This window comes from Castanea sativa, chromosome 5, assembly GCF_040712315.1.
Source record: "Castanea sativa cultivar Marrone di Chiusa Pesio chromosome 5, ASM4071231v1".
Taxonomy (NCBI): domain Eukaryota; kingdom Viridiplantae; phylum Streptophyta; class Magnoliopsida; order Fagales; family Fagaceae; genus Castanea; species Castanea sativa.
In genome coordinates this window covers 14,808,885-14,880,973 of record NC_134017.1, presented here as the reverse complement: position 1 = coordinate 14,880,973, position 72,089 = coordinate 14,808,885, and the positions used below count along the sequence as shown (strand labels likewise).

General features: G+C 31.8%; 2 protein-coding genes, 1 long non-coding RNA gene and 1 pseudogene across 3 annotated transcripts; 1 reads left to right on the top strand and 3 right to left on the bottom strand.

Moving 5' to 3' along the window:
* Positions 1 to 7,213: 7,213 nt before the first annotated feature.
* LOC142634806 (putative leucine-rich repeat receptor-like serine/threonine-protein kinase At2g19230) lies at positions 7,214 to 15,054 on the bottom strand (annotated as a pseudogene).
* A 7,340-nt stretch (positions 15,055 to 22,394) lies between these two features.
* LOC142637148 (putative leucine-rich repeat receptor-like serine/threonine-protein kinase At2g19230) lies at positions 22,395 to 36,921 on the bottom strand. The gene is made up of 13 exons (XM_075811427.1): positions 36,777 to 36,921; positions 28,483 to 29,008; positions 27,545 to 28,032; positions 26,616 to 26,748; positions 26,105 to 26,176; positions 25,720 to 25,791; positions 25,552 to 25,632; positions 25,126 to 25,283; positions 24,340 to 24,545; positions 24,089 to 24,215; positions 23,508 to 23,570; positions 23,210 to 23,399; positions 22,395 to 22,827 (listed from the first exon to the last, which is right to left on the bottom strand). The coding sequence occupies exons 1-13, from the start codon at positions 36,898 to 36,900 to the stop codon at positions 22,395 to 22,397; spliced, it is 2,673 nt and encodes an 890-aa protein (XP_075667542.1). The 5' UTR covers positions 36,901 to 36,921.
* A 17,638-nt stretch (positions 36,922 to 54,559) lies between these two features.
* On the bottom strand, positions 54,560 to 54,946 carry LOC142634805 (small ribosomal subunit protein RACK1-like). The gene has a single exon (XM_075809058.1). It carries the CDS (start codon positions 54,944 to 54,946, stop codon positions 54,560 to 54,562), a length of 387 nt encoding a protein of 128 aa, XP_075665173.1.
* A 9,653-nt stretch (positions 54,947 to 64,599) lies between these two features.
* Positions 64,600 to 66,116, top strand: LOC142634476 (uncharacterized). The gene is made up of 3 exons (XR_012844190.1): positions 64,600 to 64,715; positions 65,007 to 65,087; positions 65,715 to 66,116. It is a non-coding gene; the product is annotated as an uncharacterized LOC142634476 (long non-coding RNA).
* The last annotated feature ends 5,973 nt before the right edge of the window (positions 66,117 to 72,089 follow it).

The window sequence follows — 72,089 nt, the reverse complement described above, 5'->3', positions numbered from 1 at the left end:
GGCAACACTTTGCTCTCTCCTTTTTATTTTCTTCTCCACGCACAACTCTCTTTCTTGGTTGTCTTCTTTCTCTAAGTGGCTCCCTCTTGGCTGCTCTCTCTTTTTTCTTGTGCGACTTCCTCTTTCTTTTCTTTCTCAATATACAACACACACTTATTCAACACAAACTATATTTATATATAACCTAGCCGCACACCACAATCCCAATACAAGTCAAATAAAGGAGTCTTTCAACTATTAGCCATGGATTCTTATTTTACATAGGATTAGTTCTTTTGCTTTCCTAGGAGTTCATTGACTCCGGATTCTACTTGAAGTAGAATTCTTGATACAAGCCCATAGAATGAGCTATCACATGGGCTGGACCCACAACAATCTCCCCTTCCAGCCCATTGAGGAAGGAGATTTTCAATCTAGCTCTTCAGTTTGAATCCATGTTGGTCAAGCCGACTTTAAGCTTGACCTTCTTCATTATTTTCACCAGCACTGAGAACACCTCATCAACATGAATACCTTTCATTCTCAATGAATTAATCTTATCTTGGATTTCTTTAATCCAATCACTTGGCTCCCCCTCATTAGAAGCCCAATTATTCTTGAAGTTAACAATTTGATGTTCTCCAGTAGTCCTCTTCTCGTGAGGTTCATCAATCTCTAGTGGAAGATAGTGCTCCCCCTGCTCAAGACCTCCAAGGTCTTTCACTTCATCATCATCCCATGTAGCCTTAACATCTTCAAATTCTTCATCACCTACCACTTCCTCTTCTGAAGCACTATTAGGCAATGAGAATTTCACCCTCTTGGTTTCAACATCATTAATCCCAACACTCATCTTTGGAGTTTTCTCAAAATTTATAATCTCATTGAACTTCTTCTTACAAATCTTCACACGAGTCTTGTACATACCACAACATGCATGTCCTCTTGCAACAACCAATGGCTCTTTCGTAAGTTTTCATCTTCCATTACCAAGGTAGTTACAATAACCCGCTTGATCCATAGCCAATGTAGAAAACACATTCATCCTTAAATTTGGAATATGTCGCACATCCTTCAACATCATATTGCTACCAATATTGGTTTCAATGCACACATCACCAATTCCCTCCATTTTTGAGTAACTAGAAAATCCATCTTCATTGTACCAAAGTCTCTTGCTTTATACATAGTAAATAACTCCTTCGTAGGGATAATATGATGGGGTGCTATAGAATCAACAACCCACTTAACATCATTATTAGCAACATGCTCACACTTTTGCTCTTCAATAAAGAGCACCATAACATCCTCAGCAATCACAACAACTGTAGTACTTTTCTCACTATCATTCTTTTCATATTTTCCTTTTTTGGTTCCTTATTACAATGCCAACAATTTCTTCTTAAGTGACCATTTTTCCCACAATGGAAGCATTCTCTTGTTTCCTTGAACTGAGATCTATCTCTTAATTGTGACCTACCATTGAATTTTCAATTATTAGGTCATCTGCTTCTACCTCTGCTCTTGTTCTTCGTGACAAAAGCTTGATCTTATGCATTGTCTATATTCGCATCTCTCCTGCAAATCTCTTCACTTAAAATCAAATCTCGAATATCATCATATTTGAGTTTGTTTTTCCCTACATAATTACTCATCGCCACTCTCATGGCTTCCCAACTGTTTGGTAAAGAAACCAAAAGAATCAATGCACGAACCTTATCATCAAATTCAATTTCTACCGTGGATAATTGATTTGTGATTGTATTAAACTCATTCGGATGCTGCAGCTACAGGAGTGCCTTCTACCTTCTTCAGATTAAATAATTTTTTCATCAGATACATCTTGTTGTTAGCTGATGGCTTTTCATACAAGCTAGACAAAGTTTTCATCAATTCACAACATTGTGCGCAACTAATCTTGACAGAGTTAATCAAATAACTCCCAATACTTGTTTATCAAAATGGTTCCAGTCTTCATACTTCATAATTTCAGGTTTCATCCCCAATAGAGGCAGATGCAATTTCTTCCTATAGAGATAATTTTCAACCTGCATCCTCCAATACCCAAAGTCTGTTCCATCAAACTTCTCAATTTGTGAAGCCTTGCCTTCTTCTCTAGCCATTGCTTCCACTCCAAACTTAGCTCTAATACTACTTGTTGGATCCCAAATAATATTATCAACAATATTAGCAATCCAAAATAACAATCACACACAAGAACAATAAAATTAATGTGAAAAACCCTCTCTTCTTAAAGGGAAAAACTATAGGACAAACTCCGAATAATTTCACTATTGTAAAATTAATTACAATAATTCTTGTGTATACCTCGAGGCTAAAGAAAAAAATCTTTCTTATTTTTCTTTGCTCTCACACACACAAATAATCTTTCTTAAAGGTGGCAACACTTTGCTCTCTCCTTTTTATTTTCTTCACCACGCACAACTCTCTTTCTTGGTTGTCTTCTTTCTCTAAGCGGCTCCCTCTTGGTTGCTCTCTCTTTTTTCTTGTGCGGCTTCCTCTTTCTTTTCTTTCTTAATATATGGCACACACTTATACAGCACAAACTATAGTTATATATAACCTAGCCGCACACCACAATCCCAATACAAGTCAAATAGGAGTCTTTCAACTATTAGCCATGGATTCTTATTTCAAATATGATTAGTTCTTTTGCTTTCCTAGGAGTTCACTGACTCCTAATTCTACTTGAAGTAGAATTCTTGATACAAGCCCATAGAATGGGCTATCACGTGGACTGGATCGCGCGTGGGGGGGGGGGGGTTGGTGTGGGAGTGTCATTTGGGGGAGGAAGACGAGACATTACATTGATTTGTCACCAATTTTGATCTTTGTGGCTACGGATATAGCATAGGAAGATTAAATTAAAATAATAAAGACAAAAACCCCTTTTCTAATATAAAAAATTACTCTTCCCAAAATTTTCTTTTAACTTCTTCTTTAACTAACTTAGTAGAAAATAGAAATAGAAATCATTCTTGCTAAGAGCCTTGCAAATCAATTGATAGACACACTTTGATATTTTGAAATAAGATGCTTAGGATTCAAATCACCCCTTTCCCTTATACCTAAAGATGCATCGGTGTAAACATTTAAAAAAAAGAACAAAGTTTAGGAAAATTTTAGATATATGACCTGAATGTTGATGAATCAAGTCTAGGGGGATAACCACACTTTGTACACCCAATACATGCATCATTTAATAGACTTGGATCCAATTGTGTTGTGTATGGGTCCTTTGTTCTTATCCATTGGCAATACGGGTTAAACCGTTTAAGATCATAGGTTGAGTCTCAAAGCTTTCAATTAAATGAATGATGTTTCCATTGATGGCAACATGCATAACATTGATTGGCATCACATCAACATAATAAATAAAATTTTCAATTATAATTTTATTTTGTGTTAGAAAGTCAACACATTAGTTTGGAAGGCATAATTCAAAAACATATTAACAATTTTTTAAAATCTAAATGCTAAATTACATTGTGCTTATAATAATGAAATATTGAAATTCCATTTTTAACGGTAGTTTCTCATGATTTGTAATATTTTACATGTAAAAGTTTTTATTAACAAATAAATATCATCAATTATAAAATGATTCGAGTGTTTTTTGAGAATTCAAAGTTGAATTAAGGACAACTCCATTACATGCTTACTAAATCAATGATTTAATTCTTATAATTGAGAATTTACTAAAACATATAAATTATCAAATCGATAATGATGTTCAATTGTAAAATCATCTTGTTGATGAAAATAAAAATCTTTAGATGGTTTAAACAACATAACAGGACCGAAATCCCAAGCTGTTAACTTTGGGTCTCGAGAAAGAAAACAACCAACATATCATAACTCAAAATTCATTTGCATTCTCTTTAAGAGGAGGTTTTTATAAGAAATTTTTCTTATTTTATTAGTACAGATGATTTTTTTTGGAAGGCGTCTACAAGTACCAACCCTAAATATAGGTGAGGTGGTCACTCTAAATTTTTGGATTTTTTTGAGTCGACTTTCATTTTGAGTTTTTTTCTACTAATATATATAATCCTTTTATAGTTCAATTTTAAAATCATCTTGTTGATGAAAAAAAAAAAAAAAAATTCTTTAGGTGTGTGTTTTTTTTTTTGATATGATTCTTTAGGTGGTATATCTATCATGAAACTGATGAAAGTCCCAAGCTTTTAACTTTGGGTTTTGAGAAAGCAAACAACCAGCATATCATAACTCACAATTCATTTGCTTTCTCTTTCAAAGGATTTTTATTTATTTATTTTTTAAAGAAATTTGTTCTAGTACAAATGATTTTTTTTGGAAGGCGGCTACAAGTATCAACCCTAGATATGGGTTAGGTGGTCACTCTAAATTTTTGGATTTTTTTGAGTCAACTTTCAATTTTGAGGATCAAAAATAAAAATTTTAAACCCATCAATTTCAAATTTTTTCTACTAATATATATAATCTTTTTATAGCTCTGCCTCTGACCGTGGATGATTAATTTGAAAAATCAATTGCAATAAGAAAATTGGAAAATAACCTTTCTCATACTATTTCAGTTGAATCTATTATGTTGTGGGCAGGCTAGGCTTTCACCCTAGAAAAAAGTCCGGTGCACCTCAACATTTATAAAGCAACCGATAATTTTTAAAACTAGTGCATGTCCCACGCGATGCGTGTGTTCGCTATTAGTTATTTTATAATACTGGTGTTATAATATTTGGAAAATTAATTTCGATTATGTATTATACGTCACTAAAATAATGAATGAAAAAAAAAATGTAACACAATATATCCATAAGTAACCATAATTAATTAGACTCTAAAAATGCCACTATACGCCATTTTTTGTTTGATTAATTGTATATGTATATTTAGTTCTTATATTTGACGATTCAAATATAAATTTTTTATTATTTCCTTTTCTTTTTGTTTTTAGAAGTATTTTTTTTATAAAGAAAACACGTGAAATTTTGAAGGCTAAACATCTAAGATTTAAGGTTTATAATTTCTAATTCGCAAAACTAAATATACATGCCAAGTGATTAAAAATAAAACTATAATTGAATAGAGAAATATAAACTTATACTATTTCATACCTCACGTTTAATTTTACTTACATCTGAGTACCTTAATCACTTACAAAAATTAAACACTTTCCAAAAATATAAATAAAGAAAAAAAACACATACCTTTTAGAAACCCCATATGTTGTTAAAGCATTGTATCAAGCTTTAATAGTGTTGTTAAGAAGTTTAGATCATATGCACTTGAAACCAAAGCCAATTTCATACTCTTTTTTACACTAATTTTCTCACTCTGTCTTTCTATCTCTCCCGTCCTACTTTTTTTTTGGCCTTTTGATATTTTGTGAAATTGGAATATATAAAAGAACATGAAAACTAACATTAAATAGAGAAAACCTTTGATTTTTTAAATTAATAAAATTAAAAGTGAAAGAGTTCAAGAAGTTGGAAAAGGGAGTAGAACCAAATCTTTAAATTTTCTACATTTATGGCTTAAACTAATCATTGATAAGAAGATGGGAGATGAAAGGCTAAATGAAAAAGTACTCATGCAAAGCGCCACATGACAGAACCTCATGCACTTTCGCATGAGGTCTCTGCTTTTATATATATATTGATTTTTTTTTTCTTTTCTTTGCCAAAAAAATTAGTTTGAAAATATACTATAAACATTTTAGATTTTAATTATACGGTTATCAACAATCTTTTTCACTTTTCCACTTTTGAGGCCCTTCATTGCCACTTTTGAACTCAAGTCTTTACTTCAGCCCACAAGTTGCCTTATTAATGAGATCTCGATTTAGTAATTGTGTGACAGTGGCAAATATAAAATGGGCAGCTCACAGGTTCACCAGCCTAGTAGGGCTCTACCTCGAGTTGAATCCATTTAAGTTACAATAATGTTGCGGGCATGACATTTTTTTACAATGAGTTCGACCATTTTTTGAGTGATTGATGTGGATTCAACCTACACTCATGAACTCAGTACTCTTTCTCAACAACTCACAGTTGATTATCTTAGAAGTTGTGAAATTTTATTAAGAAAAAAAAACTGTGTCCATAGCATTATTATTCAAGTTAGCTTAATTGATAAAATTTTAAATTAGAGATTTAGAATTTGAACCCTACTTATTCCAAAAACTAATTAGTATTTTGGACTTCATGATAAAGAAAAAATATCATGTAATGAACATTAGGTTGAAATTATATCAAATTTATATTATAATAAATAAAAAAATTGTATTCAAGTTGTGTACTAGTCTTAGAACCATTAGGGACTATGTTGTACTTTAAAAATTTTTTTATGAATAAAGATAATACATTAAAAAAGAAGAAGAAGAAGGAAGAGGAGGGCTGTATCCATCTCTAACCTTTGGGACAAAGACCCCTTTATTGCAATCGGTGCACCTTTAGTGTAATCAAGTGCTCTGGGCATGGTCCAGGCCCAGGCCTCACATTAAAAAAAAAAAAAAAAAAAAAAGAAAAAAAAAAAACGAAAAACTTTGGGCTAGGATAAAAATTTACAGGCCGAAATTTATTGCTAGGTTACAGCCTGAATCCATTGTTGTAAGTGCTCTTCTTTTTACTCAAAAAACTTAAGGAGTAGTGGCCAATAATTTGTAGTTCAATTGATGCTTCTTGTATGTTTTCAATGGGTCCAAGATTCGAACTCCTCCCCTACTTAAGATATATTTAAATAAAATAAAGAGAGCTTAATGAGTGGTGATTATAAAATATAAAACAAGAGAATTTACAGTCTGATATTGGCTTTAATAGGGGCTTGATCTGTTCAAAATACAGAGCCACTGTAGTAGACATTCTAGACCATTATAATGTACTAGTTATTACATAACAATGTTTCTTAAAAAAACTAAACCCTTAACCACACGCAGAATATAAATTATGCATCATTATAATTTACTTGTCCATTGGAAAATATAGAAACAAATTATAATACACACTCATACTTTCATTGAACAAAAGACAAAACAAGGATATAAGAAAGTTCGTCAAATACTAATTTAATGCAAACTTGTCATATAGCATACAAAGAACACCTGACCACTAATTTGATTTGATGACTAATATGCATCAATAGCTCAATTGACACTTTCTAGTGTTTCAACTAAGATTTTCAAGTTCTAATGCTCCTTGTCCCAACTATCAAATATCCAAAAATAAAAATTCTACCTACTGTAGGGCACAATATCTGATTCATACTCTAACTGGGTCATTTTGAATGGAGTGTTTGAAGTTGTTAAATTTCCCTCAATTGCCATCCTTTGAGTTCTTTCATGAGCCATCTCTAGAGCTAAACATTCTTTAAGTTCTGCCAACACGTAACTCATGTCTGGCCTTTGGATAGCATATGATGGTATGCATGACATGGCTATCTCTATAGCTTTCCAGGCAGAAGTACTATTGAAATCTCCTTCTAATCTTGGATCAATAATGTTTTGAACATCACCCCTTTCAAGCAAAGGATTAACCCAGTCAAGTATGTGATTGTTTCTCACAGGGCCTCTTACTATTGCAGCGCGGCCTGTGATTAGCTCAAACAAAATAATTCAAAAGCTATAGACATCGCTTTTCTTATTAAAGTTTCCAGATACTTGAAATCTGCATGTAAAACACATGTGGCTCGATGAATACAAGAAATTCATAGCTTGATTTAATTCTACTAGTTATTACTTTCATTACTTGAACCTTAAATAATAGCCGTTGGCATCCTGATACTTTATATAACTCCCATTGGTGAAGAAAGAGAGTTGTGCTTAAAAAATATAATACCATGCCCTTGTAAAAACGGTAGAATTTTAAATTTTGTTCAATTAAGAGAAATTTGTGAATTTTATAGTTTTTTGATGTATTGGGTACTTGGAAATCAATGTTTGATCTTTAAAGGAAGAATATTTTTAAGTAGCGAAAAATTTTATGATAACAGGCTTAGTATGTTGCAGATTCCACTAGAACCTCTATACATAATGATACCTTAATTCACTCTTGACTCCAAATATATATATCTACACAAAAAAATCAGTAGGCCTAAACACTTACGCTGGATCGAGGTATCCCAATGTACCAGCTGGGCGTGTTGACACATGAGAGTCATTTTCAGTTGCGAAGGCTCTAGACAGCCAGAAATCAGCTATCTTGGCTTGCATGTGTTCATTTAATAAAATGTTGGAAGGTTTCAAATCTCTATGGATTATAGGTGGCTTACGACCATTATGTAGATACTCCAACCCTGCAAACCCACCAGTAAACCATTGGTAACTTATTCTTAATATATTTATAACCGTAATCCAACAACATTGAAGATGAATAATCATGTAATTGATTTGTTTACAAATCATGTGCTGCATCCACTGCAATATGAAGTCTCTCATTCCAAGTTAAGACATTTGTGTTTGTCACTGCAGCCGAAACATATCAATTTCTCTTTAAGCTGGGATGTTATAAAAAATAGCTCTGATTTCAAAATTTTGCAAGAAAATTAATAATATTTGTGAGTTTTTAGTCAAACTACACATTCCTAAGCCAAATTATATGAAATAGCAATTGCTCCTTTTTATGTATTTAGCTTAGATTGGCTTGTTGGTACCTCACTCTCCCTCTTTTTTGGTTTGTTTTAATTGTTCTTATGTTTTGTATTGGTGTATCATGAAAATATTCGCTGGGCCTATGGATAGTGGTCATACCCACATTCTAATATGCTTAGATAGTAGTATAGTACCGTAGGTACTTCACTAAGGGGCAAGACTTAGTTACAGTTTCATAGGCAGTATTCGTTGTGTTTCATGATAAGATCAGGCAAAATGAGACTTCCCAATGGAAAAGACTTGATACTCATCTGGTATGAACTGCACCTGTTTGGTGCACTGCTCAAGCCAACATTCTTTTGATTTGACAAAGGTAACTAATAGTGGAAAAGACTGTTCAGATTCTAATATGCTTAGCTACTACTATAGGTGCTGTTACGGAGCTTGTCCTCTACTAAATCATGTTTTTAATTCGATCAAACCACAAAGGTAACTTACTGTGGGTCATAAGATGAAGAGCCTTTGGACACAAATGGTAGATGGTAAATACCTGATAAATGCTGGTGTAGATTGCCATTAGCCATGAACTCATATATAAGGGCCTTCTTTTCACCCTCATCACAGTATCCAACAAGAGAAACCAAGTTTCTATGATGGACAATCATTAAGAGTTGTGCCTGTATTTCAAAACAATGCTCCAATTTAACTGGATGAAAGTATTATAGCTGCATGCTTCATGCCATCATAGTTTCAAAATTAAATTAACATTTTGAAGTAGTCAAAAAGATTGGCTGCTATGTTCAATCTAACCTCTGCTCGAAATTCATTATAGCCTTGGTTTGATGAAGTAGAGAGCAACTTAACAGCTACTTGAGTTTCATCTTTCAGTTTGCCAAGGTACACTTTTCCAAATCCTCCTTCTCCAATGATGGTTTTGAAGTTATTAGTTATGCTCACAACCTCTGAGTAGCTATAATGTTGATTCTTTGATTTGATGTTGGATTTGTTAACCATATCTACTGCAAGGAAGATTTGAACAATTGAAAAATGCAAAATCTATTGCAAAAATTTTGAGGCTTGTGTGGGAATATGTACTTTTTATGCTTTTCTTAATCTCTAATGTTTGTGTACTCAAATCGATTTCATCTCACACGGTATTGTTGAGGATTAAATCTAGAGTCCACTATCCTATACAGGAATGCAAATAAATTCTCGGGCTGGTGTCACCAAATCCATCTGCAGCTACATTTTAGCCATCTTTAGTTATGGTCTCTCCATGATATTTTGTCAGTGGTAAAGCTAGAGGAGGTTTTGGATTGTGTGCTCATCTATGTTTTGCCCAGGTGTGTGGTATTATATATAGAAACTTAGTGGTGTTGTGAAGGAAAGATTCAAGTGTTCTTTAACTATTCTTTTGTGTAACTTGAGATCCCATGTGACTATTTGAACTCTTGACAACCAGCCCATGTATGTAAGTATTACTGTGATTAATATTCTCTTTTTGGTCAAGCAAAATAGAGTACCACCACAAAGTCCCAGGATGGCAATCCTCAGAAAATAAATCCCACTGACATCATAAAGTTAGGTACAAAACAACTGAAACATGACTCAAGCAAGATTCATACCCCTGCATTGCACGAAGAGAATGTGCACACTTACCACTCAGTCACATGTTGAATGGTCCATGTATGTATTCAAAATTTTTTATCAGCTGCATTATTAGCAGTCTTGATTGTGTGGTTTGTCATGATGGCCACTAGTGAATAATTAGTATTCACAGTATTTTTCTTCAATTTCTATACTTTATTTTCATGACTTTCTTAAAGGCTTTGGTGTATCACAGGAAAAATAGACCTGGGACTGGATGCTACATCTCTTTTACCTCACTTCAGTGAATTGTGATAACAACTACAGAATCAGAAAATAAAGAAAGAAGTACCTCCTTGTCTTTTCCTTCTATACATAGCCAGAGCACTAAAGATGAACAGAAGAACCAGGACTGCTGCTATAGATGATGCAACAATTGGAATAAGAAATTCCTTTTTCTTTTTCTTCTTGCATGGAACTGACATACAAAGATCTGGATTTTCACCAACACTTGCATAAAATGCATCAAGGTAATATGCCATAGTAAGTTATCAAACATAGATAGATGGTGCTGTCATCTTGCAATTCAATTGATGTTGGAAATATAGAAGAAATCTGATTTTATATATTAGTGAACAACATATACTTTTTCTAGTATTTGGCATGTATAAAAAGCAGTTATAATTGTAAAAGAAAGAGAGAGAAAACACAAGAAGGTAAAAAAATGAAATTATAATATTAAGTAAATAAAATATTGGGGGAAGGAAGATACGCTACCTCAAAACCAATTTCCCATCCCTAAACTTCTGCAGAAGAGCCTCAGGAACTGAACCTGTGAGCTTGTTCCCACTTACAATACTGCAAAGATATTGTTATGAAGATCACCTCAATTTCCTTCACTAAAATTTACATTTTCAATACCAAGATCAAAGCTCAACAACTTACAGTGTGTTCAAATTCGGTAGTTGTGCCAAAAATTCTGGCAGTGGCCCAGTTAAGTCATTGTATGACAAGTCCCTGAAACAGGAGTAAGCAAGATGCACAGATGTTAAGCTAAACAATTGTTTTCTTTTCTTGACAACCCGATAATCAACTACATGACTTGCATATAGAATTTCCAAATAAAAATTCCTGAAATCAAATCCAACAAATACACTCTCCAAGCATTAACACCTTCGGCAATTAAGGTTTCCATTATGCACCTAATCTCAAGTTAGCAGGTGGTGTTTCTGGACCTGCTGCTATCTAGCTATTACTATTGTATAGTATCTGAATGCTAAGTATCAATCACAATTCAGATTAAGATTCACAAGGACTGCATTGCTTTGAGATTGGAGAACGAAGTTGCAATCTCCCCTGTCATATTGCTTGAGCTCAAGTTCCTGCTTGTCATAATGAAAGACGGAAGAGTTATTGCCATTTTTTGAAAGATAATTTGCAATTAAAACAAAATTATTCTTATTTTTGGGAAGGAGATGTGTTTGAACATTCCATCAAAATGAAACAAATTTAGTCAAATATCAAAAGACATGACAGAACCATTTTTTTAAGTTGAATTTGAAAGGAGTCTGTTCCATTGTCACATTTCCTAAAATGATGCATCATATTGTCATATCAATTAATATGATGGCCCATTTTATGTGACTCCAAGTTAAGGAGGATTTTTTTCCCATTAGACAATATATTAATTGAAATATCACAGCATGTGTCAACACAAGTTTCGATGTTTTGGAAGTTCACTAACAATGAGATGATCATTGGATGATTGTTGTCACTGCATTTCAAACCATCCCATGAGTATTCACTTGGGAGACATGGATTGCCTTGCCAGTTTCTAATCACATTGTACAGTTTCTTGATGCCCAAGATAGCTTCAACTATAATTTTTTTTAAAATAAAAAATAAAAAGAAAGTGAGACAAAAAGGCAAGTGAATTCAAAATACAAAATCATACAGAAAGAAGAAAGATGAAAAGTCACAATTATATCCGACATTTCCAGAATTTGAAACATATATGACTGCGCTATGATAACGAATTTCTAGAATGTAGCATTAATGGTGTTCAAAGTGAACTAACAACAGTTGCAAATTCTATGGTGGCTAGCAACAATGCGAGCCATGATACCAAGCCATTTCATCAAAACTAAGAAATAATTAGAAATTTTCTTTTGCTATTAATTAACGAACTTGTATGATCCTATTCTATTTTGGCATGGAGAGATAAAAAAAAGCATGGGAGTAACACAGATTTCATTGATAGATGAAAAACTATTGACAAGGCGTAAAAGTGTGGTGGCTCTAATAAAAGTTTCATAACAAGGTTTTGTCAACTTAAACTACTGCACTAAAGTTTTTGATTTCTATTTTGGCAACAAACAAAGGCCCATCTAGAAAATCTTCTTGATGGAGCAAAGCTCTATATCAAACCTTCCTATGCTTAGAAACTATAATCACATATGGCAATGTCAACTTAAACTAGAATTTTCCATTTAGAAAAGACTCACTTATTAATTACTGACGGGAACATCACCAATGTTCTAAAGTCTTATTTTTATCAGCAATTGAAGTATCTCTTCTTTATATTAGTTAGCAGCAAACTGAGTATAATCTGTCCTCACAAGGAAGATAAAAAAGAGAAGAAAGCATACCATCATCTATGGCAGCTGTTTTATTTGGGATCTCTATTGACTGAAAAAACTCAAGAGCATTGAGGATTGGAGGAAGCTTAGTTCCCTCAGCTGCATATATTGAAAAGTGAATCCGCTTTCCACTAATTGGCGGATCATTTTGGACTATGCTTCGTGGGTTCAGATAATCAAGTTTAACAGATTCGGTCAGATTGCGCTCATTATTCAAATTAATTGTCAATTCCCTCTGTTGGCCAGCTTTAAGCTTCTCAATCTCAGCAAAGTGAAAATAAGCATAATATTTTGAAAGATAATCTGGTGGACTCCAATATAAGCTCAGGGGAGTGGTAGCATTCTGTGTTTTGGCAGCAGTCCTCAACACTACATCTGGTTATTTATAAGGGTTATCATTGCTTGGGGAATAAACGGTTGAGTTTGTGGCAACTGGGATCCAAGTGTCAAATAGTAAAGGGCTCCATATGCGATCATAGACATCATATGGGTACCTAATTGAAAAAAAAAAAAAAAAAATTCAGATTGTGCCAGAACAAGATGATAGTGAACAACATTATTATTTTTTTAATAATTGATGAACATGAAAAGGTAACTGGAAAGTTAAAATACTGTTGTCACGGTAAAATTAATGAAATGCAGCAAGGTGGCGGGCTCACTTATCTTAACATGTAAGTTTGAGAACATATAACAGCATATGTGACAATCCTGAGTGGTGTAAGAGTTATCATAAAATCAAAGGCATGCAATAATATTCTTCATATGCAATGGAATAAGTTATGGCCGTGCCACTGAAGATGAATATTTAGTGTCAGAAAGCAGTTCCTACCATAACAAGTAATTATTTTAAGCTCAGAATGGTGTAACTGATTCACCTGAATGCATTTTCAGATTTGTTCCTGCCAACATCATATCCCCATATTTTCACAAGTGCCCTGCCCTGAGCTTGATAAATGGAATTGTCCAAAAGCCGTAGTTCCAATGATGAAATGAAGGTTACTCCATGGCCAGTGTTTATTAAGCACACATCTATATAATCCGTCAAGGGAACATGAATAATGTCATAATAATAATAATAATAACGAAATGCATCAGTATTTGTTAAATTCACTGTTTTCCATGCATTAACCCCAAGATGTAGGTCGAATACTGGTTGCCGGTTTTCCCCATCATAATTCCATATATGAATGTTGCCCTGATCAAATAATTATTGTTTTTGCCTTGCTCTGGTCTCAGGGTGTAACAATTCCTTGTTTCCAGAGGAAAACTTCTCAAGTTCTTTGCAAACTGTGGAAGATTTTCAGATAAATCAAGGGATATTGCCCTGACTATTCCAGTATCTATCAATTCTTTATCTGACACATAGGAAATATTGGTTCCCATGTCTATGTAATCTTCATCGCTGCCACAGTCAATGCTAATGAAACCTTGAAATTTTGCAAAAAGAAAGAGGGAATCAGACTTTGGTAACGAATAGTCTCTTCAAATAAGGTTCCAATACGAATTTCAGAACACCCCATGTCTTTTTGCAATAAAACTGGCACTAATATTCCAAAGACACAAATTTTCGAACAGCTTAAGGTCCAAAAATTGTTGATTTAACACCTAACTTTTTGTGATCATGCGGTCTTCCACGCTAACAGAAAAATGTATGTGAAAGCCAAAATGTTGGTTTTTTTTTGTTCCTTTAATGTTTGTGCTTATTCAGAAGTTAATTTTTTTTTATAATCAAATTGCAGTCTTTACTAAATAAAAGCTATTACACAAATAACATTCAATTATTCATAGAGTACTACAAGTTTCTAGATAGCCTCCTTTTGTTTGACAAATTAACACTGATCAAGGACCCATATCAGACATACAATTAAACAGACAACCTAGACCAAATATCTTGTATAAAACTTAAAAGTTTGATCACCTTCAAAAAGCTGAGGCAATAGGGACCAAGTAAAAAATAAGAATGGAACATTCACATAGCGAATAGCGCATAGAAAAAATAGAGAACCAATCAACCACTGAATAAATCTCGTTAAAGACGTTATGGGTCAAGACTCAAGAGACCCAAACAAATTGGATGTCCATGTAATTGTACAACAAGCAAGTTAAATTGGTGTTAATTTAGAGTTATCTTGTACATAAACTCTACATTGGGTTCATACTTCATTGTAAAAAGCTTTATGTCGATAAGATGCAGCTGTCAATGACTTTCTGCTATAGACATAGTCAAATCAAACCATGTTAATTCTTACTTTCTGTCATTGTTTTCTATGTTCCTTCTTTCAATCACTCCATCACTCAACAACTTTAACAAATCTAAAATATCTGAACTGCTTTGTACTGTATTCACGAATTAACAATATTTTTTCACCCAAAAAAACAAAATCAAGATTAACACATTTATTTTTGTAGTCAGTTGGATAATTGCAAGGAATCAGCCTCTCCAAAACAAATTGCGTAACTAGCAAGGCTGTCTATCATGACTTCTCCTAAAGCCCGTAAAATGTGAGAACTTTGTGCATTAAATACGACATTTCACTCAATTAGATTATTGGATTTGTCCATACTCCTAAGACATAATTCCAAAGTTGAAATAAAAGGTACTCCCAACCCACTTTTTATTAGACAGAAACAAAAATGATATTAGATAATGAGCAATGCCTTTTACACGATTGTATGCACACTTGTGTATACGTACACGTTGATGTTCAACAAGTATTTGCCTTAGATAAAGGGGTCATGACTAGTTTCAGGAGGATATATACCTTATACGCACTATTGAGCCAATAATGGACCCCGATATACAAGTAGAACTTTGGAATTGGATTTTTGTTGTAATTTTCACATGGAATAAAGAAACCCCCGATGAGGCAGTTAGGTTTTTGTCTTGTTTAGGTTTTAAGGTGTTAGAACATTTGATCACATTGCACAAAAATTCATGTTTATTTTGGTATAAAAACCTACTTTTTATATTTTACATAACCATCGTTCAAAAACACTCACATTAAATTATTTATTTTAAAAGTTATTTTAATAAAATATTTATTTTTCATTCACATAACCACTTATTTTTTAACAATGACATCACTCTCACACACTAACCGTGAAAAAGTGAGTTAAGAAATGAATAACATATGTCTTTACACATGAACAGTAGTTGTATAAATTTATACGGTTGCTGACTTACTATACATATGAACAAGATATGCATTATTTTAAACAAACTAGTGTGGGTGATTTTTGGGTTGATAGACCAAAATTTTGCCTTTATGTCATTTTACATTAACTGATGCAAGGGCTCTTTTAGTTCTTTTGTTGTAAAAAAATTCCGTACACTATATATATATAGTTGTACATACCAACCAATATTGAGCTCAAGTAATATTCAGATTAAATTTCAAAACATTTAAAAAAAATCTAATTGGTCTAGAATATAGAAAAATACGCGAACCACGTCATAGATATTACATGTAATGACTAATTAATGAGTATTTTTTTAAAATCATGTTTACTGCATGAAACGAAAATATTATATATGTATCTACTCTATAATTAAAAGTATAAAATATATATACTAAACGTTTTCTATACTATGATTTGTACAAAAATATTTCAACAAAAATATTTTAATACTCTTATCAGTTGTGCAATAGTTTATTTTTTCCAAAACGTCTCACTAATATATTACAATAAAATAATGGAAAAAAATATTTTTAGTTCCATGTTTAATTAATTACTAGTTATATTAAATATCAATATATTCATTGTAATCTTGATTTTTTTTTTGGCTTGATCTATTAAAATTTTCTATACTCTGGATGATTATATCCTAATATTTATGTATGCATATATGTTGGATTTTAATTAAACCAAAAATAATCATTTTAAATTATAATAATTTAAGAAAATAAATAATTTTGTTTTTTCGTTTTCTTGTTAAGTATAAGTAAATATATTAAGTACTTTATTAATTTTTTATATATTATATTTTATGAAATTATACCAAGATAAAATAAGTGCCAAGTTGGAATATAATAAAATAAATAACTTACACGTGAATATGGAAGATAAAATCTAAATATAGATTGCTTTTGAGAAAAAAAGAAGAATTAGAGTGTAAAGCATGCAACGTGAGCAATCACCGTTGTTGAGCCAACAAGTTGTTATATTTCATGCAAGAGCATGCATAAGGTACTAGTCTCTAATAGCTAATTTTTAGCTAATTTTACTTTACTCTACTCCGGTCCTTCTACTTAACTTCTTTAATTCCCTTCTCCATTCAAACTGGCTAAAAATAATTAACAATGGTTGATAGGAAATAAAAGAGGCAAAGACAAAAGAGTCTGAATTTGGTAATGATGAGATATAAATTAATCTCATATTTTATATCATCCAATAAGAGATTGTCACATTAGCATTAAGTATTACTCAGATATCTTCCTTCTGAGTAGGCATAATATGGCACGAAATATCAACATGGATAGTGATCTATATTTCTATTTTGGTTCAGAAAACATGGTTTGTCGTCATTTTGGTGATAGCTATTCTTGGCAACAGGGAATTAGTTAGAGGAGATAATGAACATGCCGGAAGAAAACTGGCTGTTGATAATAATCCTAGTACGTTATTAACCTTGAAAACTCGGTTAGCCAATTTTGTTTTGAGATTAAATTCTATAAGAATGTGGTATAAAACTCATGTTTTATCATTTTAATCCCAACATGTTACGTTATCTTATATATTGAGATGTTATTACCTACCAACAATGGCTTATCAGCTTATGTTACTCTTCTTCTGAGTATTACTTATAACTTATTTATGAGTGGTTAGTGACAATGGCTTATAATAATAGTAGACCCCCATTTTATGTGAAAGCAATAAGGATCAACACTCTCTTTGAATGACGATTAGGGTCAAACCGTGAATTTCTTGTCTTCAAATTCGTTGTTCCTATTGTCTAAACATTTTTTTTTGCAATTTCTTGAATATGACATTTCTTAATTACAAGCGTAACCGCTGGGCAAGAGGAAAAACATAATCTAAGAGCGTTGAGTTTTACAACAGGAATGTTCTAAAGCATTGAAGTGTAGCGGTCTTTATGTATATTTTCATAGGAGTGTTCCTTTCTAGAATGAATAACGTACTTCTTGTCATGGAACTTCCAATCACAAAAAAATATTTGAAGGACAAAATAATTTTAATAAGTTTATGGATACAAATAATTAATATGTTGCTTCTCAAAAAAAAAATTAATATGTTAAATTGTGATTAGTGCATAATAAAAGTAGTGTTAGTAATGAATCCATGTAAAATTAAGTGATGTTACTCCCATCTATTATTGATGGTGTGAAATTGGGTGTATTGATATTATGAAAAAAAATCTTGATTTATCAAACCTTATTTTTAAATGGAATAAAAATCATGAATTTCATCAACCTTTATCCATTGTTAAATTTGGTAAAACAAAGAATGTGAGTAACAAATATATTTTTAAAAAACGCCCCTGAAATATTGGTTAGCAAAAAAGCCTATTTCAAATTATTATATATGCGATTCTCAAAAAAAAAAATTATGTTTTTTAAAATTTTACTGAAATTTATTTACTTATTATTTGAAATTGAAGAAAAAAATTTGTTTCTAAAATAAGTAAAGTTTTAAAAGTTGTATATAAACAAATTAATTATAAAATTAAAAGAAAAAATATATAATCCTTTTATTACCGTGGCAACTAGAAGTCTAGAGTCTAGAACTATATAACATATATATGGTTCTTTTGAAGAGGGACTCACACGGCAGGAGCCAGCAAGGCCCAAATTGAAGCTCACTATCACAAGAATGGTTGTACAACTTTTCCAATAAACTTAAACAGGACAAGTTACATGCGGAAATACATTGATTTTTGAAGTGACAGACTCTTGCCCTAAAGAGGATTTTGAAGTTTGAAGTCTCCATTCTCAAACCGATATGCACGCCATTGAATATACTGCAATCGTTTAATTAGTTCTTTTTTAGAATTAGAATGACGCTGTTTGTCCTATACCATACTGACCCAAACCGCGGTGTCATTGGGGCTTCTCAATTAGTAACCACTAATCGCCTGCCTAATGTGCTACAAAGTTCTACAAAATATGTAAACACAACTTTTATCACAATTTTGACTTGGTTTCTTGTGAACAGACTTGACAGACGCATTAGCTAGGTTGGGTCAAGGCCATTTGAGTTCAGGTCATATCAGATTTAGACCATAAACGAGTTCACCCTTTCATTGTAAAATTAATTACCCTTTTATGCTTTTACTTTTTTCTCTATTCATGTTTCATGTCTTCTTCTTACTGCAACCTTTTAATTATTTTATTTGTTTGTTTTTTTCTCCAATCTTAAGCAAAGATGAGCTTCAAAACGAACTTGTATTAATGAAAAAAAAAAAAAAAGGAACTTGTCATTGGGATATTCTAATTGGGTTTTTCACCGGGGAAACTACTTATTTAATTGATTCAACCAACATAGTATAGACTATAGAGAAGAATTTTACAATTATGTCCAAATTTCAAATTTACATTTATCATATTATAAATTTTCTACAAAGATTACCACTAAACAAAGAAATTTATAAATGATGGGAATGTAAATCTCACTATTTGTAAAATTCTTTGTATTTAGCAATTTCTTCATCAAAATACACAAGAATTAAATTCATTACATCATATAATGAAAAAAAGAAAGATAATTACACCAACATTCCTTATGGTATACTGAAATGAAGATCCCCCAAACGTTTTGTTTAAAGAAAAATGCTAAAAGTATTATAAGTTTTACTACATAAAACTTACGAACTGATGTGACAATAAATGTGATTGATGGATTTCAACAACCTTACCTGGATATTTGAATTGTCTTTTTATATTTGGTAACATGTCAGTTTGTAAGTTCAATATAGTAAAAATGGTAGTAGTTGTAGCACTACTCTTGTATAAATGACACTCTATGTGAGGTTTCTATAAATACACCAGAATTGTCCATGCCTCCTCAAGGTGTGGAGTGCCATTTACACAACCTGAAGGGAGAAGTGTCATTTCGTGCATAGTTTGGGTAATATATATTTTTTTCAATAATAAAAAAGGAAATACTTTGTTAGGAAAGTCAAACATTGATTTATTTGTCACATGAGAAATGCTAACGGATGTCCTTAGAACAATTATTAACAATCCATTTAAAGAAAGTTTTTATAGGAAAAGAAAAAAAAAACAATTAATGTTTTAATTACATTTTTTTATTTCTCATAAAAATGATGTCAAAACTTTTTTAAAATGAATTATTAACTATTACCCTAAGAACACTTGTTAGCATGACCCTTGTCGCATTTATATAAATCTCAAAGAAATGTGTCATTTCGTCCAACGTTTGGGGTAGAGTTTTATTTTTCTAACAAGGGTGTTTAGAGCTTTTGAGCACTTGACTATTCCCCTAAACATGCAGTCATCTTGTCCTATATACACCACATAATTACAAGTAGACCTAGTAAACGGGTTGGGTAAGATCAAGTTTGGATTTGATTAATTGAGTTATGAGTTAGATCGGGTTCAGTTACTAGGGTAAAAATTCTTGGGCTAGTTTTTGCTATGGGGTTGTATATGTTGGTCAAGGCTGGCCCAAGGCCTAGGCAACTTAGGCCTAGGCCTAAGGCCCCGCAACAACAAGAAAATTCCCAAGGAAAAAAGGCCCCATCTCGCATTGTAAAAGATCCAAAATTTTATTAAATGATTGTGCACTTTTTTTTTTTTTTTTTAAATGATTGATGTCAAAGGTACCATAAATTTTATTATAGGCTTACATATTGACATGTCACTAATTTCCTAAACAAGTAAATTCAACACTCATTAATTAAGTTGTTAAAGTTCATCAATTACAGTGTCATTATCATCTTTAGTATTGTTATTTTTAATGTCTAACAAGGCTTCCAAAATAGGAGAGCAATAGAAATTTAATCCAATTGAAGCCGTAAAATTTTTATAAAAAAATGTTACAAATGTGTTAGATCATCAATGATGATTAATTTCCCCTAATAATTTGAGACTTTATAAATTAATCACCTACAAAGCCACACATCAAATAATATCTATCTATTTATTTCTCTTAAAAAGAAGATATAAAATTAAAATTTAGATTACAACTTTAGTTAATTATGCATAGCCATGTATCCAACTTAAAGTAAGTTTAAAATATATATATATATATATATGTCTATTAATAATACTAACTAAACTAAGGTTAATATCATATAGAGGATCAAATATCATAGTTAAAATTTATGCTTTAACTATGATATTTGATACTCTATATGATATTAGCCTTAGTTTAGTTAGTATTATTAATCAATTTATGTATTTAATGCATCAAATTAGACTTAATTTAATTTATATTAAATAATTTTAATTAATTAGTGTTTACATCTAAAAGCCTCACAAATTTTTTTTGATTTACACCTCAAATTATGTTGGGCCGGCGTGATGTTGTTGAGGTTGTAATAAAACAACATAAGAGGATCTGAAATTGGCTATGACTGGGTCATAATATGTCCCAACATTTTTTTTTTTTTTTTTTTTTTTCGTTTTTGAGAAAGATACGTCCCAACATTTGGAGCCAATGAAGTGGTCATTCTAGTGCTTTTTTTTTTTTTTTTCCCAAAGAAAGGAAGATACAGAGTTTATCAAGGATACAAATAGCTAGGTCATCCCAGCTTTGGTGAATTGGCATTCTACTTGCCAACTTTGCAGCAGTATATACCGAATCAAGAACAACATTGGGGACAACTAACAGATTACAAAACAGTCAATTTCGATACAAAATTTCCAGATCAGCAACCAAAGTCTTCTCTTGCCAAGCTGGTTTCTTTTTGTTGTTGATGATTTGGACTAGATTGTTGTTGTTGGTCAAAAAAAGAATCCGTTGGAATCCGTAGTTTCTAGCTTTGGTGACTGCCTCCATCAAAGCCTCCTGTACAGCCCCATTTGTTGAACTTGCTTTGCTGCTAGCTACACCATAAAACTTGATAACTCTCTGAAGGTCCTTAGCATCATAAGCCCAAGCACTCCTTTTGGCTTTTCTCTTTCTAACCCCTACAACCTTAATTAGCAGCTGCTAGTTTCCTGCAACTGAGTTGGGTTCAGTACTTGATCTTCTGCATCTATTGTTTGAACCAGATTGGTGCATTTTCTATACCTATTCCAAGGTACTCATTTATCATTAAATTAATGTTTCTTAAAAAGGGAAAAAATGTTAACCACATTCAAAATACAAATTATGCATAATTATAATTTACTTGTCCATTAGAAAGTTATATATCCATACATTATAAAACACAAACATGAAAAAAAAAGAAAAAGAAAGAAAGATATGAATGTTCATAAAAATGCCAAGAGTTTCATAATTTAATTGACACTTTCTACCGTGTCTAATGAAGATACCCAGAGTTCAAATCCTCCCCCAACAATCAAATTATCGACAAAAAAAAAAAAAAAAAAAAAAACATAAAATCCTAATGTGATACAAACTCGTTATATATTATTGAAGACACAATTAACCACTCTTCTTTTGTTTAATTACTACCTAGCATGGGGAACTATATCTGATTCATACTCCAAATGGGTCATTTTGGAAGGAATTCTCATAGTTGTTTTATTCCCCTCAGTTTCCATCCTTTGAGTTCTTCCCCAAGCCATCTCTAGTGCCAAACATTCCTTCAATTCTGCCAACACATGATTCATGTCTGGCCTTTGGATAGCTAATGATGGTATACATGACATGGCTATCTCTATAGCTTTCCAAGCAGAATTAGTGTTGAATTCCCCTTCTAATCTTGGATCAACAATGTTTTGAACATCACCCCTTTCAATCAAAGGATTAACCCAGTCAAGTATGTGATTGTTTCTCACAGGGCCTCTAAGTATTGCAGGGCGGCCAGTGAATAGCTCAAACAAAATAATCCCAAAGCTATAGACATCACTTTTCTTATTGAAGTTTCCAGTTGCTTGAAATCTGTAAATAAAACACAAGTGATTAGATAAATACAAGAAATCCATAGCTTGATTTAATTCTGCTGGTTATTTCTACCATTATATCCTATTTGCACTCAATCATTAATAGCAGTTGGAATCCGGATGCTTTGGACAACTCCCACTAGTTAAGAAAGTGATATGTTCATCCAAATATTGATAAGATGTACTTGAAAAAAAAAAAAAAAAAAAATTTGACAAATTCTGTGCAATTAAGGGAAGTTGTAAATTTTACAAATTTTGGATGCGGTGAGAACTTGGAATTCAATGTGGTGATCCTTACGGGCAGAACAATTTTAAGTAGTAAAATTTTAGATAAAAAGCTTAGTTTGTTGCAAATTCCATTAGTAGGTCTAAATGCTTACTCAGGATCAAGGTATCCCAATGTGCCAGCTGGGCGAGTTGACACATGAGAGTCACTTTCAGTTGCAAAGGCTCTAGACAGCCCAAAATCAGCTATCTTGGCTTGCATGTGTTCATTTAATAAAATGTTGGAGGGTTTCAAATCTCTATGGATTATAGGTGGCTTGCATCCATTATGTAGATACTCCAACCCTACAGCTCCATCAGAAAACCATTGTAAACTTTTATTCAAGAAAAAAAAAAAAATCAATTATAAAAATATTGATGATTAAAAATCATGTAATTGATTAATTTGCAAACCATGTGCTGCATCCACTGCAATGTGAAGTCTCTCGTTCCATGTCAAGACATTTGTGTTTGTAACTGCAGTCAAAACATATCAATTTTTCTCTTTCAGCTGAATTGTTATTGAAAATAGCTCTGGTTTGGCAATCATTCATAAGACATACACATTCCTAAACCCAATTATAGGAAACAGCAACAGCACTTCAGTTATATAAAGCTTAGATTGGCTAGTTGGCACCTCACCCTTCCCCTTTTTGGTCTGTTTTAATTTGGTCTGATGTTTCAAATAGGTGTATCATGAAAAGAGTAACTGTCTCTGGATAGTTCTCAGGCTTTTCACCCTTTTTTTTTTTAAATCTTTTTTCTGCCTCCCCACATTCTACTATATTTAGATAGCACCATATTGGCTTCACTAAGGCGCAAGACTTAGTTAGAGTTTCATGCTAAGAGCAAGCAAAAGGGGACTACCTATGCATTTGGTATGAGTTGCACTTTGTAAGCGGGCTTGCCCCATACTTAATCATGTTTTTGATTTGATAAAGGTTACTTATAGTGAGTCAAAGAATGAAGCTCCTTTGAAGAAAAATGGTAAATACCTGATAAATGTTGGTGCAGATTGCCATTAGCCATGTACTCATATATGAGTGCCTTCTCTTTTCCCTCATCACAGTATCCAACAAGAGAAACCAAGTTTCTATGATGAACTATCATCAAGAGTTGTGCCTATATTTCAAACAGTTCTACAAATTAGTTGAATGAAAATCTTTTAGCTGCATGCCTTGTGTCATCACAGCTTCAATTTAAAATAAAATTTTCAAACTAATTGAAAAGACTAGCAGCACCTAACCTCTGCTTGAAATTCCTTATAGCCTTGGTATGATGAAGTAGAGAGGAGCTTAACAGCAACTTGAGTTTCATCTTTCAGTTTTCCTAGGTACACTTTTCCAAATCCTCCTTCCCCAATGATGGTTTTGAAGTTGTTAGTTATGCTCACAACCTCAGAGTAGCTATACTTTTGATTCTGTGATTTGATACTGGATTTGGTAACCGTACCTACAGGAAGGGCTATTTTTATAATTGTAACATGTAGAGTTATATTAAAAAATATTGTGGGTTGTGTGGGAATATGTACAGTTTATGTTCTAATTCTCTCATGTTTGTGTCCTCAAATCTAGGTCATCTTAAACAGAATCGTTACTAGGATTAAATCCGAAGTCCACCTATCCTAGACTCAGGGTGCAAATAAACTCTCGGGAATGTGTAACCAAATCCACCTTGTAAGGACACAAGGAAAAGGGCTAGGTCATCTCAAGTATGTACTTATTATTGCGGAGAATGAGTGCATTTACCACTCGTTCACATGTTAAAGTGTCCCTGGATGCATTTGATTGTCAATCAATTGCATAATATGCTTTCATGATCGTGTGCTTGGTCACAACGGCCTCTGGTGAAAATTAATTAGTGTTTTCTATATTTTCTTTGATTCTATAATTTATTTTCATAATTTTCATTATGGCTTGGGTGTACCACAGGAAAAATAGGACTAGCTAGGATTGGGTACTACATCTCTTGTAAACAACCTCACCTCAGCGAATTGTGATGACAATTACAAAAGTAGAAAATAAAGAACTACCTCCATGTCTTTTCATTCTATAGATAGCCAGAGCACTAAAGATGAATAGAAGGACCAGGACTGCTGCTATTGATGATGCAATAACTGGAATAATGAACACCTTTTTCTTCTTTCTGTTGCATGGATCTGACAGACAAAGATCTGGATTTTTGCCAAAACTTGCATAAAGTGCATCAGGGAAATATGCCATTGTAAGTATATTATCAAACATGGATGGTGTTGTCATCATGAAATACAAATTAACATTGGAAATATAAAAGAAATTGTATTACAAATCAGTGAACAAGTGAACATATACTTTTTTTAGTATTTAGCATGTACAGAAGCTACATGTAAAAGAGAAAATATAAAAATCAAAAGAAAATGACAAAATGAAACTGGAATTTTTAAGAAAATGAAATATTGGAGGAAGGAAAATAAGCTAACCTCAAGACCAATTTCCCATCCCTAGACATTCTCTGAAGAACCTCAGGAACAGAACCTGTGAGCTTGTTCCCTCTTAAATTACTGCAAAGATAGTGTTAGGTAGATCACTTCAATTTCCTTTCCCAAAATTAACGTTTACAATACTAAGATCAAAGAACAACAACTTACAGGGTGTTCAAATTCTGCAATTGTGCCAAAAATTCTGGCAGTGACCCAGTTAAGTCATTGTATGACAAATCCCTGAAAAAGGAATTAGGAAGGATTTAACTAAACATATCCATAATTGTTATGCTAAATACTTGTTTTAATTTTTGATGGCTTGATATTCAACATTTGCAAATAAATCACTTTCCAAGTGAATATTCCTGGGATCAAATCCCAAGAATACACTCTTCAAGCTTTAACACCATCGGCAATTAAGGATCCCTCATCCATGAGCCAATTGGTAATCTCAAGCTGGCAGATGGTGTTGCTGGACCAGCCAATGTCAAGCTAGCATTATTTTATAGTAACTGAATGCCACATATCAATCACAAATAAAATTAAGACTCACAAGGACTGCAATACTTTCAAATTGGAGAATGAAGCTGCAATCACGCCTGTCAAATTGCTTGAGCTCAGGTTCCTGTTTGTCATTATGAAAGAAGGAAAAGCTGTCGCCAAGATTTGAAAAATAATTTTCTATTTAAACAAAATTATTCTCATGCAATTAGTTGACACCCACCAACCAGGGGAGGCAGTATGTGTTTGAATGTCAAAATTCATTCATTCAGTTAAATATTAGAAAGCATGACAGAACTTTTTTTTTTCCTCCTTTTTGATTACATATGAAAGGAGCATGTTCCATTGTACCATTTCCTATAATGAAGCATCACATTCATCTTAAGTACAATGAGGATCCATTTTATGTGATGCCTCCAAGTTAATGAGAATCTTTTCCCATTAGATGATATTTTGATTGAAATTCCAGAGCAAACCACTATAAGGATATGGTAAATTTAATTGTTTAACCAATTCTTCTAACAACCACAACACAAGTGTTGATGTTTTGGAAGTGCACTTACAGTGAGATGATCCTTGGAGGATTTTTGTCACTGCAGTTCAAACCATCCCACGAGAATTCACTTGGGACACATGGATCGCCTTGCCAGTTTTTAGTCACTTTGTACCGTTCCTTGATTTCCATGATAGCTTCAACTATTTTTTTTTAATTGGGGAAAAAATTCATAGATGATCATTCATAAAGAAAGTCGGAGAGAGAGGTGGGTGAATTCAAAATACAAAATGAAACAGAAATATGAAATGTGATAGTCAGATCCAAAATTAGCAGCCTTTTTTTTTTTTGTTGAGTAAATATGCAGCAGTTGAACAAATATGCCTTTCTGATGATGAATTTCCTGAATGTAGCATGTATGATGTTCAAAGCAAACTACCTACAATTGCAAATTCCATGATGAACAATAACAATGCAACTCATGATATCGTGTCATTTCATCAAAAAATTGAAATAACTTGAAGATTTCTTTTGCAGTTAATTAATGAACATGTATGGCCATATTCCATTTTGGCATGGATAGATTAAAAAAGATATGGGAGTTACAAAGACTACATTGACAATGATAGATATATAACTATTTACATATAAAGTGTGGTGGCTCTGAACAAATTTGCAGAACAAAAACTTGTCAACTTAAACTACTACACTTAAAAGGCTCATTTCTAATTTGGCAACAAACAAAGGCTCATCTTGCGAACTCTTCTTAATGGAACACAAGTCTATATCAAACCTTCCTAATCTTAGAAATTATCATCGCTTTTAAAGCTAGCATGTTCCATTTATAAAAGGCTCCCTCTTGTTTAAGTATTGAAATGAGACCATCAGCTATCTAGAAGTCTTATTGTTCAGCAGTTGGAAGTGTCTCAAATTCATATAAGGGAGCCACAAACTGAGCATAATCCTTACAAGGAAGATAGAAAAGAGGAGAAAGCATACCATCATCTGTTGCAGTTGGTTTATTTGGCAGCTCTTTTAACACGGCAGTCTCAACAGCATTGAGGATTGGAGGAAGCTTAGTCCCCTCAGCTGCATAAATTGAAAAGTGAAGCTGCTCTCCACTAATTGGTGGATCATTTTGGACTATGGTTCGTGGGTTTAGATAATCAAGTTTAATAGACTCTGTCAGGTAGTGCTCGCCATTCAAATTAATTTTCAATTTCCTCTGCTGACCAGCTTCAAGCTTCTCAATCTCAGCAAAGTGAAAGTAAACGTAACATTTTGAAAGAGAATCTGGTGGATTCCAGTAAAAGTTCAAGGGAATGCTAGCGTTCTGTGTTTTGACAGCAGTCCTCAACACTACATCTGGTACGTTATAAGCATTATCTGTGCTCTGGGAATATATGGTTGAGTCTGTGGTGATTGGAATCCAATTATCATCATATTGAAAAAGTCCCCAGGAGCGATCATAGACATCAACTGGATACCTAAATGGGAGAATTATTTTTCAGATTGTGTTGCAACAAGATGATACTGGAACAAACTGACATTAATATACTAACAGGTATTTGAGTGCTTTTATAATTGATGCACATGAAAAAGGTAACTTGAAAATTAGAAATACTGTTGCCATGGGAAAAAAATTATAAGATACAACTGGATGATGAGCTCATTTTCCAACCATATTAAGGTTTTAGAACATATAACCGTAAAGATGATGATCCTGATTGAGGTCAGAGTTGTCATAAAATGAAAGGCAGGCCATAGTATTCTCCATATGCAATGGAATAAGTTATAGCCATGTCATTGAAGATTAATATTAAGTGTGAGAAAGAAATACTGTTGTACAAAGAAAAGAAAAATGAACATGATGCAACTATGAGATCCTGGACTTGGTACAAATTAATTTTTAGCTCAGAATGGTCTAACTGATTCACCTGAATTTTGATTCAGTTGTACTGCCGATGTCATATCTCCTTATGTTTGCAAGTGCCCTGCCATTAGTTTGATAAATGAAATTGTCCAAATGCCGTATTTCCAATGCCGAAATGTAGGGTACCCCATTTCCAGTGTTTGCTAGACACACTTCTATGAAATCCGTCAAGGGAACATGAATAACATCATAAAATGCATCTGCTTCATCCACTGTTAGCCATACATTAACCCCAAGATATAGGTCAAATACAGGGGTCTCGTCTTTGCCATCGTAATTCCCATAAAAGAATGTTGCCCTGATCATATAATTATTGTTTTTGCCTTGTTCCGGTCTCAGGATGTAACAATTCCTTTTTCCTTGAGGAAAACTTCTCAATTTCTTTAGATACCGTTTAAGATTTCCAGATGAATCATAGGGTATCGTATTAACTATTCCATTATCTATCAATTCTTTATCTGACTTGTAAGGAATTCCCGTGTCCTTGTCAATGTAATCTTCATCACCACCACAGTCAATGCTAATGAAACCTTGAAATTTTGCAAAAAAAGAGAGGAAACTAGACATAAGCAATCAACATGGTCTCCTCAAATAAGGTTCCAATATGAGTTTCAGAACACCCCTTATTTTCCAACAACAAAACAGGCACCAAAATTCTTCAGACATAAGCTATCAAACAGCTTAAGCTCCATATATAGTTGAGTCCTTGTTGATTTAACACCTACCTTTTTGTAACCTTGTGAATTCCCATGCTATTACAAAACAGTATGTGGAGGCTAAACCGTTGGTTTTTGTTTTATTTAAAAGTTTCAGATGTTAACCTTTTTTTTTATATATATCAAATTTGTAGTGTTTACTAATTAAAAGACACAAGTAAATAGAATTCAATTATTAACGGGGAAGTACAACTTTCTAGAGGATAAGGTTTGGTTATAAACTTGGTTGTAACTTGTAATTTAAGGCTATAATTTTTCTCACTATCTTTTTATTGAATTTGAATTTTGTCAAATCTACCATTGAATTACATTTTCTTCTTATATACTTTATGCTTGCAAAATTTTCAAAAGGTTTAAAGATCAATAGCTAGATCATCAATCAATTGTTTAAATTGCACATTTTTGTACTATACAATTATGCATAAAAAAATAAGTGGCGAAAATAGACTTTTGATCTCTACATTTTGGGACAATTCTCATTTTGGCCGCTAAATTGATTTTGTGCCTATTTCAGTTCTTGAAATTGAAAAATAGTTTATATTTTAGTTTCTGTCGTTAACCCACTAACAGAAAAGTGCTACATGACAAATGGAGTGTCCTAATTGCACAATAAACGCTAACGTGACTAATAAAATAATGATATAATATTTTAGTTGGCATTTTTTAAATGACACATCAGCATTTTAATTTTTTTTAAAAGCCATGTCAAAAAATTTATTAAAAAAAGAAATTAAAATTTTTAAGAAAACCTAAAATCTAATTTAATTAAAATTATTTCTTAAAAAAACAAAAATCATTATCTTTTTAATTCTTTTTCTTTTACTTTTTCCTAATCAGTCATCAATTTGTTTTTTTTTTTTAAATCTCTACGGTTTATCTATTTCTAATTCTCTCTCTCTCTCTCTCTCTCTCTCTCTCTTCACCCACTATGGATGGAATCTCTCTCTGATCTCAAATTTTCTCTCTCCACTGTAGTTTCAGATGTTAACCTTTTTTTTTCGGAGGGGGAATTAACCTCTTTTTTTTTTTTTTTTTTTAATATCAAATTTGTAGTGTTTACTAATAAAAAGACACAAGTAAATAGAATTCAAATATTTACGGGCCAGTACAACTTTCTAAAGGATAAAGTTTGGTTACAAACTTGATTGTAACTTGTAATTTAAGGCTACAACTTTTCTTACTATCTTTTTATTAAATGTGAATTTTGTCAAATCTATCACTGAATTACATTTTCTTCTTATATACTTTATACTTGCAAGATTTTCAAAAAATTTAAAGATCAATAGCTAGATCATCAATCAATTGTTTAAATTGCACATTTTTGTAGTATAAAATTATGCACAAAAAAATAAATGGCGAAAATAGACTTTTGATCCATACATTTTGGAACAATTCTCAATTTGACCTCTAAATTGATTTTGCGCCTACTTCAGATCTTAAAATCAAAAAATTGTTTATATTTTGGTCTCTGTCGTTAACCCACTAACAAAAAAGTGCTATGTGACCGACGAAATGTCCTATTTGCACAATAAACACTATCGTGACTAATAAAATAATGATAGAATATTTTAGTTGGCATTTTTTAAGTGACACATCATCATTTTAATTTTTTTTAAAAGCCACGCCAAAAAATTTATTAAAAAACGAAATTAAAGTTTTAAAAAATCCTTAAATCTAATTTAATTAAAATTATTTCTTAAAAAAACAAAAATCATTATCTTTTTTATTCTTTTTCTTTTACTTTTTCCTCATCAGTCATCAAATATATATATATTTTTTTAAAATCTCTACACTTTATCTATTTCTAATTCTCTCTCTCAGCTCTCTCTTCACCCTCTATGGATGGAATCTCTCTCTGATCTCAAATTCTCTCTCCACTGTAGCTCCATGGCCGGAGCTCACAAGCTCGGCCTTCTTCTCCACCATGCACCGCTGACTAACTCAAACTTTCTCTAATCTCAAAATCTCATCTCCCCTCAAAACCTTACACCCGATCTGACCATGCATCGTGGTAGTGGCTTCTCTCTCAACCAACGGTGAGTAGATGAAGGGGCTGATCTTCGAGGTTTTTATCATGGAGGCCATAGGGTCTTGATGCGGAGAAAACAATGAGAAAATTTTAGAGTCTTGCTGGTGGGTGTTGTGAAAAAGGGATCGGTGGTTGGCGGTTGTGGTGTTGTGAACCCCAAGTGGTGGTGGTTGTGGATTGGTTTGGATTCACTAGTTGTGGTGGGTTTGTTGTTGGTGTGGGTCGATTGGTTTTTTTGTGTCTGGTCTCTCTTTGGTCAGTTGGGTTCGTTGATGATTTAGGCTTGGGTTGATTGGATTGGGTTTTTTTTTTTTTTTTTTTTTTGAGGTTTGTAGTGGATCTGATGGTGCTGGGCAGTTGGTTTGTGTTGAATTTGGGTTTTCTCTGAATGATTTCTCTGAAATTTGATGAGTTTGGGTGATTGGGTTGGGTTGATGCTGCTGGGTGATTGTGATGAATTTGGGTCGATTTGGGTTTGATGATTGGATTGAGTACATTGTTTTTCATTCTTCCTGTTTGTATTTAATTTAATCTTTCCTTCCTTTTTTTTTTTTTTTTTTTTAATTTGTGTTCTTGGGATTCGGGTCGGAGTTATTGGATGTTGGGTTTGATTTTGGTAGAACAACTCATTAATGTTCTTATTAATGAAAAGTAACAAAAAAAAATTTTAATTTTTTTTAATTAATAAATTTTCTGACATGATTTTCAAAAAAGATGCTGATGTGTTATTTAAAAAATGTCAATTAAAATATTTTATTAACTATGTTAGCCTATATAAATAGGACACTCTATTTGTCACGTAGAACTTTTTTATTAATGGGTTAATGGTAGGGACCAAAATTAAAAGAGATTTTTTGATTGTAGGGACTAAAATAGGCGCAAAATCAATTTAGAGACCAAAATGAGAATTGACCCAAAATATAGGGACAAAAAGTGTATTTTCACCAATATAAGTTTTGGATTATACAATAAATAACATTAGATTGATATAAAATTTGATATGTGTGTTAATAAAAAACTTGTAATCCAATAGTTAAATTTTTAAAATATGTAACCATGTTAAATTTTTGGTAAAAATGAACTTTTGGTCCCTACATTTTGGGTCGATTTTCGATTTGGTTCTTAAATTGATTTCACTCCTAAGTCAGTCCCTAATTTCAGAAAATCATTTTTATTTTGGTCCCTGCCATCAACCTAGTAACAGAAAAATCTGAGGTGGTAGACGAAACGCACTGTGTGCACAGTAAATGTTGACGTGGCTAATAAAATATTTTATTTGGCATTTTAATTTTTTTTAAAAGCCACATCAGAAAACTAAATTTTTTTTTCTGGGTATATGGGTTTACTAGAGATTGGGTTAGTTACTGTGTTTATGGGTTTGTTTTTTGGGTTTATTTATGGTTTTGTTTCTTGGATTTATTTTTTGTTTTTTTGGATTTGATGGAGATTAGGTTTGGTTGCTGGATTTGGATTTGGGGTTTGCTAGAGATAGGTTTGGTTGCTTCTTGGTTTTAGCAAGAACATGAAGAAAATTTTCTGTTAGTATTTAATTTAATTTTTTTCTTCTTGTTTTCGTTTGTGTTCTTCTGATATGAGTTTGAGTTCTTAGTTGCTAGGTTTGTGTTCTTGTGATGGGTTTTAGTTCTTGGTTGTTGGGTTTGGTTGGTGAAGAAGTCGAAGAACAAGTTGAAGAACATGATGAATATTAAGAAAAGAAAATTTTAATTAAAATTTTAAATTAATTAGATTTAAAGTTTTTCTTTAATTTTTTTTTAAATGTTCTGATGTGGCTTTTAAAAAAAAAAATTAAAATGCTGACATGAAATTTAAAAAATGCCAAATAAAATATTTTATTATTATTTTATTAGCCACGTCAGCATTTATTGTGCACACAATGCATTCTGTCTGTCACCTCAGATTTTTCTGTTCTGGGTTGACGGCAGAGACCAAAATAAAAACGATTTTCTGAAATTAGGGACTGACTTAGGAGTGAAATCAATTTAGGGACCAAATTGAGAATCGGCTCAAAATGTAGGGACCAAAAGTGCATTTTCGCCTAATTTTTTTAAATTTTTTTTTATTTTACCGTAGTGGACTATTGTCCACCTAAAATCACTTTGGAGAGAGAAGCAAAGATTGCTATATAAAAAAACAAATTATGAGGTGGTTGAAATCTACCAATCACATTTATCATTACATCAATTTATAATTTTTATCATTTATATAGTAAAACTTATAATTCCTTAAACATTTTCTAAGACTTATTAAAGACAATAAAATCATGTTTAAGAAAGAAAAAATTTTCAATTTTCAATTAGGAAATAAATAGAAGTTTGTTATCATTAGTTTTAGATTTCCTCATCAACTTCCTATATTAATCGTACAAGTTAACGAATGCCCTAAAAGCATTAGTTTAGAAAATATATTTAGAAACTTTTGATGGGGAAAAGAAAAATAGAAATTGATTATTTTGATTTTTGCAAGCTTTTTATATTTCTCATGAAAATCATATTAAAACTTCCCTAAAGTAGTCTATTAACAAATTCTCTAAGGCCATCCGTTAACAGGACCTAATTAATTATCCAATGTTATTTATGTGGCTGCAAGCAGCCTTGTCTATTGATTGATGTATGAGGTTTTGTTTTTGTACAAGTCTGTTAATGACTTTTATATTCAGCAAAAGAAAGAAAGAAAAACACATTTGTTGTAAAATAAAGGAAATATATATAGGCAAGAGAATAAAATATGAGGAAGATATTATATCTAAATTGTTTATTGTCTAGTGGTCATCCACCACAAAATATCATTTTTGAAATTGATATACACATATTTCTCTTTTGCTCTCGATGTTTCTCTAATATTTTCAATGCATTACAATGGGCGCGAAGGCTCAAATATATAGGCGAATGATGAAATGCTAAAGCAGCTAGACAAGATCCCCTGAAGTAGCTGCTCCTACTTAATGTGATGGACTTACGTCCATCACCCATGAAATTTTAGTCATATCTCAAGAGGGTAAAATGTTAAATTTCAAACCAGAGGAAGACACTTTAAATTTCGATCAAATCAAAAGTGGATTAGTTATAATTTGTCCTTAAACTTTTAAAGTGAAATGAATAGATCCCCAATTTTCACAATAAATTGGGCATTGGGCCATTTGCTTGGGTCCAATAGGTATCCCAGTGGAATGTGTAACTATTCTCTTTGGTGGGGAAATTTTTAGATGGGGACAATTTTTTTGTCTTTAAAACAAAGAAGATTATATTGGCTTTTAAAGGTATTTCGATTGTCTTAGTCACTATTTTTTATTTAAAAACAAAAATGACATGATAGTGTTTGATTGGAGAATGTAAATAAAGACTTTTACTTATCAAATTTAATTTTTAGACTTAAAAACAAAAGACACTAAAAGATGGACAAAATTTGACTCTAAACTTGTTTGGAGTCTTATATTTCCTTTTTATTTTTTTTGGTAGAAAGAGTCTTATATTTCCACTTACACTAAAAAGATGATATCTCTCTCATATGCTATGTATAAAACTGTTAAAAAAGCACATAAGATGCATGTATGATTAAGTGAACATGGACATTATATATGACAAGAATACACATTATTTTTCTAGTGTGGATTGAAACCTAAGGCCCTAAATACGTTTGGATCCAAATTTTGCCCGTAATAAAAAAATTTAATCATAAACCAGTTAAAAATTTTAACCATTAAATTAATACTCAGGTCCAAATTTATTGGTAATATTGGCAAACACAGTTACTTTCTCCTACTTGAATTTAAAAAAAGAAAAAGAAAAGTTAAGTCATTTATGGTTGAGAGTTCAGACTTTCAAGTCAACTCGAGATTACTTGGATATATGTATAAATAAACTACATGGTTTATTTCTTAACTCTAAAAATCAAGGCAATAAAATCAAGCTGAAGAGGAATTTTTTTTTTTCCAATTTGAAATTAAGAAATAAAAGAAAGTTTGTTTATAGCCAGTTTTAGATTTCACTCAACAATCAAATTTCAATAAGATCTAACACAAAGGTATATTACAAACTCCACTTAAAAGTAATGATAACTTTTAAGGGAAGATAAGAAAAATATACTACACACAAAAAACTTCTTGGCCCAACATTATTTGTGTAGTTGTAAGTAGCCGTTGTCTATTAATTGACGTGTGAGACCTTGTTTCCTTCTAAAAGCATTTATATCAGTTTGTCTAAAATTTTCTATCAATTTTAACATAAGAATCTACTTTTTTCATTCTGCACTACTATTTTACAAAAACACCAACATTAATTTATCTATTATACAGTCTATTTTCTTTTTTAAATAATAATCTCTTATTCTTTTTTTATTATATTTCCTACCCTAATCGAAACACTTTTTCTGTCTTTCCGATTAAAATCCTTCTCCTCTTACCTCTCTCTCATTCTTTGTCGTTTCTTCTTCTTCTCCTACCCATATCAAAACTCTCTCTCTCTTCTCAAAGCTTCTCCTCTCAGCTCTCTCTCTCTCTCTATTTCTTCTTTAGGTTGCAGTGTTGGGTTTTAGTGGTGGATGGGCAGTGAAGTTTTTAATTTTAGATCTCTATTGGGTTTGATTCGGGTTGTTGTTGTTCTTCTTCTTCTTCTTTTGTGTTGCTAATTAGATTTGATTTTGTGTTTGGGTTGATGGGTTTGAGCTACCGTTGAGTTTGATTTGGGTTTTCCGGTTGGTGGGTCAATCGGGTTTTGTGATAGGATAATGTGAGTTGTGATTTGTAGTGGTGGTGGCTGGGTTTATTTGAGAGTAGTGAAAAGAAGAGAGGAAGAGAGAGAAGATGAGATAATGGGAAATTAATAAAATGTTAGGATATAAAGCTACTGTAATCATTTATATTTACATGATTACTATAGCAAAAATATAAATTTACAGTGTTTTAAATGTTGTTGGTTGTTTTTGGAAGAAAAATGTGTGAAATTTATAATTTTTTTCTATTATACAATCACTAATGTGAATGTTGTAAATGTCTAAGAATGAATTTCTTAGTCAGAAAAAAAAAAAAAAATCAAAACTCATTGACTAAGGTCACATTCTATACATAGCGTGCATGTTTTGATGAGAAATCTAGGAGAAAAAAAATGCCTTTTTTTTTTTTACATCATAGGGGAATATAATAAACAATACTTCATTTTGATTGCCTATATTTATATTTTACGAGATGAGATGAATAACAAACACCCCCTCCGCGTAAAATATATATTATACATAAAAAGGAAAGTTTATAAGCTTGTCTAAGAAGTGGAGTAATTTGTATCATAGGAATACAGCTTCTAAGGAGAACAAAGCTCGAGGAAAAAGAAGGTTGTATTAAGTATAAAAGCACTGCAAACTTTTCTATAACAAATAGTCCCCATGAATTGCTGGCTTCATTGTAAGAGACTAAAGAGTCCAAGAAAAAGCATGCATATATGCTTAACAACTTGGCAAGCACGCCAAAGAAAGATTGGGAAGAACCGAAGAAGAAGACGAAGATATAAATGTTAGTTGACCAAAATTCGAAGAAGTACTTACCGGGAATTTCATCAAGTTTTCTTCCAGCGTTCTGATTATTTCCTGCAGCTAGTATTGAGTTGCCAAGAAAAGTTATGGCTAAAACAAAGAGGAGCCGTGCTTTTAGATTTGATGCGCCATGCATTTTGGTCTTTCGCAGCAACTTTTTGTTATGCTAGTATATATGTTATATGCACCAGAATGAGTGATACTTCAAGGCAGCGAGTGCTATATATATATATATATATAGAACTAGCAAATTACTTACTCTCGTATATTGCCAAAACTTGACTCATTCTTTGTTATAAGTTAAAACTACTGTTAAAGCATTGAGTTTTTCTTCCAACTCATCACGTGGTGACTCAAAAGAATATCTTAGCATACTTTTAGTCATATGATTTAGTGAATTGTGTACGTGAACGGTCTTATAAACAGCTACGTAATATGTGTCTGGAGAAAAAACTTTGTCCATTATTAAAAAAAAATTTCGATTAATTGATTCTTGTTATTGTAGGTGGGGGCAAGAGGAATTGAAACTTATGAATCATTTCATGATTATTTTTCCTTACCATTAGGTTAAGAGTTTTTATTTTTATTTTCACTGAGAGTAGGGATCAAGAAATTAGTGGCAGTCTTTTATTCTTCTATTTTTATTTTTATTTTATTATTATTATTATTATTATTATTATTATATTTTTTTTAATGTAGAAGGAATTGAAAGTAAGATCCCTTATTTGAAAATAAAAAATCTTACCAATGAAATTAACAGAAACTCATAGCAGAAAACCTTACCATTTATCCAAATGACACCAGTAACACTGATTACTTATTTGCATTAATTTAATGACATAACAAATTAAATCTTGTAATTTTCAAACTAACAAATTTAACTTTGAAATTTCAAAAAGTTATAAATGAAACCCCCAATCTATATTAAACTCCAAGACAATATCATTCTACTTAAATGGATTGAAGTTAATTTGTTATTTTTTAAAGTATAGAGTTAAAATTAAATTTTCCCTTTACTCTTTTTTAAAAATGTTAAGGAAAAAACCACCTTCAGTTTTTTATATTTACTATAGAGCGTGCCAGTTGTGAATCATTCATAAGGGATTAAGATCTAAAATTTTTAGGGTAGCTTTACTGTGAGATTTATAAAATCTTAAACATTCCTTTTTAAAAAGGTAAATTAAATTTTCCTATATCAACATAGTTTAAATAGATATCAAAATAGTGAATGTCAGAGTCTATTTAAATGTTGGTGAGTTGGTAAAATTTAATCAAGTCATTTCAAGATGGATGGAATGGAAATTTTTTGGAACCCCATTGTGGAATTGCCGTAAAAGCTCTAGGGATTTATCTTGTATTGATAGTAGTTTTTTTTTTTTTTTTTTTTGGGGTGAAATAGTGCACAAAACACTCTTGTGGTTTTTCAGTAAAACGCAAAACCCAACCCTTGAGTTTTTTTAGTATAACACCAAATCCCACTATGATGTTGTTTTGTGTGTAAACTGCTAATTTTATAATTCTTAACCCCTTAGAACTTTATAGTATAACACAAAACCCTGATGCAGTATTGTTTCTTGTAAAATTATAGCTCTAAATATAAATATGCGTCCTCATATGAGTAACTCACTTTTTATTTTAATGGATGTTTAACGATAAACATAAAACAATATTACATGGAGTTAAGTTTTTCATTTAAAATCTCAAAGGGTTTCGTGTTTTAGCAAGAAACCAATTGGGGGTATTTTGCATTTTTTTGATTTGTTTTTTTTTTTAATTCTTTTTTAAAAGTGCATTCCAACTCATAACTCAATATTTAATATCCATAACCTGTGCTAATAAAGCAACCTTGACTGTTAACAACACAAGAAATTGAACCAATTTTTCCTCCAAACACATTACGTAGTGGTTCATAAGGTCATTTATGTGTATTTATATTATTTAAACAAGTCATATCACTGTTAAGCATGTCATATAAGTACAAGTTCAAGCGAGTAATTTTTTAAGTCATTGTATGGTAGGTTGAAAAAACTTTACTCCAAACTGATTTTATTCAAAGAAAATTATTATCCAATTATAATTCAAACTTTCTTTCTTGGGATGAATATGAACATTTAGATGAATGTTATTTACAGTCTGATTTGGTCAGTCCCTGGTATAAGCCACGGCAGACTGATAAAATCATATACCTAATAAATTTGAATGAAGAGTACTCCCAACAAAGTAGGTAGACCAAATCAAAGCCGACTTTCATACAGTAAAATGCTACCTGTACATGATTTAGGTTATTGGCTGAAATGAAATGTAAGGCAGGTTTCGTGAACAGAACTTTGGTTCTGGTCCTTCTGGACATATAAAGTCTTTAATCCTTTCAGGTAAGTCAGCAGTCAACGCGACTTTAATGAAATTTTGAGCCAGTTTGTTTCGTTGTGGTCACTGATCATATTGTCTACGCGTTTGTTTGACGGAAAACGTTTTCAGAAAAAGTAATTGTTTTATTTTTGGTTAAGAAATTGACTCGTTTTGCTTGTGTTATGGTTTGATTGCAATTTAATTTGGAATAAGTTTTTTTTTTTTATTTGACTCGTAGGAAAAATGAAAATCAATAATATTTGTTGTAATTTCAATAATTATATGATTAAAAACTTTCATTTACAAAAGTATATCTCAAATATGAAAATATACCTCAAATTTGGGAATATAGGATAAGGTAGTCAGTTTCGTACAGTACTGACCGATACAGTTGATATTTTCCGTTCCGGTGCTTGAAACAGTACAGAAACATCCTCATTTCGTACTAGTTTAAATATCGGTAGTACCGGTAACGTTTCGGCTGTACCGGCAAAAATACCGAATTTTGATCGGAAAATGAATACTGGCCCGAAACAAAAACACAAATTTCTTTGTAATTTTTCACTCACTTAAGATAATTTCTCAACAAATTTCACGATCTAATGCATCTCTCTTGTATCTCGGTCTCTTTTCTGCTCAGCTTCCCATTTTTCTCCATGATCTTTGCAACGTCTATGTTCCTCTAGTCATATTCTTCTTCTTCTTCGCTTTTTTATGTCTTCACTGTTTCTCAAAGAGTTTTGCTTTGGGTACCCACGTGATGACTAACCAAAGGTAAGGAGACAACACTTGCTTTTTGAAATTTGAAATGAGATAAGACTCAATGGAGGTAAACATGTGAAGGAGATAAAATCAAGATAAAAATAAAGAAAGATAAATTGTAAAAGTAAAAGAGAATGAGTGGAGGTGAAAAAAAAGTGAGTTATTAAAAACAATTTGTTGGCATATGGTAGTTGAAAATTGAGATACGTGTACCAAAACAAAAATAGAAATGCAATCTTTTCTTACAACATTTTCACAAGTTTTAAGTTTCAAGTTGTTACGGGTTTTTATTGGTGGGGTAAAAAATTCATTTTAGAGGTAGGAACAAACTAGAATCAATAACAAATAGCCACCTATAATTTATTGAAAAAATGTTGAGAAAATATTATGGATGTCGCACATTTAAAAAAATTAATGTTAAAAATATTACAAATTTTAATGTATAGCTATTAAAATTAAAGTATTACTAATAAAATATGATTTTAATTTTATTTATTATGTTTTTAATTCACATTTATCAATCACATTAATTGTCATATCAATTTGTATATGTACTGTAATAAAATTTGTAATGTTTTTATAATTTTCCAAAAAATATTTAGTTTATATATATATATAGAGCAGTAATTCCAAAACAGTACACCGGCATTAACCAATACCAAAATATATCGTTCCTTTGAATAAATCGAAACGGCCTCGGGTACGAAATTGACTCCCTTGATTTAGGATTCTCAAATTGAAAAATATACCCAAATTTTGAAATCTATTAAAAAAAAATCAAGTGGGAAAGTAATTAATTTGAGAAAAAAAAGGTCTTTTAGAAAAAAAAAAAAATCATTCGTCATTCAGTGTTAATCAATATTTGTAATAGAAGATAATGAGGTGGAAGGCTAAACTTTGCACCCTAAACTTTTTGAATGCACATTTGCACCCTAAACTATAACATTTGTTATACTTTACACCCTAACGCTATATTTGCCATTAACTTGGATGGAAAAATATGACATTACGTGAAAAATATCCAGTTGTCCATTTTCTCAGTCCCTTAAAAACAAAGAAGAAATTATACTTTACCAACTTAAACTATACTCTTGATTATACTTTACACCCTAAACTTAGGATTTACATCAAAGTTAATGGAAAACTTAACATCAGGGTGCAAAGTGTAACAAGAGTCATAATTTAGGATGCAAAATGTGTATTCAAAAAGTTTAGGATACAAAGTGTAATTTATGGTATAATTTAGGATAGTAAAATGTAATTTCCCAGAGTGTGCCATATGGTAGCATTTGGATAGTAGGAGAGACAAAAGGTTGAGAAGGAGTATAGTCATTTGGATGCATGTGAGGAAGGGATGGACATGTGGACGTTTCATGAATGACTAAGCCACATCTAAAACATAGTTGAAGAAGATTTTCATATTGTCTGTAAATGAAAACCAATCCGAATGCATTTTACAATTGGAAGACTATAATTGTTTGTTTTTAGAACCTAATTAAAACATTTATTAACTAGTTTTAAAGTCAAGTTGTTAATTAGATCAATTATGAATTGCCTTTGGTTAACGCAACAATCACCAATATTATGCAAATAATAAAAGCAACTGAAAACACAAAACATAGTGATATAGTGACCCAAGGAAAATCAATGGAATAGAAATTCTAACCCTTGAGGCAAAATATATCCACTAATTGAATAAAAGTTTTACAATCCTTGGATAACTCTATTCCTAATAAAACTTACTAACGTTACCTAACACAGTACTGAATTTGTCACGACCCAAATCTGTACCTCAGAATTTAGAGCATGACCGGCATGTTAATATCAAGTATACCTCAATACTAACACGAACCAACTAAAGTTGAAGGTGCTTATCAAAAATCGTTTCTTGTATTCCTTTTTATTTCCTTGCATAAAAGCCATAATATACAAAATTGATAAAAACTTTGAAACTTCATTTCATTTTGAACTTTGCAAGATTACAACTTGGCTGTAACTTAAGATATTTGTGTAGATATTACATAACTAAACGTTTAGCAAAATTCTTATTTACAAGCCTAACCCAAAAGACATACAACTGGGGTTGAAAACGAACTACGGTTTTGAAATACATCTGTGCTCAAAAGGATCAAGTACATTTTGATTCCTCCTATACAACAAAAGAGCTAAACTACTATACAACAAAAACTATACATTCTAACAAACGAGAATCACAAATTTCTTGCCATTTTTAATACTCTCGCTGCTTCTAGGAAAGAACTTGTGCACTATATAATAAGGTGAGCTACAAAGCCTAGTTGAGTTTTAAACTCCATGAACATTTAATAAGAATACATGTAAATCAAATATTTTATAGATATGCCAGCTTTGATAAATAGTCTTCATACTATTCATACTATTTTGAAAATAACTAATGAACTTTCAGATGAAAATACATCATTTTCCTTTCATATAATAATAAAATGACATAATAAGGAACTTAAACATAATTCAATAACATTATCTTTAAATAGACTATAAAATACTTTATCATAAAGTTTCCATCAAACTTATAACATATTCAACATACCGTTCTTATCATCATACTTTTCTTATAATTTCCAAATAGTTTAATAGCTCATTTATAATACATATTAGTCAGTCCAATTGTAAGTTGTCACAACTTTGGGAGGCTTCCAACATATTGTGCTAGGCATCCAGCATTCCCCACAATGCTAGGAAATCCCAAGATCATATTAGAAATATCACACCCTTTCAATGTAATCATATCATCAAGCATGGGGTCGGTTGGCATTCTCCACAAGATAGTTGTTCCCAACAAGGGCAAGTATAGTAGAGTTCTCACCACTTATAATGGCCAATCAAAATTTCCATGGAAATGCAAGTACTATAACCCCTACTGGTTAAGTTCAGATCATAACAATGGAATAACCCGAAAACTATATTTTTCTGATAATTATGCTTTTACACAAATCTTTCTTAACAGTAACATATCTACTTCATTCTTAAATATTACGTTTGTGATATAAGTAATAACATCAATATGCTAAAATTATCATATATATAGGATTCAATAAGTCACGAACATATATCTTTACTTAAATCATACTTATATGTAATATCTCTAATTAAAGGTTTTTGTTAGGTTCTAAGACATTTAGGTTTAAATGTATTAGAACACTAATTTGTAATGTTGGCAAACCATAATCAAAATGTTTTAGTCTTGTTTAGATTGTTCAAAGTATGTTTCTTTTATGTAAAGTTGGAATCGAGTACCGGCAGAATTTACCGTGCAATTTTGCCTGGCTCGATCGATCGAGAATTAGACTCGATCGATCGAAAGCCGTGCAGATTATTTTTTTTGCAAAATTTTCCAACTCAACTCAAGCCCGTTTTACATTTAGGGTTTTATGTTTTGCCCTATGTATAAAAGGGAAAACCCTAGCCACGTTTTTAGTAGTTGTTGATGCTGTGTGTGTGTGTGTGTGTGTGAATCTTCTGTGAGATCTAGAGGTGTTTGCCTTCACACATACTTAGGGTTATCAAAGATCAAGACTATGTCAAGAACTTAATGATTGTTTTAGTTGCAGATTCAAGAGCTTAAAGATATACAAGCAGGAGTGCTTGTGCTTGCTGGGAATCCAAGAAAGAAGTAGTTTGTGGACTCAGAGCTGTCACGTGGTTGTGGTAGTAAGTTTCCTATTCGAGGTAGCAATAGGATGTTAGTGGTCTAAGTTGCTTTTGTGTAAACTTCAATTCTTTCATAGTGGATTCAATTTTACCTTGAGGATAGCTAGGTTAAATCCTCCCCAGGTTTTTTATAGGTTTGGTTTTCTTGGGTCATCATATCATTGTAATTTTTATATTTCCGCTGCTTTGTATGATATGATTTATATGTGTTAACTAGATCTGCATAATTTACCTAAGTTAATCACTTGGTTAAATAACTAGGTTAATTTGGTTTGTTTTAAGGGGTCTAAAAACGTGCAAGTGGTATCAGAGCGGGTAGCTCTTTTATTGTAGATCTTTTGATCTCTGAGCTGATCCTTGACCCCGGTTATCATGGAACACGGACATTCTCTTGTTATTCCTCCTTACTTTGATGGGAATAATTATGCTTGCTGGAAAGTCAAGATGAAAGCATTCCTGAAGTCCATTGATGAGAAAGTCTGGAACTCCGTTGAATACGGATGGGAGAAGTCCACCACTCCTGTGAGTGAATGGCAAACTTCTCAGAAAGAAGCAGCTGCTTTCAATAGCAAAGCCATGAATGCTATCTTCAATGCTGTTTCTATGGAGGAATTTAAGAAAATCTCTAATGTTGAGGTTGCTCATACTGCTTGGAATATCCTCCAAACTGTGCACGAAGGCACAAAGACAGTTAAAATTAATAAGCTGCAACAATTAACTACTAGATTTGAAAGCATTAGGATGTCTAATGATGAATCTTTTGATGAATTCTATGCTAAACTTAATGATATTGTTAATTCTGCATATAATCTGGGTGAAATCTATGATCAACCTAAAATTGTTAGGAAGATTCTTAGATCTTTGACTGAGGACTTTAGACCTAAAGTGACTGCCATCACTGAAAGCAAGGATGTGGACTCCATCCCTGTTGATGAACTTGTAGGATCTCTTTAGTCCTATGAGTTGGACTTACCTAAGACTAGTAAATCCAAATCAATGGCTCTTAAGTTTGTTGATGATGTTGATGTGAGTGGATTTGATGATGAGCTTTCTGCTACAGAGATTGCATATCTTGCAAAGAACTTTAGAAACTTTGTTAGGAATAACAACAGAAGTGCAAGAGGTAAGAACACTGCTGAACCTAGAAATTTTAGGAGGAATGATCCCACTAAGGTTAATAACACTGAAAAACCTAAAGAAAAAGTAGGTCAACCTTCTAATAATTCTATGAGACAACAATGTTTTAGGTGTCAAGGGAATGATCATGTGAAATCTGAATGTCCTACATACTTGAGGTCTAAGGGTAAGGCTATGGCTGTAACCCTTAGTGATGATGAAGTTTCTGACAATGAATCTGGTAGTGACGAGGATGGAAACTTCATTGCTTTCATTGCTACCACAGTAGTTGATGAAAGTGTTGCTGTTGAGGAGAATCCTTCTGATGGGGAACTCTCTGACGATGCAGATCTTCAAGAAGCCTACAATAAACTTTGCAAAGTTGTTGCAAAGGATGCTATGAATGTTGATCTAGGCTTAAAGAAAATTACATCTCTTGAGCTTGAAAAGAAAAATTTGCTTGTGAAATTGTTTGATGCTAATGAACTGTTGAATAATGTGAAGACTAAGAACATGCTTTTACTTGATAGAGTTAAGAATTTGGAACATGATTTATCTGTTGTTAGAGAACAAACTAATAGGTCTGCTAGTTCCAAACTTGATTACATGTTGAGCGTTCAAAAGTCTCCGTTAGAAAAAATTGAGTTAGGTTTTGTTGAAAGCATCTCTGTATCTGAAACACACTCCACAAACTTTGTTTCTTCTTCTGAGCCCCTTGTATGTGAGGTTGTCAAACTTGTAGAAGTCATACCTCCTAGAAAGATTAGGGTTGATCTTCAAGAGTCTAAACCTAAGACTTCGAATCCTCCTAAGGGCAAGTTGAATGATAGACCTGCATGAGTTTGTCATTTTTATGAAAAGTCTGGGCACATTCGTCTAAACTGTTTCAAGTTGCAAGCTGCTAAGCGAGCAAATCAACCAAAGGTACATGTGCCTTAAGCACAAGATCCTATGGTACTTATTGGTGAGTTGGTAAAGGCTTTAAACCTTTATTCCAATTCTGGAGTTGGAAATCATTCTAATGTGAACAAGAACTCCAATGCTCCAGGTGCATCTAAAAAGTTTTGGATGCAAAAGGCTCAATCTAAGTGAGTTTTTTTGACATGGTCCTTGTGCTTCATTGCTCTACTCTTTGTGACCATTTTTTTTGGTATTTATGGTTTTGTTTTCTTTGCTTTTCTAGGATTTGCATTGCATAACATTCATGCATTTCATTCTAGGTTGTTTTTTAAAATAAAAAATAGATAAAAAATTTAAAAAAAAAGGAAAAGGAAAAGGAAAAAAAAAATGTGTTTTGCATTGTTCTCTTGGATGTGAAATCAAGGTTGGCCATATAATCTTTACATAACATGTTTATGTACCTTGTTTAGCTTGGATGACCTTATTTTCTCGCATTTTATTAGTTTAAGCTTTGTAGTGCATGTTGTGGAGGAAGATGTTTATAGTTTTTGATCACATGTTCTTGATCTTGAAATCACATGCCTTTGATTGTTGGACTTGATCTTAATGAGAATGGCATAAATAACCATCTTACCATTGTTTACTAGCCAATCATGAACACCTTAGTTCATATCGTAAGATTTTGTGCTCGAGAAAGTGTAGCACATGCACAAAAAGAACATAAGGTGTAGCCTCAGTTTAATTGCTAAAATTGGTGTGTACATTATTGGACTATAATAATTTCTATCAATTAAAATTGGTGTGTACATTATCCCGGCTAATTCTTAATAAGTTTCTGATCAAATAAAATTGGTGTGTACATTATGAGGCAAATCAAGAAACTTACATGATTGCAAGCTTTTATTCTAGGAGATGTGAGAGTTATATGATGTACCTCTTTAGGTGTTAGTCTCTTTCAAAGTCTATGTGATGGATTTTGTAGAAATTGTGCTTAATTCCTATTCACATGTCACCTCATATGTCTCTCAAGCTTTCGCTAGTTGCACACACTACACAAGCTTTGTACATGTTATTGTGTGTGATTTAGTGTTGGCCATCCAAGATTGAAACTTCCTTGAGTTTAAATGCAAAATATGTTTTGAAGTTTGAGATTTTAAGGTGAATTGAGTGAAAATCTTAATTTTTGGGAAATTTGGACTTAAGTCATGTGTTTTTGAAAAGCATTTTATTTCATACTCATGCATTTTATTCATAAAATTCTTTGCTTTTAGGAGTTTCTGCATAAAAATGCTTTGTTTTTCAAAAATTTGGTTTTTCCAGAATTTCGACCAATCGAATCTGTTTCTCGACCAATCTTATTTGCGATTAAAATTTTGGTCAACCACTGTCTGTTTCAATTGATGCTTGATCGCTGTTGGATCAATCGAAGGCATTTTTGATCGATCGAACCTAACTTTCGACCGATTGAAAATCGTATAGAGAGTTTTTAAAATCATGAGTTTTCTCACTTGTTCAAGCACTTTTCAAACTTTTTCAAACTCTTTCTCTCTCTCTATCCTCTCTCTATCCAATCTGTCCAAGCTCCAACTCAAGATTTTTGTCGTTTTCCTCCAATTCTTTTGCAAGGTTTTTGTCTTCTTAGGCCGGTAAGACCTTTTTACCCTTCCTTTGTCATTTATTTTCATTTTTCATGCATTAAATCATGCATTTAGGAGGGGTATTTCGAACCTAAGATTTTTTGGGTTTTGTGTTGATTCAAACTTTTTCTTGAGAAATTGATCATAGGGTTTTTATTGTGGGATGTTATAAACATGATTCTTGTGAATTAATTTGATCAATTTGATGATTTGTGAAAAATTGGAAATTCTAGGGCTTGAAATTACCTAAATTGAGGATTTTGTTCAATTAAGTTTAATTTGATAAAATTGGCTTGTTGAATTGATTAATTTGATCATTTTAATGTGTTCTCTATCTTGTTTAATGATCAATTGGTCAATTTCTTGAAAATTGTGCAAGTAGTTTTTCATAATTTTGGGGTTTTTGATATAAACTCTATGCGCAAGCCAATTTTGTGATTTTAAAGTTACATTGAACTTATTCTCACCGCATTAGGGCATGCATCATTTGCTTACATTGTTCATGCATCATATAGATTTTTATTTTTTATATTATTTTGTGCTAACTTGCAGTTTGCCCTTGGTTTTTTCTTGTTTTCTTTTTTGGTTATTTTCTGCTTGTCTGTTCTTTCCTTAGCATCATGCCTAGGAAAACTAGAGCCAACAAGACATCCTCCTCTTTTTCTGCTCCATCCTTTGAGAGTGAGAGATTCTTGAGTGAGAAACACCAAGCGACTTTTGAGACACTTAATCTTAAGAGGAACATTTGGGCTAAGAGAAAGGTTCTTTTAGATGAGCTAAGAGAAAGGTTCTTTTAGATGAGCTAGATTTCGAGATTAGGAGGAACTTTGAGCATAGGGGTTGGTTACCTTTGTTAGATATTTCTCATCCCCCTTCGGCTACCTTGATCAGAGAGTTCTACTCAAACCTCTCTGTCCACTTCTATGATTTCAGCACTCTTGTGAGGAGTTGGATTCGTGGTAATGAGTACACCATTACCCCTTCGGTAGTGGCTGCTGCTCTTGGGGTGCCCCTTGTTCAGCATCCTGTCTACCCTTATGATGAGTCTTCTCCCCTAAATGACATCATGTCTTATATCACTGGGTCTTCTTTCTAGTGGGGTTCTGGTCCTCGGATTACTACTGCTGAGCTTATTGAGGTTCACTATCTTTTCTTTCAGATTGCTTGTCATTCCTTGTGGCCTATATCATCTACACATTATCCCTATTGAGAGATGTGTGTTTCTGTATGCTCTTGTTACTGATGCTCCTATTAGTTTTCCTCATCTGTTTATTCATTCTTTGAACGAGATTCATCGGAGTAGTTCTACTGCTCATGCTCTTTTCTTCCCCGTTTTTATTCACCGGATTCTCTTACATCTTGGTTTAGAGGAGTTTTCTAAGTCTGAGCCTGTTCATATTATCGCTCCTATAGGTGCCACCTTTCTTAGGCAGAGGGCTGCTCAGTTGAGAGCAAGCTCTAAACGTCGTATGGTTGACTCTTCTGGTGTCGTACCTCCTCCTCCTCCTTCCTCTATAGGTGATACTTCTGCTGAGGCATCTGTCGATCTTGGTGCTGCTGCTGATGTTCTTCCGCCTTCTACTTCGAATGATTCAGACATTCATCGTATGTTGGAGACTGTCATGATCGTTCAAGCGGCTCATGGTTAGCTTTTGGTGGACATGTTTGTGTTTTGTCACGGATTGCCAAAGGGGGAGTTTATTAGGTTCTAAGACCTTTAGGTTTAAATGTATTAGAACGCTAATTTGTAATGTTGGCAAACCATGATCAAAACGTTTTAGTCTTGTTTAAACTACTCAAAGTATGTGTCTTTTATGTAAAGTTGGAATCGAGTTACTGTAGAATTTACTGTGCAATTCTACCTGACTCGATCGATCTAGAATTAGACTCGACCAATTGAAAGTCGTGCATATTGTTTTTCCTGTAGAATTTTCCAACTTAGCCCAAGCCTGTTTTACGTGTAGGGTTTTATATTTTGCCCTAGGTATAAAAGGGAAAACCGTAGCCACGTTTTTAGTAGTTGTTGATGCTGTGTGTGTGAATCTTCTGTGAGATCTAGAGGTGTTTGCCTCTACACATACTTAGGGTTATCAAGGATCAAGACTATGTCAAGAACTTGATGATTGTTTCAGTTGCAGATTTAAGAGCTTAAAGATATACAAGTAGGAGTGCTTGTGGTTGCTGGGAATCCTAGAAAGAAGTAGTCTGTGGACTCGAAGCTGTCACGTGGTCGTAATAGTAAGTTTCCTACTCGAGGTAGCAATAGGATGCTAGTGGTCTAAGTCACTATTGTGTAAATTTCAATTCTTTCATAGTGGATTCAGTTTTACCTTGAGGATAGCTAGGTTAAATCCTCCATAGGTTTTTTACCGGTTTGGTTTTCCTGGGTCATCATATCATTGTGTTCTTTATATTTCCACTGCTTTGTATGATATGATTTATATGTGTTAACCTAGATCTGCATAATTTACCTAAGTTAATCACTTGGCTAAATAACTAGGTTAATTTGGTTTGTTTTAAGGGGTCTAAAAATGTACAGTTTTAATGCATAATAAATTTTCTAAATAATCCTTATACTTATTAAACACACATGTCACATATCCCTTACCTAAAAACAAAAGACGTGAGAAATTTGTATAAGAGGAGCTCAAGTGTCCACGTTCTCGTTCTTGTCACCTAAATGAAAGACCAAAATTTATTACTAACAAATTTTTCCTAAGTATTTAAACTTATACACAACCTAACTCTCAAACTCAAGGAAATCTTAATTCCCATCTCAAAAGGTTCCCATAGCACAAGATATATTCATCAAATACATTATGTACCAAACCATAGAGAAACCAAGGCATACAAAATTTATCTATGACCCAGACCTACCAAAATATGAGCATACTAATTTATAGCTCAAAACATTCACCCTAACTTTAGAATTAAATACTCAAAGTCAGGTATATCATTTACTATTCACTACTTATTTCAGCAACATATACCTTATTTATAAAATACAAATGAGCTATCCAATCACATCCAATTTTCATAAAATTTTACAAAGCCACTCCTCTGGATGTCTTGTAGATATCATATCAATTTCAGAGTCAAAGAATAAAACTATGATTTAATAAAAATCATACAAGATAACATACTCAAATTTGTCATAACAAAATTTCATGCAACTTAGAAATTAAACCATTATTTTTATATTGATCCAATTGTTGTGAGGCCACTTCCATTACAACCATGTGTGTCTTAGAATTCATAAGAACTACTCCTAGCATCCAAATTCATAGAATATGATTTAATCCAGTTTTTTCACGTTGTAAACACTGAATCTGTCACAATGACAGCTTTAACATATTTTCTCACAAAATCATCAACTAATTACAATCGGCCTTCATTTCATGTGGATTTTTTTATACCTATACTGTACATGTTTGAATACATTAATAGGCATCCAATTGACCATAATATCTTCAATCTTTCAAATTGCAAACACAAAACCACAATTTCTAGCTTCTAACAAACAAATTAGAGAATGCTATTTCAAGAAAAAAGGAAGAGATTGTTTTTTCCGAAGATTCGGATTTTGACTCCTCATCCTCTGCTTCTGATAAATTTTTTTTCAAATTAACTGAAATTAAAAGATTTATTGGAAAACCCAATCCCATGTCTTTTATAAAAAACTGGTATTCAAAACCTACTACTCCTGATATGCAGTTCGAAGAAAGATTTTTCCAAACCCAGTTTTCTGTTTTTGTTGATAAGCTTTATGAATGGAACATTGATGGCTTACCTGAACAAGAAATTATTAAAAAAATGAGTCATATGTCTATGGTTGCTAATGCTTATATTACCAACCATAATCTTGACCATTCTGAAATTGTTGATCTTCTTACTACCGGTTTTTTTGGAACCCTTCACGGTTGGTGGGAAAAATATCTTACCGAAGAGTCTAGAGAAGCCATCAAAAAGGCTGTTAAAAAAGATGATAATGATTTACCCATTTTTGATGAAAGAATTGGCCAAGGTATTCCTGATAGAGTCAATACTTTAATTTATACTATAATTAAACATTTTGTTGGAACTCCTAATATTTCTTCTCGTATCAGTGACTATCTCAACAATTTACGTTGTCCTACTATGTCTAATTATAGATGGTTCCAAGATGTTTTTATTTCTAGAGTAATGCTTCAGAAAGACTGATTGAAACCCTATTGGAAAGAGAAGTTTATTGCTGGCCTACCTCATTTCTTTGCTCATAAGGTAAAAGAAGAACTAACTGATAAAAATGGTACTATTAATTATGATGATTTAACATATAGTGATATTTTTAGCACTATTAAAAAACTTGGTATTAACATGTGTAATGACGAAAAAATGTTAAAACAACAGTTAAAAAATAGTAAAAATGCTAAGTATGAAATGGGTAATTTCTGTGAACAATATGGTTTACCCCCCATTTCCCCTTCCAAGCAAAAAGGGAATAAGAAACATGATAAAGTCCATAAAGATTAAAAATATAAGAAATATAGAAGACGTTCTACTAAACCTAATAATTTTTATGATATAAAGAAAAATGTCTATAAGAAACATGATAAGCAGAAATCTGGTAAAAGAAGCTGTTTCAATTGTGGAAAATTTGGTCACTTTAGTAAAGACTCAAACAAAAACCTGGCAAATTGAAGAATAAGCTTAATATGTTAGATATCAATGACAATGATAAAGAGGATCTGTTTCGGATCCTTGAATCAAGATCTTCTGCTTCATCTGATTCATCAGAAGATGATTTTCTCTCCTCAACTGATTTTGACTATCACTCTAACAGTGAAACTTCTGATTCCCCTAACATTAAAATTGGTTGTAGAGACTCTTGTTGCAATACTATTAATGTTCTCTTCAAAGGTCGCAAAACAATTAATGTTTTAACCAAAGGAGAAGAACAAGAAAATTTGCTAATAAATTTGATAAGCCAAATTGATAATCTTGAGTTAAAAGAAGAATATCTTAAAAAGCTCAAGAAAACCCTGGTTAAGGATGAAAATGATAAAAAGATGAAATCAAAGATAAGTCTTGATGAAACTTTGGAAAGATTTAATAAAAAGAAATCCAAAGAGATAACTGTAAATTATTTACAACATGAAATTACTATTATTAAGAAAGAAATCAATGAGCTAAAAAATGATTTAAAAAATGTTAAAAATAATAACTTTGACTTAAAACAAGAAATTTTACTTTTAAATATTGATAAACAACTTGACAATGAACAATCTGATAGTGAGCCATGAGCAAAGAGATGAAGATGACTCTAGCCAACAAGCTCCTCTTTCTAATGTTGCTCTTATTGATAATAGATTCAATCTTCTTAATAGATCGATCCCTCCAAAATGGTTTTCAAAAGTTAAAATTGTTGTCTGCCATGAATATGAATTCAATGTTAGTGCCATAATTAACTCTGGTGCTGATATGAATTGCATTCAAGAAGGAATAATTCCTTCCAAATTTTATGAAAAATCCATTGAGAAACTATTTTCTGCTAATGGTACTCAAATGAAAATCAAATATAAATTAAATAATGCTAATGTATGCCATGACAATGTTTGTTTTAAAATTCCTTCTATTCTTGTTAAAAACATGACTGACAAAGTGATTCTGGGTATTCCCTTCACAAATTCTTTATATTCTTTTCTTACTAAACATGATGGTATCACTACTGGTCCTTTTGGGCAGAAAGTTAAATTTAAATTTGCTTCAAGATTTGAAATGATACTGATGCTACTTTAAACCTGATTCATGCTAAAACCAAACATCTAAAGTTTCTTAAGCAAGAGGTTAGATATAAGAAGATTGCTGAACAACTTTCCGATAAATTATTATAATCCAAAATTGATAGCTTTCATAAAATATTGATCAATGATATTTGTTCTGATATCCCTAATGCCTTTTGGCATAGGATAAGACACATTGTTAATTTGCCCTACGTTAAAGATTTTAATGAAAAAAACATTCCTACTAAGGCTCGCCCCATTCAAATGAATGCTGAAACTGTTGAATTTTGTAAAAAGGAAATTCATGATTTGCTTGAGAAAAAGCTGATTAGGAATAGTAAGTCCCCTTGGTTTTGTGCTGCTTTCTACGTAAAAAAAAAAAAAAAAATGCTGAAATTGAAAGAGGGACTCCTCACTTAGTTATTAATTACAAGCCTCTAAATAAAGTATTAGAATGGATTTGGTATTTTATCCCTAACAAGAATGACCTAGTACATAGGCTAAGTGATGCTGTCGTATTTTCTAAATTCGATATGAAATCTGGGTTCTGGCAAGTCCAAATTAGTGAAGCTGATAAGTACAAAGCTACTTTCACCACTCCTTTTGGACATTATGACTGGAATGTTATGCTTTTTGGTCTCTAGAATGCCCCTAGTGAATTCCAAAACATTATGAATGATATCTTCAACTCCTTTAGTCATTTCACCATTGTTTACATTGATGATGTTCTTGTCTACTCCAAATCCATTGATGAACATTGGAAACATTTTTATTCATTCCTTGATACCATTAAACGCAATGGTCTTGTTGTCTTTGCTAAGAAAATCAAGCTATTTCAAACAAAGGTCTGTTTCCTTGGCTATGACATTTCTGAAGGACAAATTCGTCCCATTGACAGAGCCATTTAGTTTGTTGATAAGTTTCCCGATGTCATTATTGATAAAATACAACTACAAAGATTCCTTGGGTCTCTAAACTACATTGCAGACTTCTATAAAGACTTGAGGAAACAATGTAAACCTCTATTTGATTGGTTACAGAATAATCCTCCACCTTGGACTGACATTCATACTTCTCTTGTCAAACAAATCAAGTCCCATTTTAAAACTCTGCCTTGTCTTGGTATTTTTACTATTAATGCTTTCAAAATCGTTGAAACCGATGCCTCTGACATTGGTTATGGAGGTATTCTGGAATAATGCACAAATAAATTATAGGCGTAAATGCACTTTTAGTCCTTACATTTTTGGCTTTTTTTTCCATTTTGGTCCCTACATTTTCATTTTACCACTTTTAGTCCTTAAGCCAATTAGCGCGTTCTATTTTGGTCCTTATCGTCACTGACTTAACGGAAAAATCCTACGTGGTAAATGAAGTGCACTGTTTGCACAGTAAATGCTGATGTGTCTATTAAAATAATATTAAAAAAAATGCTAATTCAACATCCACATCAGCATCCACGTCAGCATCTAATTAAAAAAAAATTTAAATTTATCAATTTCAAAATAAAAAATAATTAAAAACAAAAAATGATGTAATTTAGATCTGTTTTGTTGGGGCTGAAACGAACGCACGAGACTCAGTCCTGGTGCGCCTCGAGGTCAGAGATAGTGAACTTGCATTCTCTGAGGGTGTTCCAGAGCTTGATCGTGCGGTCACGGGAAGTTGAGACGATCTGATGGTTGTCGATTGAGAAAGCAATAGAGAGGATGTCTTTGGTGTGGCCGACGAAGCGACGGAAGGAGACGCTGGCTTGGAGGTCCCAGAGGTGGAGCTCACTGTCCCAAGAGCCGGAGAGAGCGAACTGGCCGTCGAAGGAGAGAACTAGGTCTTCGACGAAGTGGGAGTGGCCCGTTAGCCTACGGCGAGGGACACCGTAGGTCTTGTCTTCCTTGGTGAGGTTCCAGAGGCTGATGGATTTGTCGCACAAGGTAGTGACAATGATGTTGCTATTGTCGGTCCACATAGTGGGTGATCGATTTCTCTCATCTCCAATGAAATCTGCTCCCACAAGTGCTTGTCTTTCTCATCTCACTCTCTCTTTATTTGGGTTGAGTCTGCTCTATTTCTTTTGGATTTTTGATAAATTTGAAAAGGGATAATATGGGTTTGTGAAAGGAAATTTTTTAGATTTGGGTGGCGGTGGTTAGCTGGGCTCACAGGTGGTGGGTAGATCTAGATTTTTTGGCCATTGGTGGGGTTTGAAGGTGATGGATCGGTGGAGCATTTTCTTGGTCTATTGTTGTGTTTGGTTGAGTTTTGATGTTTGGTGTTTGGTTGGTTGGGTCCGGTAGAGATGTTTTAGTGTTTTGGTTGAGATGTGTTTTTGTATTTTTGTGATTGTTGGGTTTTGGTCTCATTTGAAGATTGATGTGTGTTTTGCATGTTTGGATGCTAAGAAAATGCAAGAAGATTGATAAACAAAAATATTGATTTTTATAATTTTCAGGGCAACAAGTTATTTGAGAAAGAACATGAACCATTTTAGGGAAGAAATGAAGAACATGAACCATTTTGGGCTTGATTTTTTGTTTTTAATTTTTTTATTTTAGTTAAAATTAATAAATTTTTTTAAAAAAAATTTAGATGCTGATGTGGCAATTTTTTAGTGCCAAAATAGATTTTTGAATTATTATTTTAATGTACCGTCAGCCACGTCAGCTTTTCTGTTAGTCGGGTGATGGTAATGACTTAAATGTCACGCGTTAATTGGTTTAGAGACTAAAAGTAGTAAAATGAAAATGTATGGACCAAAATGGAAAAAAGCCAAAATGTAGGGACTAAAAGTGCATTTACGCCTAAATTATAGTACTATTAAAAAAGAAATTTTATCTGTAGTATTATATATTTCCAAATTTCAAAGTGATTTGCTAAATCAAAAGTTTTTGTTACGAATTGATTGCAAAAGTGCTAAATATGTTATAGAAAAAGATGTTAAAAATATTGCTTCAAAACATATTTTTGCTCAATGGCAAGCTATTTTAAGTGTTTTTTATTTTGATATTAAATATATTAAAAGTTCTCAAAATATTATCCTTGATTTCCTTACCCATGAACTCTTGTAGTGTTGAAATTACAACTAGAAGGTCTAAAGACAAACACCCTGCTACAAATACTACTAAACAACTTGTCAAACAAGAACCTGCTTCCCCTGTTGCCATTGCTAACCGATTTAAATAAGAGTAAAATCAACCGAACCGTAATTTTATTTGGGGTCTAAACAAGCTCTTGTGTTTTAACACAATTCTGAGCTTTCATATTTGAACAAAAGCATTCTAAGATTATGTTTCTCAAAAAAAAAAAAAAAAAAAAAAAAAAAAAAAAAAGAAGAAGAAGAAGAGAGTATTCTAAGATTAAATAATTTTGTTATACATTTATTTATATTCCAAAGCATGAAAATATCTAGATTTAAGAAATCAAACTAAAGAAAACATGGATTAAAGCATGTTGATATTTAGATCCAAGAAATTATACTAAGAAAAACGTAGATTAAGCATGTAAATGCATATATGGGTAGCATGTCATCTAAGTTTATTGAAAATTCAAGCATGTGGACACATGGATTTGATGACATGAGAAATGGGTAAGCACATAGTCCAAACAAGCATGCAAAGGATGGCTACATTAGCATATGAGAACATGCAAACCAATACAATCTTCTAACATAATTTTCGATTTTCAACTCAGAATTCAGAACACATGGATTATCAAGCCAATTTAACATTGAAAGGAGCATACCTATATTTAAAATCCAACCAAACATGCATACTCGTGTGGAAATAATAATCAGTCAAAGTGTGCAAAAGTTGGTCAAACCTTGATCTAACTCTATCAAACTTTAGATCTGGTTTTTTTTAAACAGTATTTGACTAGATTATTTGACCAAGTGGAATTGTTAGAGATGAATTCAAGGTGTTGATTTTTGTTTGAGGTGAAATTAGGGCTTTATCAAATTTTTTTGTTTTTCCTGATTAATGCAAAGTCCTCTTTATTAATCCTGAAACCTAAGCAACAGTATGCCTCTCCAGTCTCCATAAGCCACCATCGCTTAGCCATTGTGAATCACAACTTCAATTACTATTAACTAGATAATTTCCTGCGCGATGTGCAGATACTTGGTAATTTCATTTGAAAATAATTTTAATTTTTTTAAGACCCATATATAGTAATCATTATGTTATATAGTATTAATGATGTTTCCCATAATATTGTTGAATGCTTTGAAACTTAATTTTCTTAATTCGTATTTTATAATTTTAATTTTTCCTTATCCTAAAAGTAGATTCTGACTATTGAGTGGATTTTCTTTACTAATATATATATATATATATATATATATATATATATATATATATATATATATATATATATTGTAATTACATAGTTATTAGAAATTTCTAGGAGTTTACACCATATTATAAATTTAATATTTAAAATAATAAAATAATATCTAGATAAAAGGTAAACTTTATTTCTAAAACTAAACACTTCCTCAACCACTTCATTCTCACCACCAAATCCCAAGACCCCAATCTCAAACACTTTGTTCGTAATCTAAATGAAACAAAATTATTTGTATAGCAACATATAGAGAACATAATCAAATAAAGAAAAATTGGCTAAATACATTTTCATTTATCAATATTTAATCGCCTCTAATATGGCTTTTATATTCTTCAAAACAAACAAAAAACAAAGAGAATTTTAAAATTCAAGAAAAGTCTAAGTTAAAAATGGGAGAACTAATCTTGTATTATTAATTTTACACATGAGCTTTGTCTTTATATAGAGAAGTAGAGCAGACTAATTAACTTACAATCGTACATCAAAACCATAACAACAAATTAAATCATTTGAAACTATTTTTAACAGACCACAACAATTATAATTTACAACACTAACAAATGTAATCAAAAAAATATAGGTGGATAAGTATTATACGTGAAAGATACATGAGAAAGAACATAAAAATTATGTGAAGAACTACCTAATTGTAGCTTTCATGGAGAGAACTAACAATATGATCATGATTTGTACATCGTTTCACACTATTCCTGAATAGCTGCAACTAAACTTAGGGTTGCAACTAAAGTTGAGATAATCTTGATTCACTACAAAGAAAAATCCATAATAATCATCATTTTTTTACTTTTATGGTTGAGGCTCATACCAATACCATACTAAATAGTAGTAAAAAAGAAGAAGACAAAGAAACCAAGAAATTGTGAGGTCTAAAACAAAATAAAAAAGCACCTAACCTATGGCATGAAGATGAAAGACTATAGGTAGCTGTATATAAAGTAGTAGAAGTGTAAGAGATGAAAAGGGGTGAGTGAAAACATGAAAATTTTTGTACTTTGTGAGAGAGAGGAAAGTCTTGAAACAATGAACTCAAGAAAATAAAGAGTCTTTATCTTTTAAATTTTAATTAGTCCTTATCTATAATGTGGCACTTGAGAAATGTCTTGATACAATGAATCTAAGAAAATAATTTTTTTACCTTTGAATATTTTTTTCATGGGAATTATTATTTGAATTTTAATTAGTCTTTATCTCTTATGTGGCCCTTGAGTAAAGAACCTCATACTTTCTCACGTGAGGTCTCTGCTTATATATATATATTAGTAAGTTGCCCGTGCGATGCACGAATAATGTTATAATGTTTTATGTAAATTTGTTTTTGGAAAATATTATATATATATATATATATATATATATTATAGTATATTTATTATAAAACTTTGTTTGTAATGAGTTCATCGTAAAAAGTAAAAAGTAAAAATTATAAATTGCACACATATCTATTATAATTATTTTGTTCAAGTAATGAGCAATAATTAAAACAAATTTGGAATAATATTGTATAATAAAAGTTGATAAAAGCATATTAATTCATTCTATATTATTGATTTTTATTATGTGATGTAATAAAATTTTTTATTACGAAATTTTTTTTTTTTTTGGTTTCTTTGATGCTTTGTTATTGCGGTATGGTGACGTTTGTTATCATCATCAGTTTCTCCATCTTCAACGTTTGAAGTTTAGTCTGCCCATATTTGTTCAATTTTTGAGCTTTCATCACTTTTTCCTTTTGTTGCATCATTTGTGTAAATCACTAATGAATTGGTACCGGGAGATTCTTGATTAGATCTTACAAAGTTTGTACTTTGTCACTAAGATTTTTCGTAAGTATTTGCATTTATATTATATTTCAATGATGTGACAGTTTTTTTATAAATATTTTTATTTTTTATTTTTGTTAATTTTGAAATAGTGCAGCAAAAAGAATTAATATAGCTTATTGGATTATGTATATATATTTTTTCTTCCATACCTTTTTGTCATCTGAAGGTGCATCAAAACTCTTAGCAACTATGTACGTTTCAAAACCATCATTTAGATTGAATTCATTCAAATGAAGTAAGAAAATTCATTTTTTCCTTTTTTTAAATTTTTTTTAAATCACGTGGGATTCCTTCTCCAATATCAATAGTTTTACAATAATTTAAATAGTTTATTTTTTAGCAAGATCTCTTGTAGATTTATTTAAGATTTTCTTAGCATCTTAATCAAATATCACAAAATTTGTTTTGTCAGTTGCATCGAAAACTTCAATTTGAATCCTATATCTAAAGTAGCTTGCAATTATGTGTGTGTCTATATATATATATATATATATATATATATATATATATATATATATATATATATATATATATATATATATATATAGTAGTTATAGTGAGATAAATATATTATAAATATTTGGAGAGTATGTAGTTAATGTGAGTGCCTCTAACTTAGGGATAGAAAGATTTGTTTTTGTTTCACATTTTGCACACCAAAATGATCCTGCTTGTGATTTGACATTCCTTTCACAAAGTACACACAAAATGTTATACCAATCTATTGTTGTATCAATATTATTTATTGTTGCAACACCCTAGCAGTTCACATCTTACAATGAATTTTGAAATTAATATGTATTATTTTTTTAATGTAAATAATATGATGTATTATTATTTTTTTTTACATAAATGATGAGTATAATTTGAAATGATTAACAAACTTGTTTCATAGGATCTCATTCAATGCATTTTATCTTTACTATTGTTTTCATATTATTTAAAGATAAATCCTCCTATGCAAATTGTTTTGCATGTATTTTTGGTATTTCTTATATAGGATCATGTTTTTTACCATTCCTATCATTGAATTTTTTTAAAGAAAATATTAAGTTAATGGCATAATGTGAGATATTATATGCTATTTATTAGACTTTTTGTTCTTATAAATTTTAGAAATACGCACTTGTCAATTATTTCAACAACCTAAGAGATCTCAAGATTTATATATATTTATGTTGCACTGGTCGATGATAGAGAATTTGTCTGCATAAATTGCATAGAACATTATTAATAGACAAAAGCATATTGAATTGAAATTGGGGGAAAATGGAGACATGATTTCATGAGAATGAGATTTTCTAGAAGTATCATCCACTACAAGAAAACTGGCCTATTGCGGCGGGTGCGAAAACTGCCGCTATAGGTCGCCTATTGCGGCGCTTTTTTGGCCCACCGCTATACATGAGATCTATTGCGGCGGGCCAGTGACCCGCCGTAATAGACATACTTTAGCGGCCTTTGGCTTAGATATAGCGGCAGGTCATTGACCCGCCGCAATAGACCCTGAAATTGCAGTGGACCTATTGCGGCGGGTGCAAAAACTGCCGCTATATATCGCCTATTGCGGCGCTTTTTTAGCCCGCCGCTGTAGATGAGATCTATTGCGGCGTTTTTTGTGACCGCCGCTATAGGTAAGGCTTTTGTATAAAATCAAGTTTTTGTAGTTTATAATAATGCATAAAAGATGAGTTTAAAGATCAAATTATAAATTACACCTAATTGGCATGAAAATTGGCATGCATGTTAAGAACATATAGAACATGTAATCCAATGGTTAGATTTTCAAAATATAAATTCAATAATAAGTTATTAGTTGGTGTAACATTTTTTAGAATTATATCAAATGTAACTTGAACCCAACCCTATATTTCTCAATTCAATGTGAATTTCGATAAATTTACCGTTAGATTACATTATCTTCATATATTTTTCATGCTTAAAACATTTCAAGGTGATCAAAAATTAATAGTCATGTCATCAATCAATTGTTTAAATTCAAGTTTTTGTAATTTAAAATAACATACAAAAGATGAGTTCAAAAATCAAATGGTAAATTACATCCGATTGGCATGAAATTTGGCATGCATATTAAGAACATATAGAAAATGTGATCCAACGGTTGGATTTTCAAAATATGAATTCAATAATAAGTTATTTCTTGGTGTAACATTTTTTAGAGTTACATTAAGTTAATTTGAACCCAGCCCTATATTTCTTATTTCGATGTGAATTTTAACAAATATACCGTTAGATTACATTATCTTCATATATTTTTCGTGCTTACAAATTTTAAAAGTGATCAAAGATTAATAGCCATGTCATCAATCAATTGTTTAAATTCAAGTTTTTGTAGTTTAAAATAACGCATAAAAGATGAGTTTAAAGATCAAAAGTTAAATTACATCCGATTGACATGAAAATTGGCATGCATGTTAAGGACATATAGAAAATGTGATCCAACGGTTGGATTTTCAAAATATGAATTCAACAATAAGTTATTTCTTGGTGTAACATTTTTTAGAATTACATCAAGTGTAACTTGAACCCAACCCTATATTTCTTAATTCAATGTGAATTTTGACAAATTTACCGTTAGATTACATTATCTTCATATATTTTTCATGCTTAAAAATTTTTAAGGTGATCAAAGATTAATAGCCATGTCATCAATCAATTGTTTAAATTCAAGTTTTTGTAGTTTAAAATAACGCATAAAAGATGAGTTTAAAGATCAAATGTTAAATTACATCTGATTGGCATGAAAATTGGCATGCATGTTAAGGACATATAGAAAATGTGATCCAACGGTTGGATTTTCAAAATATGAATTCAACAATAAGTTATTTCTTGGTGTAACATTTTTTAGAGTTACATCAAGTGTAACTTGAACCCAACCCTATATTTCTTAATTCAATGTGAATTTTGACAAATTTACCGTTAGATTACATTATCTTCATATATTTTTCATGCTTAAAAATTTTTAAGGTGATCAAAGATTAATAGCCATGTCATCAATCAATTGTTTAAATTCAAGTTTTTGTAGTTTAAAATAACGCATAAAAAATGAGTTTAAAGATCAAAAGGTAAATTATATCCGATTGACATGAAAATTGGCATGCATGTTAAGGACATGTAGAAAATGTGATCCAACAATTGGATTTTCAAAATATGAATTCAACAATAAGTTATTTCTTGGTGTAACATTTTTTAGAGTTACATCAAGTGTAACTTGAACCCAACCCTATATTTCTTAATTCAATGTAAATTTTGACAAATTTACCGTTAGATTACATTATCTTCATATATTTTTCATGCTTAAAAAATTTCAAGGTGATCAAAAAATAATAGCCATGTCATCAATCAATTGTTTAAATTCAAGTTTTTGTAGTTTAAATTCAAGTTTTTGTAGTTTAAAATAACGCATAAAAAATGAGTTTAAAGATCAAAAGGTAAATTATATCCGATTGGCATTAAAATTGGCATGCATGTTAAAGACATATAGAAAATGTGATCCAACGGTTGGATTTTCAAAATATGAATTCAACAATAAGTTATTGCTTGGTGTAACATTTTTTAGAGTTACATCAAGTGTAACTTGAACCCAACCCTATATTTCTTAATTCAATGTGAATTTTGACAAATTTACCGTTAGATTACATTATCTTCATATATTTTTCATGCTTAAAAATTTTTAAGGTGATCAAAGATTAATAGCCATGTCATCAATCAATTGTTTAAATTCAAGTTTTTGTAGTTTAAAATAACGCATAAAAGATGAGTTTAAAGATCAAATGTTAAATTACATCCGATTGGCATGAAAATTGGCATGCATGTTAAGGACATATAGAAAATGTGATCCATCGGTTGGATTTTCAAAATATGAATTCAATAGTAAGTTATTTCTTGGTGTAACATTTTTTAGAGTTACATTAAGCGTAACTTGAACCCAGCCCTATATTTCTTATTTCGATGTGAATTTTAACAAATATACCGTTAGATTACATTATCTTCATATATTTTTCATGCTTAAAAATTTTTAAGGTGATCAAAGATTAATAGCCATGTCATCAATCAATTGTTTAAATTTAAGTTTTTGTAGTTTAAAATAACGCATAAAAGATGAGTTTAAAGATCAAATGTTAAATTACATCTGATTGGCATGAAAATTGGCATGCATGTTAAGGACATATAGAAAATGTGATCCATCGGTTGGATTTTCAAAATATGAATTCAATAATAATTTATTTCTTGGTGTAACATTTTTTAGAGTTACATTAAGCGTAACTTAAACCCAGCCCTATATTTCTTATTTCGATGTGAATTTTAACAAATATACCGTTAGATTACATTATCTTCATATATTTTTCATGCTTAAAAAATTTCAAGGTGATAAAAAATTAATAGCCATGTCATCAATCAATTGTTTAAATTCAAGTTTTTGTAGTTTAAAATAACGCATAAAAAATGAGTTTAAAGATCAAATGGTAAATTACATCCAATTGGCATGAAAATTTGCATACATGTTAAGAACATATAGAAAATATGATCCAACGGTTGGATTTTCAAAATATGAATTAAACAATAACTTATTGGTTGGTGTAACATTTTTTAGAGTTACATTAAGTGTAACTTGAATCCAATCCTATATTTCTTAATTCAATGTGAATTTTGACAAATCTACCGTTAGATTATATTATCTTTATATATTTTTCATGCTTTAAAAATTTCAAGTTGATCAAAGATTAATAGTCATGTCATCAATCAATTGTTTAAATTCAAGTTTTTGTAGTGAAACCTAAAGTGAGTCATTTATTTTTCTTTTTTCTTTTTCTTTGTATCGAAACCTAAAGTGAGTCATTTATATATATATAAATCTAAAGTAAAATGTTACTTTGTTTTAAAAAAATAGGGTAAAAGATTAGTTTGTTTTTATTATCAATTTTATTTTATTTGAAATAATTTTTTTATTTTCATTAATTTACACATAATTCTTAATTAATCAAAAAAATATTAAATATTACTATCTATATTAAATATAAATATAAATATAAACATTACTATTTATAAGATATTTATGTATTAAGTATTAAATATTACTATTTATAAGATATTTATGTATTAAATATTAAATATTACTATTTATAAGATATTTATGTATTAAATATTAAATATTACTATTTATAAAAGATTTATGTATAAAATATTTATTTATAAAACTTAGTTATGAACCTAAGTTACCTTAGTGGTTAACACGTGTGACATGTAGTTTTACAGGGTCCCGTCCAGGGTTCTAACCTTCACAAAAGCCTTTTTTTTTTCTTTTCATTTTTTAAGTTACTATTATTTATCAAAACTACGTCGTTTTGATTCTATTTAAAACACAACATTAAACCCTAGCCTACACGTTTATCATTCAACCGCCCCTCCCTATTTCCCATTTCTCCTAATCCTTTTCATTTTCTTTCTCTCATCATCTCTTCTCAGTCGCCCCATCCCCTCTCCCCTCCCTATTTCGCATTTGTCTACATGGATTCCTCTTTCCACAATGTAAGTTTTCTGCGATCCATGCTTTGTTTTTGTTTTTATTTTCTGTTTGGATGCTGAGAAAACCGAGTTGCAATGGCAGAAAAAAAAAAAAAAAAAAAAAAACCCTACTCTCTACATTTCACTCCAGCCGCCTCACCCTCAACCTCATTCTTTTCTTTTCTTCTCTCTAAGTTCCATCTTCCATGCCTCTCGCAACCTTCTCTTTCTCTTCATAGTTTCCTTTTGTTGACTCCATAGATGATTTTTTGTGTACTGGTTTTGTTAATTTTGTTGTTGTTGTTGTATTTTTAGCCTCAAGGAGATTACATAGATCTTCACAGAAATAGATATGGGTACTGCAACTGATTCAAATTTTCGTACAAAGTCTACGAGGTTTGGACTTTTTATTTTTTGTTTTTTTTTTCCACTAATTTTTAGCTTGTTGTTTGGTTACTGCGAAAAGTAAGAAACACGGCAAGAAAACAGCAAAAACAATAGTCAAAGAAAAAGGGTAGTTGTATTTTTACAATTTTGTCACTTGTGGATGTTCAATCATCAATGTAGCTGAACGATTTAACTTGATCCATTAATACCGTTTGACTTTTTCTTTTTTACTTAGTTGGAATATAGTTCTTACTATCCACGAGATCTGCAATTTTGTCCCTGAATTTTTTTTTTTTTTGAATTTTGTTGTAAGCAAAAAAGAAAAAGGTGTTACATCAGAACTTTGTCAACTATGGATCTAAGCACGAAACTGAGGGAACAAAAATTAAATTTAGAACAAATTTTAGTGAGAAAAAGTGTACTATATATATATATTTTAAATGGTTACCTTAATTGCATTTACATATGCGTGAGAATGGTAGTAATGTCTATCAAAGAAGAAAAAAAAAAGTGAATGGTAATAAAGTGTTTTTAATATTAAAATATAAAATGCCTTCTCTTTCTCTTTCTCTTTCTCTTTCTTTAACAAATTATCTGTTATGCTTTGTTTAAGAAGTTAATTTTGGTAATTGACAGAGCTTTACAGAATTGGAGTACCTACTTTTGGGATTGGTTTCAACGGTTCCTTCTTTCTTAATACCAATGCTCTTTGTTGGGAAGGTAAATTCTTTAACTTTTTCAATTATTTTTTACTTTTTTCTATTAATGGAGAAATCCATGAAGATTGTTGGGTTGCATATCATTGTGATTTGTGTCATGTCTATTAGCATGTATATACTATATTGTCTGTGTATTATATTTGTTTTGTATAGATTAAAGCATTTAGCTTTGTTCTTGAAATGACATTTTAAATAAAATTGTCGAGTTAGCATGGACCATGATGGGTGTATCCAAACTATATTGTAAGCTTTCATTTCCAAAAAATGTTATGAACTTTAAATTGACTATATTACTTGAGCCTTCTGTAATCTATGTGAATTGGGAACTGACGGCCATTTAAAACTAGTATATTGACCACTTCGAGTGCAAGCGCACGGAGGAAGCTTGTGAAATCCACAAGCGCTCTTAGATTGCCCAGAAGGTCCTTTTTTTTTTTCTTACAGTGTTTTTGTTGAATTTTGAGATAAATTTATCATTTTTTTTTATTGATTAATTTTAGGTGGTGTTGGGGTTGAATTGTGAATGAAAACAGGCCCTGGTTCTTTTTTTTTTTTTTTTTCTACTACTATCTACTTGCACTTATAAAATCTTTTTGTACTTACGTTTGTCAGTGGTGAATTTTGTAATTTGCTCTACAACCTCTTTGATTTCAGTTTGATTTGGTGAAATATATTATTGCTAGGCATGCTTTTTTTTTTTTTTTCAATTGGTGTCACGGATTTGTTAAGACCTATGTTGGTATCAATTTTAGATGGTTTGAGTGATGAAATGGCAAAACCATAGGTCAGTGCTTTGTTGGTAAAACCATAGCTTGCACCACTTCCATTCCCAACTCTTTCCCATAAAACCCACCAAAATCCCAGGTCAATTTTTGCTTTTACATTTTTGTGGCTTACATGCAGCATCAATTGTAATTATAAAATTACATAAATTCAATGAATCTTAAATCTTCCGCCTCATATTGTCAAGAAAGAGAAAATGACTTGAGTAGTCATTTGAAATATCAATGGCTTTTAACAATTTAGAATTATTTGGTGTTAATTATCTTATCTTTTCCTCTCCCTTGGGGCCAAAAACTCACTAAAAAAAAAGAAAGCTATTGATCCAATCCTTTTTCCCCATGTTCTTTTTTTTTTTTTTTGATAAATTCCCCATGTTCTTTTAGATCAGTGTCTATCATGCCAAATACTATAGGACAATAATGGAAGCCAAATTTGGTTACGTTACGTGTACGGGCACACATGTTTCATGCCAATATATTACAGAGATGGGACCATTCCCTCTCTCTCTCTCTATATATATATATATCTCTCTCTCTCTCTCTATATATATATATATATATATCTCTCTCTCTCTCTCTTCTTCAATATTCTTTGCATTTGTTTTGATCTTGTCATTTCAACCTCAAACAAAGAATCAATAAATTATTTTAAAGGTGATCTGGGAACTTACCTATGTGCTAGGTGCCTTTAGGAAGACATTTGTCTTTGGTGCTTAGGTGAATGCCGCTTCTTTGTATATTGCAGCAGGACCAAATAGGCCCTCAAGGAATGATTTTTTATATTATTTTATTTTTTGTAGCTACAATGGGAGATGAATTTTGTCCATGTCATGTATATTTTGTTCAATAAAAGTATATTAGAAAGTGGGGTTCGGTAGGTCCCTTCATGTCAAACTAAAAGTCTAAAACCATTGGGAGAATAGAACCCCCTTATTTCTAACTCCCGTTTTCTAGATTTATTTGATCCTCTTTGTTAATTTTTCTTCCTTTGTCTTGCTGTCTTATTTTATTTTTGGTCATTATGTGTTGGCAATTTCAATAATGAATTCGCAGCTTAATCTGGTAGTGCTTAGTATTGTTGTAGTCCACAATTTTAATCGTAGTGTGTCCCCAATATGGTTTATGAGGGACAACTTTTGCTTTCTCTTCTCCTGGCATTTGTGGGCTTTCTGGGAGTTACGTTTGTATGCATCGTAATTTGTTAACTTGGATTGTTGCTACTTGATTTCCTTGTCCCCCAATATTTGGCAACAGAGAAGAGCTTGGCTTTCTGAGTTAGAAAGGATTTATCTTTATATTTTTGCATTCTTTGAAATATAGTTGTTTTTTCATTTGTTGTTTTGCAACTCCTATGATTCTCTGTGCATACATTGTTTAATATATTGTTCCCTCGAAAGGAATCCTTGTTCCTTGTTGCACCAAACTTCTGTAGAGATCGATTGATGCTGAATGTGGTTTAATTTGGGGCCATTTTATGTTTGCAAGGCCATCGCTTAATTGAATGTGGTAATTTCTCTTATTGGTATGGTGCAGGTAGATTGATGCTGATCTTGTGGTTGCCCAGGTTGAGTTCTTCAAGTTATTGTTTTGTCCTATGATTGGCATGACTTAGGCTTTTTGTGAATCAAATTCTTTTAACTTACACATTTGGTATTGGCATTATTATTTGTAAAAATTATGTGAATCAAATTCTTTTAATCTATGTATTTGGTTTTTGCATTATTATTTGTAAAAATATGAATTATGGTTCATTACCGGTGTTATAAAATATGTATTGGAAAATATGTATTGTAGGTACGTTTCAAGTGCTATAGAATTTAAAATTCTTTTTTTTTTTTTTTAAAGGCCCTATTGCAGCGTTTTGAAAAGTGCCGCAATAGGGCATAGCCAAATTCCAAAAAAAACAAAAGGCTTATAGCTGCGGGCGAAACTGCTGCTAAAAGGTACATAGGGTATGTTGTACATGAAGCCCTATAGCGGCAGGCCTATCCCGCCACTAGAAGGCCACTTGACCCGAATGGCAATCTCATATGGCGGTGGTTTTATACCCGTCGCAATAGACCAAAACTGCTGCTAAAAGGTGTATCTACAGCGGCGGGTTTTTGTACCGCCGCAATAGAGATACAGCGTCGCGACAAGCCTGGCGGGTTGAATCGCCGCAATAGCCCCCGCCGCAATAGGTTAAATGTACCTATAGCGGCGGTTTTTGGGGCTTTAGCGGCGGTTTTGGCCCGCCGCAATAGGCCAGTTTTTTTGTAGTGATCTTTACGTAGGGGAGGAAGAAGAGAGTTTGTAAGAGGGTAAGAGTTTTCACTTTGGTTTACACGTGGAAAAGGTCAAACTTTGGTCATAATATATAAGGTAATAACTGGGCTTGAGTTTTTTTATAAGGTTTGGTTTACTTTTAAAAGATAGTCCATTTTGTAGTGAATAACTTTTGGCCTAATTGGTCTAATTGTCAAGAATAGCTCATAATTGATATAATAGTAAAAAAAAGTTATTATAATATATTGGGTAACAGTAAAAAATACTTAATAAAGAGGTAAAAAAATGCTAAATTTATATAATAGTAAAAATAAGTTACTATGATCTATTGAGTAACAGTAAAAAAAACTTAATGATAAGAGGTAAAAAATGTTAAATAAAATATTAGAGTGCCATGTGGCAGAACCTCATGCACTCTCACATGAAGTCTTTGCTTTTATATATATATATATATATATATATATATATATATATATATATATATTGATTGATTGCATTACAACTCTTTAAAATTCTTATGGGTAAGATACATAGTTAATTTAAAAAAAAAAAAAAACTCCATTTAACTTAAAACTACCATGTTTTATCAAACGTTAAAATTATTAATATTTCTCGAATTATATATAAATCTATATAGGCTTCCCATATAGCATCCTCCATTGATTTACTTCAATTCCAAGTTACATATTTTTCTTTGATCGAGTCAATTTATTCTATTGGCTTCACATTAAATTTCGCATCAAAATTTGGAATAATTTTTCTCTCGAAGTTTGAGCGAAATATTTTGCATATAACTGTCATTATTTACATTGTTTTTCACAAAAGAATAGTAAAGTAATTTAAACACCATATACTCTAATATCTATGACGCTTTGCCAACCAATATCATCATTCAAAAACTTTAAAACTATTTATTTGAAATTATATACTACTATTTGTAAGGTTGGAATCTATCAACCATTGTGTTGGCTTTATTCCGTGCCAATTTGTTTGTAATTCAGTACTTAGAAACCTTGTATTTAGGTGGGATTCATGTAAGGGTAGTGTGCGAGAGAGTGTGAAGAAATGCTCAAGAATGTGCAGCAAAACAGGGACTTGCGGCTGGATCTCGCGGGTGGCTCGTGGCTTGCAAGCCGCTAGATGATGCACACGAGTGAAGCGTTCTAAGAAGTTGAACAGTCATGCCAGCTGTAGCACTACAAGACAAAATATCTAGCCTGGCCATTCTGTTTGCTTGCGGCTTGAACTTGCGACTCAGTCAAGTCGCGAGGCCAAGCCGCCAGCTAGCCCTGTTTGGGAAAATCTGTCTCTTCACATTCCTTTCTCATCCCAGTATAAATACCCCATATACCCACAAAATGTAGATAGCTTCTAGAGAGAATTTTGAAAGAGAAACCCTAAAGAAAAACAAGATTGACTCATCCACAATCTTCACATAGAAACTCTTCAAATTCCTCTACTCTTTTCCTCTCCATTGTTATATCCTTGAGAGGTACATTATCAAAACCTTTTCTCACCATACTCATATCTGTGAGAAGGCTGTTTGGTGCTTTGAGAAGCAGTTAAGAAGGGACCAATTTCATATTGGTTGATGCTATGGGCTATAGCGGAATCCGGTAAGCTAAAGAAGAAATAGGTTCGGCGCAACCTCGTTGGAGTAGGAGCTTGGAGGGCTTAGGTACACTGGGTAGATTAGGCTTGGAGGGTCTTCTGTTGTCCATGTATCCCAACTACATTTTTTAGTGGATTATTGACCGTTTGAAGGGTGGCAGAGAAGTTTTACGCCGAGGGCTTCGGTTTCCTCTTCGATAGCACATTGCTGTATTGTCCTTGTGTTTGCATCTCTCTTCCCTTAATCTTTGCCATTTAATTTCTGTTGTGGATGTGATATTATCTGGTTTAGATTGTTTATCAATTCTGTGTTAAGCTTATGTTCATATTCTGCACATTAATTGTTTGATATTAAGCTTGAATTGGTAATTTGTTAATTGGGGTCTAAACGTTCATAGTGTTTTACACGCTATTTGAACTTTCACTATTTGTGGTTCATTCATCCTCATATGTTTACTTGATATTTATTGCACTCTAATGAGTATGTGTGGCTTTTGTGAGAAAATCAATTGTTGACATAATAATTTTTTTAAATCTTTTGACCCTTGCCAAAAGACATTATTGAGACTGCAAATCACATTATTTTAGCTTGTTTGGGTGTTTGGTTTGTGTTTTCAAATAACAATTTTCAGTTTTTAAACAACATTACACGTATTTTCACACAATTTTTTACTCACGTATTTCCACAAATGTTTTCAAACAACAATTTTCAGTTTTTAAACACAAGTACCAAACAGGCCCTTACAAATTCTAAAATTCTAAATAATTAAAAAATAATAATTTAAGATTGTTTACACACTCCAAAATTCAAAATAATTAGATTGCTTATATGCATTTTCTTTTTATAAATTAATATTAAAATAATTTGTACTCCATATACTCTAATATATATGACGCTTTGCCAACCAAAATCATCATTCAAAAATTTTGAAATGGTTTCTTTGATATTATATATTATAATTTGTGGTTCATTCATCCGCACATGTTTACGTGATATTTATCGCACATGTTCACATGGTCTAGTCATCAGAGCTACTAGTGTTAGACCTCTGGCACAGGCAATTTGGTCACCAAAGCCATTGGTCTAGTCACCGGTGATTTTGGTGGTTTGCATTGAAGAATTTTACATGTCACATCAAACACTTAAAAATATTTTACTAAAAAAATTTATTACAAAACAAATGGAGCATAAAACACATTTATTTGATCAAATAAAAAAACAATATAATTATAGCAGTAAAAAATATATAATTAATAACGAAGTAAAAAACCAATGAAAGCCACTTTAATGGATTCACAAATTTGATTCATTACTCTGTTATGATCCCTATGTAGCCACTCTAGCATTGATGCTTTCTACTTACCAGTTATATCAGTGGCAAGTTTGCCATTGCAAAACCTGCCAGTAGGCTGGTGATTGACAAAGTCTCTCCCATATGGAGGGTAATTGGCCTTGAAAAGAGTGGAGAGATAGTCATTGTTCCCCACATCCACTGCAGAGTCACCAAAAGTTATAATTGCTGGTACAAGAGCACTTGATTCTTGCCCATTTCCGAATCTTGCTAGTGCAAATGAGACCAACAAAAGCAGTGCACTTCTGAAGTGGGTGTTCATCTTTCACAACAATGGTGTTC

Coding starts and splice junctions, on each gene's coding strand:
- LOC142637148 (XM_075811427.1), bottom strand. CDS start 36,900: ATGCATGGCGCATCAAATCTAAAAGCACGGCTCCTCTTTGTTTTAGCC. Junction 29,009..36,776: donor AAAACTTGATGAAATTCCCG/GTAAGTACTTCT, acceptor CAAAATTTCAAG/GTTTCATTAGCATTGACTGT. Junction 22,828..23,209: donor TTGGGATACCTTGATCCTGA/GTAAGCATTTAG, acceptor TTTTATTTACAG/ATTTCAAGCAACTGGAAACT.
- LOC142634805 (XM_075809058.1), bottom strand. CDS start 54,946: ATGTGGACCGACAATAGCAACATCATTGTCACTACCTTGTGCGACAAA.